Consider the following 72,089-nt stretch of genomic DNA (forward strand, 5'->3'; position numbering starts at 1 on the left):
GATGAAATGTCAGAAAAGCTGGGAGGATTGTGAGAAAATAAATAGAGGTCAAACAAAGGTTAAAAATTGAGGCGGGGAAAAAAACAAGCAAATCTGAATGAAATGCAGTGAAAACTTGATTGCGCCAGTATTTCTCAAACTGCTCAAGTAAATCAGAATAAAAACATAAATAATCTGAAGGTGCTCTTCCTTATGCTTATGCAAAGAAAAACAAACTTTTGTAGATTTAATTTGTTCAATGTGCCGCATGTTGGACACTGATTCATGCAAATTAATCGTTTATGATTCAGTAATACAGTAATGTGTGGTTCTGTGTGACCTTGACATTTGATCAAGAGTTAAACGATTAAGAAGCTGACCTGTCAACATCAGCAGGGGCAAAGGTCATGTGACCGACACAAAGCTGGTATATGACTTCCATATGTGTTTCATAGTCATCATAGGTACATCTTTAACCAATTCCTCAGAATAGCCGTCTGACCTTTCAAAGTCATCTAAGGTCAAAGGTGATCGGCCCAACAGAAAGGAGATGTATGACTTCATATTTGTGTTTATTAGTAATTATTGGGATATCTTTAACCAGTTCCTCAAAATAACCCAATGCTTCAGTTGGGCTGACATTTTGATGTGGTGCACGTGCTGGTGCTACACATCACAAGTCAGTTAGAATGGCAGTTCTGAGGAATTGTTTAGATACACTTTTGGTGATTATTGAACACTAACCTTAAACCTTAACACTACCTTTGACCTTAAATGACCTTGAAAGACCAATGTAATTTTGAATCACTGTTGTGAGGAATTGGGTAAATATGCACCCATGGTTACTAATAACGAATATGGTGTAGTATTTCACTGTATCATGACCTTTGACCCTGGGCGATCTTGAAATGTCAAAGTCATTTAGATAGACCTCTGTGAGAAAATTGGGTAAAGACACACCTATGGTTACTAATACACACTATTATGACTTGTATTTCACATTATCATGACCTTTGACCCCTCTGCAATCTTGAAATGTCAAAGTCATTTAGATAGACCTCTGTGAGAAATTGGGTAAAGACACACCTATTGGTTACTAATACACACTAATATGACATTATATTGACATTATCATGACCTTTGACCCTCTGCGATCTTGAATGTCAAAGTCATTTAGATAGACCTCCTGTGAGGAAATGGGTAAGACACACCTATGGTTACTAATACACACTAATATGACATTATATTTGACATTATCATGACATTTGACCCTCTGGCGATCTTGAAATGTCAAAGTCATTTAGATAGACCTCTGTGAGAAATTGGGTAAAGACACACCTATGGTACTAATACACACTAATATGACATTATATTGACATATCATGACCTTTGACCCTCTGCGATCTTGAAATGTCAAAGTCATTTAGATAGACCTCTGTGAGAAATTGGGTAAAGACACACCTATGGTTACTAATACACACTAATATGACATTGTATTTCACATTGTAAAAATATAGCCAGCAACACTCAAGTGTCCTTCTTAATAAAAGTTTTTAATGACTCACGGCAAGACGACAGGATCAGGAGCACAGACGCGTTTCGCCTAGGTCTTCATCAGTGTGTTTTCTCTGCTTTGATTGTATTTCACATTATCATGACCTTTGACCCTCTGTGATCTTGAAATGTCAAAGTAATTTAGATAGACCTCTGTGAGAAATTGGGTAAAGACACACTAATATGAACTTATAGTTCAGCTTTCTTTTGATAATGACCTCGGACCTTGAAAGGTCAAAGTAAGCGCATATGTTGAACTCACCCCGTTTGGTTGCAATATGGATTATAGTATTTCACAACTGCTAAAACACATTTCATGAACCCTTGCACCCTTTTCTCAAAACTGTACACACAAAACCCAATGGCTCAAGCTGGATTCGCAGAACCTTTGAATCCTCTTGCACAATGAAAGTATTGCCTCAAACCAGTATGAACTGTGCTCAATACCCAAACGTGTGCTCAATTATACACACAGTCAGTACAAATAAGAACACTACTCAATAGTCAGTACACTCTACATCAAAAGTTTGAGAACACAGTGTTCAGGGCACATAGTCTGGGAAAACAAGTTTATTCCTACAGTAAACAAACTGTGTTTTCAAACAGAAATTTACAACACACTAATCAGTGTAGATACTGGAGCAATACAAGACAGAATGTCTGGATACAACACTTGCATATAGTACATACTGTATAAACACAGTACTGCAAAATTGAAATGAAAAGCATGTTACAGTCAACTGTAAATGTAACTGCACAAACAAACTCAATTCTCAATCAACAAGACTCCTCCTCCTACTCAGGATGAACCCTATGTCACAGACCGAACACTCCCCCCGAAAAATCCGGTCCGCCCTGCTTCCATTGCGCATGCGTCATTAGCCGCGGTTCACCAGTTATCACCTCATTTCTGCTTCAAACTGCACTCTAGTCATCATCTATCTTAGCGACAGATATCTGAAGCTTTTGTACAGCAATCATTTCCACATAAATTCAGGCATTATTTCATCATAGAAGATGGAGGAAACGATCAGAGTGTCGCGGCTACATGAGCTGCTAGCTGATGTGTTTGCTGCGTGTAGGTCATTTCAAAGCATCACCGATTATCGCCTCGTTTCTGTTTAAAACGGCCTTGTTTATGTTTAAAACTGACTTTAGAATGATTTAAGAGGTGTTACCTTTTTCATCTGATGGTTAATAATCACATTAATTCATCTGATGCTTTAGGTGACGGGACTCTGGTCTCAGATGAGCGGCTGCCTGAGAAACGAAATGAGCATGTGCAGCAGAGGCAGGGTGGATCAATTATTAGGGGCGGACCATCAATAAAAATACAGTTGTGTGGTCTTTCCATGGAATCCAATTCAAACATCTCTGTAAAAACAGTAAAGCTTTGGAAGTGCTACAGATAGTTGAAATGACCTGTTCTTTTCTCTGAATCTCTGATATCGTGGCTACAGAGAACCTGCTCAGCATTCGGTTGCACCCTCTGTCCTGCTTCCCTCATTGGTCTGCCATGCACAAGAACAATGATCAACTACAGATGCTCAATTTCATCTGAAAATGACTGTTCTTGGTCTTGGTCTCACTCTTGCTCTTCCTCCCGCCCACCACTTCTCACACACACTCGTCCTCTTCTGCCTCTCAGATAGCTGCTCCCATCTTTGTATCAACCGTCAACTCACCCGTGCCCTCTGAACGGCTTATATGGGCTTCATCACATCATAATAAGTGTTTACATTTTGAGTGGTTGTGTGTAAGTGATGACATCAGTGCTGTAATTGTGTTTCATGTCTGGACACCTGTGTGTCTCTCCATTCTGCATCACAGTGAAAACTGTGTTATGAGTGAGAAGTGTTTAGAGTTTGCAAATAAGACAGCATTATGTCTAATTAGGTGAAAACTGTTAAGGTTTTGCCAAAAGAATGCTTGATTCAGGAAATGAGTTCAGGCCGCTGTGAATTTGGTTCAGGGAATAGAGGTTAGTGTTTTGGAAAGGTTGTGTCAGTCTGTGATAAAGTGGTTCAAGTTTGTACAGAACTGATCAAATGTTATGGACATACAGAAATAAATCTAGTTTCATGACTGAAGTAAGAGATAATGAGCATGAATCTTGACAAACATGAGATGCAGGTGTTGCTACGTGTCCAAGTCTGAATGTGAATTGAACACCAAACCTGCACCTCCGCCAAACCTGACATGCCCGTATATAGAGGGGGTTCAGGGGGTTCAACCGAACCCCCCCCCCCGCCGAGAATTCTGCTGATTTTCTTCTGATCTAGATATCAACGTTATGTATTTTCTTTTCATTGATAATAAGCAACAAGCACTAACTGTTACACAGCTATTATCACACACCCTCAAGTTTCAATTTCCTCTGCCAGAGTAATCCCTTAAGTGATGAAAGGGGAAACTGCTAGATAAACTTTTCCCATGGGGGTTGAGAATTTTTGCTCCCTGGTCTCTATCCTCCTCTGATATCAAACAGATTAGTAGGCTTGTAAATACCCATGTAGACACACAATTAAACGTGTCTGGTTTGTAAAAACATGTTTGTATGTATAAGCTGAGAAATAAACGGAGCTTCTCCTTCCTATTGTAAATACTGTAAAGGTGCAAATATTTGCGTGGGATTTATTATGCGAATTTCACGAGTTTAAACAAGGTTATTAAATTAAATCCGCTATTTTAATACATAATGTACATATACGTACATATTCATAATGTAAACGTGAATATTAATACCGCTAAATACGAGGTCTGTTAGAAAACTATCCGACCTTTTTATTTTTTGCAAAAACTATATGGATTTGAATCATGTGCGCTTGCATCAGCAAGCTTGAACCTTCGTGCGCATGCGTGAGTTTTTTCACGCCTGCGGTTGCGTCATTCGCAACCAACAGGCAGGTAATAAAGTTTGCATAATGTTATCTTGGTTCTTCCTGGCTGATCCAATCCCAAGCAAGGACTATTTGTATATAAAAATGTATTTCCTAAAATGATACATTTTGGGTTTCAAATGAATTTATGTAGCTTTTTACCCCTCGAAATCCTTAAAAAGCTTGCTCCTCGACACCACCAGGGGCCCTGTGGCCCACTGGACCCCCAACTCAAGGATTTGAACTCCCCCTTTCGCATTCCTATATACGGGCCCTGCCTGACTGACCTATCGTGCCTCTTTGAGTGATCTTTCTAAGAATCATGCCGATGAAAATATAGTCTCTGTGAGGAGGTAAAATAGAGAAACCCGTTTCTCAGCTCTTTAAACAGGCGACCAAACATCTCATTACGACTACTGCTGTGTGTGTGTTTGTTCACAGTTGCATGAGGGCAAAGTCAGACAGCAAAATGTATTTGTGTATTTGTGAACTGAGTGTACTGTATGTGCAAAAAGAAAAACGATAAAGTATGTGTGAGTTTTTTCTGCACATGCATGCGAGTGTGTGCGTGTGTTGGTTATAGTCGGGGGCAAGGATGGCTGCGAAAGCTGCAGAACAAAAGGAAAGATGAAGTTTTCAGAGGTGATGGTGTGTGGGAGGGTGTGCACGTGATGTGTGCGTAAGTGTTCTTGCCCTTTAATCATTATGAGAACCAAGAATCCTCCAAACTCATTTTTGCCGGGCCCTCACTTTGAAAAGGGCGCGTAGACGTTAGTCCCAGGTTTAAGAAATGAGGACAAATAAACGCTGGATGTCCTCATAAGGAGGTCTGAACCACTGCAAATGTCTCTATGCGCGCATTTGCTAGCTTATATTAGAATAATGAAATTAAACGGCACCGCCTTTACGGGGCATTTGTCATCTGCACACCTTTATTACTAGTGATAAATGCACCTCTATTGTTCCCTACATTAGATATATTTAGCTTATTTATGCTGATAAATGGGCTGTTTTCAAGAAAATGCAGAAAATAAAGAAAAAGTTTGCATTAATGAGGGAAGCGATGGCGTCGTGAGGTAATCGTGCTTGTTTAACAACTGGAGAGAATCGCAAACCCACACCACACACGGTCCTCCATCACTCCCTAGTGCCCCTCCCCTTTCACCTCACCACCTCGTTCTCTTTGTGCGTAGGACTATATAAGTCAGCAGATTTGTGGGTGCAAAGCAAAGTAGCTCCTGGGAGGAAAACTGCACAAACGAACCCCACTCGATAGTATACACACACATACACACGCAAAGTGGAGCTGGGATCACAGCGGTGAACACATTATCATAAATAATACTGAGACTAAACAGCCAGAGTCTCTGCCAGAGACCTTATACTCAGTGTTGTTTACCGTGGCTGAAGGACATAACTATAGTGTGTTAGCTTTCCATTGGTGTGTGGTTGTTGTGCACAAACTGTTTTAGTTTCAGGCCTCGGAATAACAAGATTAGATACTTGCAAGTCCAGTTTAGACTCTAATAAGTTACATATTCGATACCAGTATCACATATGGAGCGTGACACCAGGTTTTCTGGGACTTGCTGACATGACTAGATTAAGTACACTACAGCATTTCATTTTCAGGAGTGTACCCGTGGCTCTTTATGTTATTTACGGTAATTAATCTCATGAAAATTCAGTAAGGTATATCTTATATATTATATTCCAATTCTAAGGTGGAACTATGCTAGTATACTAAGGTATATTTAAATATCTAAAAAGGAACAGTAAATAGAAGAGTAGAAAAGAGCAGAGTAGAGCCACTTAGGTACCTGGTCTTGAGAACCCAGGGATGGTAGGTTTTTGAGCAGGAAGCTGCAAGAGTTGGCTCCACTGAATGGCAGCCCAACTCTATTCAAGATACCAGAGATCTGTCTGCCACCTGGTGGCCATGTCTGGGATTGTTCCAGGGAAGAATCTAACATGCATGATAGACATTATGAGCAGGTGTGGTTGAAGTTCTATGTTTGTTTCTTTCATTTCCAAGGTCTTGGTTTGGTGGCCACCAAGGCCAATGTCTCTTTGTCCTTCAGAGAAGATCTGTTGAACATCGTTTTTTCTATGTTATTTTCTGTTTTTTAGAGTAATACTGTGTTACATTTTACTCATACTCAGCAAGCTTCTCTGCCATAGATGCACACACATGGAGGTGACACCATTAGACCAAGCCTGAAACGGAGGCCCCATGGCTGTAGACCTGGGTACGAGCTGCCATCCATTCCACATTTGGCAGGATTTACCCCCGTGTCCCATGTCCTGTATGAGTGTGTGTGGGATGGCCATAGTTCCCGCAGTTGTGTGGGTCCGGGCACACCCCCCACACCCCCCTAGTTAACTTCACGTCATTGGCACTCTTGGCTACACGTGGATGTCCTGCATTGTGATGTCCAAATGTTGGCAGGTATGTGGCTACCAGTCAGAGGTGTCAAATCCATCTTCAGAAAGTAAAAACCCTCCCATGTGTTGCTTCTACCTGTGCACCTAAAACAGGTGATCTCAATAATTAGCTCATCCATCTGCCTGAAGAGCTGAACGAATTACAATCAGCTGGTTTATTGGGAAGATGGAACAAATATGTGGCTGGACTTTTACTTTCTGAAGCTGGATTTGACACCTCTGCTACCAGTTGCTCACATATGAGCTCCCTACCAAGGCCTGGGTCCAAGAGGAGGCCCTTGTTTCCCCATTCCAGGTGAGGTGACTCTTTCCATTTTCATGCCAATCACGAAGGGTCTAATTTGAATCACCCTTTATCTGTCCTCCTCACTTGGGACTAATATGCCTATCAGGAGCTAATGATCTAGGCACCATAGATCCAGGGTCACTGGAGTACACAAACCCCTCCAACGTGATATTTTAAGGGGTATTCACCAAGTTGAGGAGTTCAAGGGTCTCAAGGTCTTGATTATAATTGGGAGTAAAATGGAGTGTGAGACCGACGGAAGGATTGGGACTGCGATTGAGGTAAATATTTCTCCACCAGGGGGCAGATTAGTGTTGAATCACCTCATACTCTGCGCCATTACCTTATGGCAAGCCAACAGTGGACACTCTCATTTTGGCCAAACAATGACATACAGTTTCTGTATATTCGGTGTTAGCACGCGCCCGTGGCCAACGTGCTTGATGAATTCCTGCGCAAAAAGTAGTTCTCAGACCTGCGATGATGGTGCGTTTTCATGGGTAACAAAAACATCAGGAGTATATATGGCACAACAACTTGTGTATCTCGTGTGTTTTTATGCCTAAATGTTCATGCAGCAGCATCTTTTCATGTTGAGAAATTCAGCGCTGGGTCAGGCAAAAGTAGTCCGGCGAGCTATCCCACAATGCCAAAATAGCAGAGATGTCGCTCCAACGAGAGCACCAAGCTGAGCAGTGTAGAATCACCTCTGGGTGACAATTACTGTGGAGCCATGTAGCTGACATCATCATGAACAAGCAAATTCAGCATTTTGGCAAATCTATCAGCCATTTTTGTTTTGTTGTTGTCCCTATATACTTGCACTTTCTAGGACGCTGATGGTTACTCGGTATTGCAACTTGATCAGTTGTGATATACATAACGAATGCTTGAAACGAACACAGAGCATGTAAACTTGAGCAGTGACATCATTGAATTCAAATTCCTATTAAAATCTGGCAAAATAATAATTTCCAAAATGACAGTTTTTGCACTGACTGAATCAAATCCATTGTTTCACAGAGATGCGATGCGTTGATTTTACTTAATTAATCTCAGTGTTTCTGCACATTTTAGCGCTCTGTGCAGTAATACAATTAATTGGAATCAGCACTGTGTTCAAATGTGATTTGTTGTCCTTTAAGGGAATATTCATGATGTGGAAAAGGCCGTTATTCCTCGTTTGATTTAAGTACTACCAAAAGACCACACAGCAAAAACCTCATTAAAAATGCTGAGTCATTTATGGCCCAGGAAACGCTGAGTTAGCACAACTCTGTGCCACAGCAGCTTTGTGCACGTGTGCAGGTCGATTGACCCGTACCAACCTTTCCTTGTCTGATGTTCTCTTTTACTCCTCTGAGTGTGTGTTTTTCTCATAAATAAATTACTTCTGGTGTCTCGGCTTAATTTTTTTTTATCATTATTATTTTTAACAATTTCTTTTGGCTTCAGGAACATTGGGAATGACACACATTGCCAAAACATTTATAAACCTATATCAGAGATTTACTGGAAATTGTTTAAGAGAGAATTTACAGCACTTTAAAGAGCAGAATTATTGTATTGTTTATGACACTTTGGCTCAGTAACAAAATCAGAATATTCTTAATGCTGAGTGAGTAGTGAAGAAGTAGTAGTGAACCAAATAATTCGACTACTCCGAGTGCAAGTTGAATGCGGACACAAAACAGCATGTAACACGACAAAATAAAATAAAAAAGGGAAAGAATGAAAAGAACACAGCACAAAACCCCACAATGCTGGCAGAATGCAGCAGGAATAAGCAGAATGCACCTCCAGTGCCGTACGTGCCACCCGGGGTCTGGGTGGAAACGAGCGCTGTGGCCTTCTGAAGACCTACTGTGACCCACTCCTGGATGTGGAATGACATTCAACCCATGAACTGATTACATGTCAGTTCATGGATTGGATGCCCCCACCCCCATTGCATGCGCCCCCCCCCTCTCTCTGGAAATCAGCTGCTTAGGGGAGGGGCATGGCAGAATGAGTGCTGTGGTCCGCTCTTCTGAAGACTCCTTAAATGACATCCAACCCATGAACTGATTACAACATGTAATCAGTTCATGTCCCCCCATTGCATTGGGGAGTTGGATGCCCCCCATTATATTTGCACTGTCTCCCCCCCCCCTCTGTTTGATAAATTAAACAATCAAAATGTGGTAGTGTATATTTTTTTAAAAAGCAAAAATCATTAACCTTTTAGGAATTAATGCCCATATTTACATATGCACAAAATCAATTTAAGGATCATTTTAAAATACAAATTGCTACTTTTACAGCTACTTTTTATGATAAGTTAGAGGACGGGGGAAGAACGGTGTTTTTGTGATCAGCACTGTTGCTTCACAGCTAGAAGGTCCCAGGTTCACTTCCCACCTGGTCCTTTCTGTGCAGCTTGCCATATGTTTGTACTGGGTCCCTCCAGATGCTCTGGCTTCCTCCTGCTTTTCAAGACATGCAGGTTTGGTGAATTGGTGACTCTAAAATTGACTAGAGGTGTGAGTGTGTTTTGCCATGTATGTCAACACGGTGGCTTAGTGGTTAGCACTGTTGCCTTACAGCAAGAAAGCCGTGGCATTGATTCCCACAGGGTGGCCTTACTGTGTGGAGTTTGCATGTTCTCCCTGTGTTTGCATGGGTTTCCTCTGGGTACTCCTGATTATTCCCACATTTGAAGACATGCACGTTAGGTGAACTGGAAACTTTACAATTGCCCAGGTCTCCCTTCAATCAATCAATCAATCAATTTTTTATATAGCGCCAAATCACAACAAACAGTTGCCCCAAGGCGCTTTATATTGTAAGGCAAGGCCATACAATAATTATGTAAAACCCCAACGGTCAAAACGACCCCCTGTGTGCAAGCACTTGGCTACAGTGGGAAGGAAAAACTCCCTTTTAACAGGAAGAAACCTCCAGCAGAACCAGGCTCGGGGAGGGGCAGTCTTCTGCTGGGACTGGTTGGGGCTGAGGGGAGAACCAGGAAAAAAAAAAGAAAAGTGATCTCGATCTCAACAGGACTAAGCTGGTTAAATAAAGGTTAAATTAAAATACTGTGGTACACTAGCGGCCTGTCCAGGGTGTACCCTACCTTTTGCCAAATAACTGCTGGGATAGGCTCCACAAATGCATGGACATGTGAATTCTTCCAAGTCACTGAGTCACCCAAACAGTATGGTAGTGCTTGGTAAATTTGTTCGGAATAGGTAGTTGTCAAAAAACTGAGTAACTGTGCAAAGGAGACGAGTGAAGGAAGCCATCTGTGACAACTCTGAAGGACTTACAAGCTTCTGTGACTGAGACAGAAGAAGCTACATAGTGCAACTTTTCTCTGTTGCATCAGCAGTTATACAGCTTCATAGTAAAGTGGAATAGAGGAGGATTTTCTTACAACCCCAATTCCAATGAAGTTGGGACATTGTGTAAAATGTAAATAAAACAGAATACAATGATTTGCAAATCCTCTTCAACCTATATTCAACTGAATACACCATAAAGACAAGATATTTAATGTTCAAACTGATAAACTTTACTGTTTTTGTGCAAATATTTTCTCATTTTGAAATGGATGCCTGCAACACGTTTCAAAAAAGCTGGGACAGTGGTATGTTAAAACCGCGCTCCCCCAAATCACAGTCACCTTGGTTCAATGATTATCTGCATGACCTCAAGCATAAAGCAAGAGGTCTAGAACGTAAATGGCGTCGTTCAAAATTAGAAGTATTTCACCTTGCGTGGCGTGATGCTATCTTAGACTATAAGCATGCATTATTGGCTACAAAGCAGACCTATTACTCTGATTTGATCAACAAAAACAAGCATAACTCAAAGTTCTTGTTCAACATGGTGGCAACACTTCTGCATGGACAACCACCTGTAGTTCGCTCTCCTTTTACAGCACAAGATTTCCTGGATTACTTTGGGAAGAAAATAGAAGACAACAGGTTAAACATATCCCGGCATGCCTTAATCCAGCCACTACACCCTGCTATTGATGTGGGCGCCACTACTGAGGTATTACCTAGATTTACAGAATTTGATAGTATCTCACTAGGCATGCTGACAAAACTCGTAACGTCAACAAAAAGCACAACCGGTTTATTTGATCCTATACCAACAAAACTGTTTAAGGACCTGTGGCCCACTCTTGGGCCGACTGTGCTGGAAATTATTAATCTTTCTTTAACTTCTGGATCTGTTCCTAAATGTTTCAAATCTGCAGTGATTAAACTATTACTTAAGAAACCTAATCTTGACCCTAGTGTATTGACAAACTATTGGCCGATATCAAATCTATCATTTTTCTCTAAAATTCTGGAAAAAGTGGTGTCACGGCAACTCGTAGACTATTTTACTAAGAATAATCTCTTTGAGCCACTGCAGTCTGCTTTTAGAAAATATCATTCCACAGAGATGGCTCTCACTAAAGTGGTGAATGATCTTCTGCTTACAATGGATTCGGACACCACTACGGTTCTGTTGCTGTTAGATCTCAGTGCTGCATTTGATGCAGTGGATCATCATATTCTACTTGATGGGGTGGAAAATCATTTTGGGATTACTGGGAGTGCCCTTGCATGGCTGACGTCATACTTGACCAGTCGTTCTGACCGTGTTTTGTACAGTAACACTGCCTCTAACCTTTGTGACATGAAATTTGGGGTTGCACAGGGGTCTGTCTTAGGCCCCCTGCTTTTCTCCCTTTATATAGCACCCCTTGGGCACATATTGTGGCGTTTTGGGATTACTTTTCACTGCTATGCAGATGATACTCAGTTATACATGCCGGTAACTGCTGGTAATCTCGTTCACATAAAATCCTTAGAAGATTGCCTTGCAGCAGTGAGAAGTTGGATGTCTAGAAACTTCCCACTTTTAAACTCTGATAAGACTGAAATGATGGTTCTTGGTCCAGTGAGACATCGACATCAATTTGACCAGTTAACGCTCAGCCTCGGCTCGTGTGTCATACATCACACTGACAAAGTGAGGAACTTTGGGGTAATTTTTGATCCTTTGTTGTCCTTTGGCCTCCACATTAGAAATATTACTAGGACTGCTTTCTTCCACCTGTGAAATATAGCGAAGATTTGTCCCATCCTGTCTATGGCTGATGCTGAGACCCTGATCCATGCATTTATCTCTTCTAGATTGGACTACTGCAATGTTCTATTTTCTGGTTTACCACAATCTAGCATTAGGGGTCTCCAATTGGTTCAAGATGCTGCAGCCAGACTTTTGACACGAAGCAGAAAGTTCGACCACATTACACCCATTTTGGCATCCCTTCACTGGCTTCCTTTCCCAGTGAGATCAGATTTTAAGGTTCTGCTACTAACCTATAAAATTATTCATGGACTGGCACCTCCCTACCTAGCTAACCTAATTAAACCTTACGTACCGGCCCGGGCATTACGTTCTCAGGGTGCAGGGCTACTTTGTGTCCCTTAAGGTGAGTAAGAAGTCTGGGGGTCACAGAGCTTTCTCTTATGTGCTCCTGTTCTGTGGAATGATCTCCCTGCATCAATAAAACAGTCAGATTCTGTGGAGACTTTCAAGTCCAGACTTAAGACGCACTTATTTTCTTTTTCATATGGCTAGCATACTGGTACAGTTTTGTTTTCACTTTTTACTCTTTTAATTAATTTATTAGTAATTGGCGCGTGCCGCGGCCTCAACTTTACCCCAATTCTGGTTCTTTTAGTGAAGTTTAGGGCTACTGGCCGGCGATCACCTTAGTATTTCTGTTTTTCTTGTTGTTTAATGCTGGCAAATATACTATATTTTTTGTCTTTCTGATGCCTGATTCTGTTTTTTCTCTCTGTTTAAGGTGCAGCTCCATCCAGAGATGGGAGTTGTATTCGTGTTAGCGATCCTCCTGTCCTGTGCGGCAATAGCATTTCTTGTATATTCGTCCGTGAATTGTTCTGTGAATTGTTCTGTAATTTATGTTTGTAGCATGGCCCAAACAGAGGCTCACCCATTTTGAGTCTGGTCTGCTTGAGGTTTCTTCCTCAGAGGGAGTTTTTCCTTACCACTGTTGCTCTGGGGGTTGGTAAGGTTAGACCTTACCTGTGTGAAGCATAGAAGCTGGCTTTTGAACTTTGCGCTGGTAACATCTGGATGGTCGTTTTCCTGTTATGTCCAGAGGACATGATGTCCATGATTTCCAAAAACAATTTGAAATGTGGACTCATCAGACCACAGTACAGTTTTCCACTTTGCATCTGTCCATTTCAAATGAGCTCGGGCCAAAGAAGGCGACGGCGTTTCTGGATGTTGTTGGTGTATGGCTTTCGCTTTGCATGGTAGAGTTTTAACTTGCACTTGTAGATGTAGTGATGAACTGTGTTAACTGGCAATGGTTTTCTGAAGTGTTCCTGAGCCCACGCGGTAAGATCCTTTACACAATGATGTTGGTTTTTAATGCAGTGCCGCCTGAGGGAGCGAAGGTCACGGGCATTCATTGTTGGTTTTCGGCCTTGCCGCTTACGTGTAGAAAGTTCTACAGATTCTCTGAATTTTCTGATTATGTCATGGACTGTAGGATGAAATCCCTAAATTCCTTGCAATTGAATGTTGAGAAACATTGTTCTTAAACTGCTGGACTATTTTTTCATGCAGTTGTTCACAAAGTGGTGATCCTTGCCCCATCTTTGCTTGTGAACGGCTGAGACTTTTTGGGATGCTCCTTTTATACCCAATCATTAGTGTCCTCAGTTCCCAAACGCTTATTGAGTGTTGTTAGAAGGAAAGGTGATGTAACACAGTGGTAAACATACCACTGTCCCAGCTTTTTTGAAACGTGTTGAAGGCATCCATTTCAAAATGAGCAAATATTTGCACAAAAACAATAAAGTTTATCAGTTTGAACATCAGCCCCAACCAGTCCCCAGCAGAAGACTGCCACTCCCTGAGCCTGGTTCTGCTGGTGGTTTCTTCCTGTTAAAAGGGAGTTTTCCTTCCCACTGTAGCCAAGTGCTTGCTCACAGGGGGTCGTTTTGACCGTTGGGGTTTTACATAATTATTGTATGGCCTTGCCTTACAATATAAAGCGCCTTGGGGCAACTGTTTGTTGTGATTTGGCGCTATATAAAAAAAATTGATTGATTGATTGATTGATTGTACACCGCTGCTTTTGATACTGTTGACCATAAAATTTTATTACAGAGATTAGAGCATGCCATAGGTATTAAAGGCACTGCGCTGCGGTGGTTTGAATCATATTTGTCTAATAGATTACAATTGTTCATGGGAAATGGGGAATCTTCTTCACAGACTAAAGTTAATTATGGAATTCCACAAGGTTCTGTGCTAGGACCAATTTATTCACTTTATATATGCTTCCTTAGGCATATTATTAGACGGTATTGCTTAAATTTTCATTGTTAGCAGATGATACCCAGCTTTATCTATCCATGAAGCCAGACGACACACCCAATTTAGCTAAACTGCAGGTTGTCTTACAGAACTAAAGACATGGATGACCTCTAATTTCCGGCTTTTTAACTCAGATAAAAACTGAATTTATTGTACTTGGCCCCACAATCTTAGAAACATGGTGTCTAACCAGATCCTTACTCTGGATGGCATTACCCTGACCTCTAGTAATACTGTGAGAAATCTTGGAGTCATTTTTGATCAGGATATGTCATCAAAGCGCATATTAAAACAATATGTAGGGACTTGCTTTTTTGCATTTACGCAATTCTCTAAATCAGAAAGGTCTTGTCTCAGAGTGATGCTGAAAAACTAATTCATGCATTTATTTCCTCTAGGCATGGACTATTTGTAATTCATTATTATCAGGTTGTCCTAAAAGTTCCCTAAAAGCCTTCAGTTAATTCAAAATGCTGCAGCTAGAGTGCTGACGGGGACTAGAAGGAGAGAGCATATCTCACCCATATTGGCCTCTCTTCATTGGCTTCCTGTTAATTCTAGAATAGAATTTAAAGTTCTTCTTCTTACTTATAAGGTTTTGAATAATCAGGTCCCATCTTATCTTAGGGACCTCGTAGTACCATATCACCCCAATAGAGCGCTTCGCTCTCAGACTGCAGGCTTACTTGTAGTTCCTGGGGGTTTGTAAGAGTAGAATGGGGAGGCAGAGCCTTCAGCTTTCAGGCTCCTCTCCTGTGGAACCAGCTCCCAATTCAGATCAGGGAGACAGACAACCCCTCTCTACTTTTAAGATTAGGCTTAAAACTTTCCTTTTTGCTAAAGCTTATAGTTAGGGCTGGATCAGGTGACCCTGAACCATCCCTTAGTTATGCTGCTATAGACGTAGACTGCTGGGGGGTTCCCATGATGCACTGTTTCTTTCTCTTTTTTGCTCTGTATGCACCACTCTGCATTTAATCATTAGTGATCGATCTCTGCTCCCCTCCACAGCAGTCTTTTTCCTGGTTCTCCTCCCTCAGCCCAACCAGTCCCAGCAGAAGACTGCCCCTCCCTGAGCCTGGTTCTGCTGGAGGTTTCTTCCTGTTAAAAGGGAGGTTTTTCCTTCCCACTGTAGCCAAGTGCTTGCTCACAGGGGGGTCTTTTGACCGTTGGGGTTTTTACATCATTATTGTATGGCCTTGCCTTACAATATAAAGCGCCTTGGGGCAACGGTTTGTTGTGATTTGGCGCTATATAAAAAAAAAAATGAAATTGATTGATTGATTGATTGATATATCTTGTCTTTGTGTGTAATGAAATATAGGTTGAAGAGGATTTGCAAATCATTGTATTCTGTTTTTATTACATTTTGCACAACGTCCCAACTTCATTGGAATTTAGGTTGTAAAAAATATGAAGTTTAAATGAAAGTTCAGGGTAGCACTGTGGCTTAGTAGTTTAGCAGTGTTGTCCTCACAGCAAGAAGGTCTTGGCGTCCCTTCCCACCTACGGACTTTCTGTGTGGAGTTTGCATGCTCTCACCCATCTTTGCGTGGGCTCCCTCTGGGGCCTTTGGCTTCTCCCACATCCAAAGACAGCATGAACTGGACACTTTAAATTGACTGTAGGTGTGTGAATGAAATTTGGTTGTCCATATGTGGCCCTGCGACAGACTGGTGTCCTGTCCAGGGTAAACCTTGACTCATGCTCTCTGGACTACCATGATAGCCCCCCCAAACACCACAACCCTTAACTGGAGTAAGTGGATATGGAAATGCTTACTTTTTTGTGTTACAGCCATTTTAATGTTTAATTTCAAAGTGTAAGTTGACCAGTCGAGCAAAGTAACAAACAAACAATAATAGGAATGATAGTAAATCCTAGTTTCATGATATAGTTGTGAAAATATCAGTTAAAAGCATATTGCCCCATATTTTTTTCAGAATTTACAGTTTTCTGTAAAATGAGAACATCATGTGATGTCTTCATGATATTTGTGTTTTGGTGGATCCCCCCCTACACACACACACACACACACACACACACACCACACACACACACACACACACACACACACACACACACACACACACACACACACACACACACACACACACTCTCACAACACAAAAACAAATAAAAAAAAACATTTATCATGTGAATGAAAGCGGTTTACTTTGATCGGTGTCACAGAGTCAACTTGAAGCCATCGCTCAGTTTCTGTTGATTGAAGAGAGACAAGAAAAAGAGAGCAAAATGAGATAAAAGAGGGAAGAGGAACAACTCGAGAGGGGAAGACGTCTGTGAGGAGGAAAGACAGACAGAGGGAAGAAGCAGTACGAGGGGTAGAAAAAAAAGTCAAGCTGAAAGAAGATCTGAGTGATGAAAGGACGAGGGAAGAGTGAACAAGTGGATTTGGCAGGACGAGAGCTTGGGAGAAGGTGAAATGGAGTTCAGTGTGGAGGGAAAAGGAGTCTTTCATATTTCGGGTAATGATCTGGCTCACTTTTCTCTGCCATACAGGACAATTTCTCCTCATCTCCCCGGCTTCCATTCTCATACACACTTCTTGTCTCGTCTTCTCCTTTCATCTCCCCCCCGGTCTCGCTCCCACACAGTGCGCACGTGCCTCTGAGTGAGTCCTAATCTCACGGACATGTTAGAGCATTAGAGGAGCTCACAAAGAGAATATCTGCCAAAATAAGCAAAACCTTTCCACTGAGCGTTATTAACGGTTTGCTCTCTTACGAATTTAGACAAGAAAATCCTCAACATCATTGAATATTTACCGCAGGTTTAGTTATAATAAAAGCCTATTTCATCTGATTGGAAGGATGTTTATTTATGCTGCTTGCTTGATAAATCCCTGTTGTCTGAGTGTGAGTTTGTGTATTGGCAGAGATGGACAGACTAAATGCTGGCAGAGACAGAGGTATAAAAGACAGTATAGTAACTGGCAAGGGGAATTAAAAAGGCAGAAGAGAGCTATCAAAGAGCCATTTAATTAGCAATCACATTTATCACCGTCGGCAAACCAGGCCAGTAACCTTCTGTTGTGGTGTCAAGAGAAAGTCGGCGAAGCACTTTTCTCTGAGGCAGTGGGCGTGAAGGCCAGACATGAGAGGAACGAGGCCAAGCGAGAGAGACACAGCGAAAGAGAGACAACGAACTCAAAGATTAAAAAGTAAGGGTTATACTTTTTCTTATACGTTCTGACCAATGGCCAACAAAAAAAATTACGTGCACTCAGGTCCAAAAGTAATTAGACAGGATCACAGTTTTTGGAACTTTGACTCTGTACACATGTGACCACAAGCAAAGTGAAGGATGTTCAAGGTGTCCACCCACATAAGCTGCCTCAGGTTTGGACTTGGGTGCCCCCATGCAGTGGATGATCCCTCAACACCGCATCAGTAGCCATCCTCCAAAGACAAGTCCCTTAGTGCTCTCTTGTGATTTTGTGTTTTCCAAGGAATGATGCTCCAAACGACTTCTCCCCCATCGTCTTTGTAATGCCCTTTGTTTGCAGATGTCCTGTATCAAGACCAACCATCCAGCCTCTCAGTGACTTCCTGAAATTGGAACCTGCCGTCATTCATTCACTTATACCTGTGGGTCCTTTATCTTCTGGAAAGAGTTTATGGATTGATGAGGTCTCTGGACAGATGTGTCTGGGTGATGCCGATTTGTTTGTAGGTGTTGTGGGCTGGGCTGTTTGGCTGGCTTGGTTTTTGTTTTCTGTTTCTCCCACCAGTGTGTATGCATTCAGGACTGAGTGGCTGAGCATTAGGACCTCACCCTGAACACCTGAGGCTTGTTTTCACGTGCAGGTCATCAGGACTCACAGCTGTGGTGTATTTTGTCTTGATCAGAGATTGCTGCATTTAAACCTTGAATGCACAGTGTTGATTGCCAGAGACTCGACCTTGTGAGCAGACGTGTGAGATCGACGTCAGGAGAACAATCTCACCATTATTGGAGCGCAGAGACCGCTCCAGGTTTGACGCCACAGTCTGTGAAGGAGGATTGGGTGAGGTCTCACGCTCTTCAGCACACTTCCTGAGGTAATTTGACCCAGGTGACTTTATGTAGTCTGTTGGTCTTTTTTATTTCTTTTGGTTTCACCTCCCAGGGTTTGATGGGACGGTCCTCTGGGGGGTGATGGGGGGGGTAATTGGGTTGTTTTTTTCTTTTTTTTTGTTTTTGTTGTTCCCTCTCCTTCTCCTCTGGCTCCAGCCGTGTGAGCCGTACGTTGTCGGCGTTGCTGGAGTGGTGCAGTTTGGTTATGCTGGGCATTCCCAGGTAACCTCTGCATCCGGGAGGGGGGTTCAGGGTGTTGTTTTTTGTTGATTCCCTGTTCCACCTCCGGCTTCAGCGCGCCTTGAGCCGTATGCCATCGGCGTAGCTGAGGTTTGGGGCAGTGGAATATACCCGCAGCTGGTGGCTGGTTTAAAAGTCGGAGGGGTGGCGCCGTCTTGTGCCGTACGCCATTACCGCTGTTCCACTCCTCCCCGGTTGACTTTTGGGGTATAGTCGTGGTTGGTGACAGTTTCCACTGCGCTGAGGGGTGGGGTTGGGGTTGTTGTTTGTTTGTATGTTTTTTTTTGTTTTCCCCCCCAGTCCTCCGCCCTCAGGGTGTGACTGTGGTGTCCTCTGGGGGGGAAAGGACTGTGGGTCCATCTAGCCGTAGACGGCTGGGGCTGGGTCTGCTAGTCATGGGGGGGGGGCATCTCCTGGGGTTGATGGAACGGTCCTCTGGGAGCCCCCGTGGGTGACTTTAGATCCCAGAGGGACCTCGGCTGTGGTTATTACTCCTGGAGCTGGCGGGATGTCCCTCTGGGGGGTGTTGGTCCCTACATGTCGTCCGGGGGGGGGGTGGGGGGGGGGGGGGGGTGATTAGAGTTTTGTTTTGTTTGCAAGCTTAAGTTTGGGTTGTGTTTTTCTTTTCTCCTCTTCCCGGGGGTTTGATGGGGCGGTCCTCTGGGATGGGGGGTTGGTATGGTTGTTTGTGTTTGTCTTTTTTTTGTTTTATGACTAAGCAGACTTTAACACACAGTCGGAAAGAAGGCTGAGTGCACAGGTTCAAGAACTCCTGCCAAAATTAAGCAAAGTGAACAACTAAAGTAAGAGTCGACAGGAATGAACGCAAAGATGCAGTCAGAGGTGGAGACTCTAACAGGTTTGCTAAATGAAACAGAGGGCAGACCATTAAAGCAACAAAGGATATCTCTGCACTGGAGTGTCAGCTGCGGAGCAGTCTGCTGCAGGACAGGCTCAGGGTGGGAAAGGATGAGCTCCAGGATGAGAGGTGATGGTCTCGGCACGGATTCCCTGTTGACAGAGAAGAGGCGGCTGGAAGTGTGCATTATCCAGCTGAGGGAAGAGCTGGAGAGGCTCAACATTGAGATGATCAATGACTGCATGAAGAAATTACATTGCAGGTGGAGCAGCTGATGAATGGAGCTGTCGTCAGAGCACAGTAACGCACAGCTCCTGGAGACGGGCCTTTCCCAGCTGGATCTTCAGCACAAGGAGTTGAAACTGAAGCTGCAGGAGGTGTTTTTTGTTCCCAGCCAACATTCCAGCCATGGTCCCTGGAGGGGGGCTTTGTTTTTCTGGCCAGGTCCGTGTGGTCGCCGGGAGGCTTCCCATGAGGGTGGGGTACTGTTGTGGGCTGGGGTGTTTGGCTGGCTTGGTTTTTGTTTTCTGTTTTCTCCCACCAGGTGGTATGCATTCAGGACTGAGTGGCTGAGCATTAGGACCTCACCCTGAACACCTGAGGCTTGTTTTCATGTGCAGGTCATCAGGACTCACAGCTGTGGTGTATTTTGTCTTGATCAGAGATTGCTGCATTTAAACCTTGAATGCACAGTGTGTGATTGCCATAGACTCGACCTTGTGAGCAGACGGGTGAGATCGACGTCAGGAGAACAATCTCACCATTACGTGACGCACAGACCGCTCCAGGTTTGACGCCACAGTCTGTGAAGGAGGATTGGGTGAGGTCTCACGCTCTTCAGCACACTTCCTGAGGTAATTTGGTTTTGGTGACTTTTATGAAGTATGACAGTGGATTTGGTGTCCCTCACACCTTGTGTTATTGAGCTGTCACGTTATGCTAATTGTCTAATCAGCTTCTGCTGCAGTGGAGATTTGAACTGAGTTGTTCCGTGCCTGCAGGGTGAGAAGCTGATGTATAGATTAAGCCAGGAAGTGTTTGCTGATTGCGTGCACCTTTGAGGTTGTGTCTCTTCTGTGTGGAGTTGGACTCACCTCATGTTTTCTTTCTTCACAGACTCGGTTTGTCGCGGCCACCTGGAGGGTGTCGGCAGGGTCCCTGGGTCCGAACTGCTGTGGCTCCGGACCGTTTGCGCTGTTAAGAGCGCGCCGTGTTTCCACCTCACCAGACCGCGGACTTTTTAGTTGTTTAGCACTGCATCTCACTGTTATGTTTATTAAATTCTGTTACCTTTTGAACCGTGGTCTGCTTATTTTATGCTGGGTCCTTTCAAACGCTGGGTCGGTGCTCCGACCGCGTCTGAAACATAACAGTATGGGAATGAAGGTCCAAGTCCTTAGGATCCTGTTGCTTCCTGTTTTACTATATTGTCACCTTCCTAAAATAATGGCCTGTCATTTTTTTCCAAAAGTGAATTTTTGCCTAAATCATCTCCCTATGATGCTGACCACCTGTGGTAAAATCACTTAAATCTTCATTTGAGGAGATCATGCAATTCCACCCTAGTTGTATAATGGCCTAGCTCAAGAATGTGACTTATGTTGTGAAAGTGTCGTGACATGGACCCACAACAGGGGGTGTTAATGAACGGACAATGGATAAGCCAAAAAGTAACAATTTAATGTTGTGAATCACACAACGACTTACAGACAATAACAATACAGTGACTGTCAATCATACACCAGGTGACGTGTGGGCAGGCTCGACGATAGAAGACGCCTGGCGAGAGAAAAGCCGGATCCACACAGCTTCCACCGCCAACGGAGCTGAAGAACACCGGAGCCGCCAAGCCCTGCGCCCCAGGTGGCCGCTGTCTTCAGCAGTCAGACCCGGTACTGCTGGCAGAGAACAGTCCAGATGAGTGTGAGGTCGCACACTCAGTAATCCCACAGTCTGTATTCAGTAAAGGAGGGAGAACCTCCACCTCCAATCACACTCGTGCAGCTCCTGTCTAACCACTTATCTGGTTGGAGTGTGAAGCGAAGCCGTCGCTGATCACACCAAACGCCAATCCCACAGATAAGGACACACCACAGGAAAATGGCTGCAAAGAAGTACAGATTATTACTCAATGTTTTGAGTCAGCAGAGAAAGTTACCTGATTGGTAGTTGATTTCTCGGCAGGGAGGTGGAGTTGCAATCCGGCCTTTATGGTGGTGGTGATGAGTAGTGGATGAGTGACAGCTGGTACGGATGATGAGTGACAGCTGTCACTCCTGGTCTCTCCGATGCCCTCTCGTGCTTGAAGCCCGCACTTCAAGCAGGGCGCCATCTTGTGGTGGTGGGCCAGCAGTACCTCCTCTTCAGCGGCCCACACAACAGGACCCCCCCCTCAACGGGCGCCTCCTGGCGCCCGACCAGGCTTGTCCGGGTGACGGGTGTAGAAGTCGGCCAGGAGGGCCGGGTCCAGGATGAAGCTCCTCTTTACCCAGGAGCGCTCTTCGGGGCCATAACCCTCCCAGTCCACCAGATACTGGAACCCCCGGCCCTTTCGACGGACGTCCAGGAGCCGGTGTACCATCCACGCGGGCTCCCCGTCAATGATCCGGGCAGGAGGCGGCGCTGGTCCCAGGGCACACAGTGGTGAGGTATGGCAGGGCTTGAGTCTTGACACATGAAACACGGGGTGTATCCGCAGTGAAGCTGGCAGCTTCAGCTTCACTGCGGCCGGACTGAGGACTTTGAGTATGGGAAATGGTCCGATGTACCTGTCCTTATGTTTGTGGGATTCCACCTGCAGGGGGATGTCCTTAGTGGATAGCCAAACCTCCTGCCCGGGCTGGTATGCAGGGGCCGGGGAACGCCGGCGGTCTGCATGGGCCTTAGCCCTCGTCCGGACTCTGAGCAGGGCAGAGCGGGCGTACGCCACACCCGACGGCACTTCCTCAGATGGGCCTGGACCGAGGGCACCCCGACCTCTCCCTCCACCAGTGGAAACAATGGGGGCTGGTACCCCAAACACACCTCAAACGGGGAGAGGCCAGTGGCAGATGAGACTTGGCTATTATGAGCGTACTCGATCCAGGCCAGATGGTCACTCCAGGCCGTCGGGTGCGTGGAGGTCACGCAGCGGAGGGCCTGCTCCAGTTCCTGGTTAGTCCGCTCTGCCTGCCCGTTCTGGGGGTGGTACCCAGACGAGAGACTGACGGTGGCCCCCAGTTCCCTGCAGAAACTCCTCCAGGCCTGGGAGGAGAACTGAGAACCACAATCCGAGACAATGTCTGATGGAATCCCATGCAGACGCACGACGTGGTGGACCAGGAGGTCTGCAGTCTCCTGGGCCGTCGGGAGCTTCGGGAGGGCCACAAAGTGGGCCGCCTTGGAGAACCGGTCCACTATCGTTAAGATGGTGGTGTTGCCCTGGGACGGCGGGAGGCCCGTGACAAAGTCCAGGCCAATGAGACCAGGGGCAACGAGGCACAGGCAGAGGCTGGAGGAGGCCTTGGACCTTGTGATGGTCAGGAAAGAAAACGGAGAGGGGGGGATGATAGTGATGGAATGCAAGGAGGTGCCAAACCTCCTCCAGCTGCAGTCAAAACATATAATGACCAACAGCAGGAAGACTTGATGGACAGAGAGACACAGACAGCATCTCTCCTCCAGTCTGTTGGACACTAACGATGTTGGCTCCGTAACGACCAAAACTCTTATCGTGAGAACAGTTAATGAGCAATGATGGAAAAGAGGAGCGGTGAGGACAAGAGACAAACGGCCCCTGCCAGATCTCTTTTCACTTTTTCCCTTCCTTTTGTCTTCCTTCCTCTCGTTCTCCCTCTCCGGCGGGTGACGTATGCGGGTGGCGGGGAGGTAGGGGTGCTGACAGCTCCTGATAGAGCCGTCCTAATGGGAGCAGATGATGATTGACGGCCACGCAGCGAGCTGACAGCGCATAAAGGTCACATTAGCTCCCGCTGTGATAGATAGACGAATGGATGGAAAGAGGCACAGAGAAACAGCAGGTGGATGAGAGGAAGGAGCCTGAACGACAGAGAGACAGGCAGATGAAATGTCAGAAAAGCTGGGAGGATTGTGAGAAAATAAAATAGAGGTCAAACAAAGGTTAAAAATTGAGGCGGGGAAAAAAAACAAGCAAATCTGAATGAAATGCAGTGAAAACTTGATTGCGCCAGTATTTCTCAAACTGCTCAAGTAAATCAGAATAAAAAACATAAATAAATCTGAAGGTGCTCTTCCTTATGCTTATGCAAAGAAAAACAAACTTTTGTAGATTTAATTTGTTCAATGTGCCGCATGTTGGACACTGATTCATGCAAATTAATCGTTTATGATTCAGTAATACAGTAATGTGTGGTTCTGTGTGACCTTGACATTTGATCAAGAGTTAAACGATTAAGAAGCTGACCTGTCAACATCAGCAGGGGCAAAGGTCATGTGACCGACACAAAGCTGGTATATGACTTCCATATGTGTTTCATAGTCATCATAGGTACATCTTTAACCAATTCCTCAGAATAGCCGTCTGACCTTTCAAAGTCATCTAAGGTCAAAGGTGATCGGCCCAACAGAAAGGAGATGTATGACTTCATATTTGTGTTTATTAGTAATTATTGGGATATCTTTAACCAGTTCCTCAAAATAACCCAATGCTTCAGTTGGGCTGACATTTTGATGTGGTGCACGTGCTGGTGCTACACATCACAAGTCAGTTAGAATGGCAGTTCTGAGGAATTGTTTAGATACACTTTTGGTGATTATTGAACACTAACCTTAAACCTTAACACTACCTTTGACCTTAAATGACCTTGAAAGACCAATGTAATTTTGAATCACTGTTGTGAGGAATTGGGTAAATATGCACCCATGGTTACTAATAAACGAATATGGTGTAGTATTTCACTGTATCATGACCTTTGACCCTGGGCGATCTTGAAATGTCAAAGTCATTTAGATAGACCTCTGTGAGAAAATGGGTAAAGACACACCTATGGTTACTAATACACACTATTATGACATTGTATTTCACATTATCATGACCTTTGACCCTCTGCAATCTTGAAATGTCAAAGTCATTTAGATAGACCTCTGTGAGAAATTGGGTAAAGACACACCTATGGTTACTAATACACACTAATATGACATTATATTTGACATTATCATGACCTTTGACCCTCTGCGATCTTGAAATGTCAAAGTCATTTAGATAGACCTCTGTGAGAAATTGGGTAAAGACACACCTATGGTTACTAATACACACTAATATGACATTATATTTGACATTATCATGACATTTGACCCTCTGCGATCTTGAAATGTCAAAGTCATTTAGATAGACCTCTGTGAGAAATTGGGTAAAGACACACCTATGGTTACTAATACACACTAATATGACATTATATTTGACATTATCATGACCTTTGACCCTCTGCGATCTTGAAATGTCAAAGTCATTTAGATAGACCTCTGTGAGAAATTGGGTAAAGACACACCTATGGTTACTAATACACACTAATATGACATTGTATTTCACATTGTAAAAATATAGCCAGCAACACTCAAGTGTCCTTCTTAATAAAAGTTTTAATGACTCACGGCAAGACGACAGGATCAGGAGCACAGACGCGTTTCGCCTAGGTCTTCATCAGTGTGTTTTCTCTGCTTTGATTGTATTTCACATTATCATGACCTTTGACCCTCTGTGATCTTGAAATGTCAAAGTAATTTAGATAGACCTCTGTGAGAAATTGGGTAAAGACACACTAATATGAACTTATAGTTCAGCTTTCTTTTGATAATGACCTCGGACCTTGAAAGGTCAAAGTAAGCGCATATGTTGAACTCACCCCGTTTGGTTGCAATATGGATTATAGTATTTCACAACTGCTAAAACACATTTCATGAACCCTTGCACCCTTTTCTCAAAACTGTACACACAAAACCCAATGGCTCAAGCTGGATTCGCAGAACCTTTGAATCCTCTTGCACAATGAAAGTATTGCCTCAAACCAGTATGAACTGTGCTCAATACCCAAACGTGTGCTCAATTATACACACAGTCAGTACAAATAAAACACTACTCAATAGTCAACACTCTACATCAAAAGTTTGAGAACACAGTGTTCAGGGCACATAGTCTGGGAAAACAAGTTTATTCCTACAGTAAACAAACTGTGTTTTCAAACAGAAATTTACAACACACTAATCAGTGTAGATACTGGGAGCAATACAAGACAGAATGTCTGGATACAACACTTGCATATAGTACAATACTGTATAAACACAGTACTGCAAAATTGAAATGAAAAGCATGTTACAGTCAACTGTAAATGTAACTGCACAAACAAACTCAATTCTCAATCAACAAGACTCCTCCTCCTACTCAGGATGAACCCTATGTCACAGACCGAACACTCCCCCCGAAAAATCGGTCCGCCCTGCTTCCATTGCGCATGCGTCATTAGCCGCGGTTCACCAGTTATCACCTCATTTCTGCTTCAAACTGCACTCTAGTCATCATCTATCTTAGCGACAGATATCTGAAGCTTTTGTACAGCAATCATTTCCACATAAATTCAGCATTATTTCATCATAGAAGATGGAGGAAACGATCAGAGTGTCGCGGCTACATGAGCTGCTAGCTGATGTGTTTGCTGCGTGTAGGTCATTTCAAAGCATCACCGATTATCGCCTCGTTTCTGTTTAAAACGGCCTTGTTTATGTTTAAAACTGACTTTAGAATGATTTAAGAGGTTTTACCTTTTTCATCTGATGGTTAATAATCACATTAATTCATCTGATGGCTTTAGGTGACGGGACTCTGTCTCAGATGAGCGGCTGAGCAACGAAATGATGCATGTGCAGCAGAGGCAGGGTGGATCAATTATTAGGGGCGGACCATCAATAAAAATACAGTTGTGTGGTCTTTCCATGGAATCCAATTCAAACATTCTCTGTAAAAACAGATAAAGCTTTGGAAGTGCTACAGATAGTTGAAATGACCTGTTCTTTTCTCTGAATCTCCTGATTATCGTGGCTACAGAGAACCTGCTCAGATTCGGTTGCACCCTCTGTCCTGCTTCCCTCATTGTCATGCCATGCACAAGAACATGATCAACTACAGATGCTCATATTTCATCTGAAATGACTGTTCTTGGTCTTGGTCTCACTCTTGCTCTTCCTCCTCGCCCACCACTTCTCACACACACTCTCGTCCTCTTCTGCCTCTCAGATAGCTGCTCTCCATCTTTGTATCAACCGTCAACTCACCCGTGCCCTCTGAACTGGCTTATATGGGCTTCATCACATCATTAATAAGTGTTTACAATTTTGAGTGGTTGTGTGTAAGTGATGACATCAGTGCTGTAATTGTGTTTCATGTCTGACACCTGTGTGTCTCTCCATTCTGCATCACAGTGAAAACTGTGTTTATTGAGTGAGAATGTGTTTAGAGTTTGCAAATAAGACAGCATTATGTCTAATTAGGTGAAAACTGCTTAAGGTTTTGCCAAAAGAATTGCTTGATTCAGGAAATGAGTTCAGGCCGCTGTGAATTTGGTTCAGGGAATAGAGGTTAGTGTTTTGGAAAGGTTGTGTCAGTCTGTGATAAAGTGGTCAAGTGTACAGAACTGATCAAATGTTATGGACATACAGAAATAAATCTAGTTTCATGACTGAAGTAAGAGATAATGAGCATGAATCTTGACAAACATGAGATGCAGGTGTTGCTACGTGTCCAAGTCTGAATGTGAATTGAACACCAAACCTGCACCTCCGCCAAACCTGACATGCCCGTATATAGAGGGGGTTCAGGGGGTTCAACCGAACCCCCCCCCCCGCCGAGAATTCTGCTGATTTTCTTCTGATCTAGATATCAACGTTATGTATTTTCTTTTCATTGATAATAAGCAACAAGCACTAACTGTTACACAGCTATTATCACACACCCTCAAGTTTCAATTTCCTCTGCCAGAGTAATCCCTTAAGTGATGAAAGGGGAAACTGCTAGATAAACTTTTCCCATGGGGGTTGAGAATTTTTGCTCCCTGGTCTCTATCCTCCTCTGATATCAAACAGATTAGTAGGCTTGTAAATACCCATGTAGACACACAATTAAACGTGTCTGGTTTGTAAAAACATGTTTGTATGTATAAGCTGAGAAATAAACGGAGCTTCTCCTTCCTATTGTAAATACTGTAAAGGTGCAAATATTTGCGTGGGATTTATTATGCGAATTTCACGAGTTAAACAAGGTTATTAAATTAAATACCGCTATTTTAATACATAATGTACATATACGTACATATTCATAATGTAAACGTGAATATTAATACCGCTAAATACGAGGTCTGTTAGAAAACTATCCGACCTTTTTATTTTTTGCAAAAACTATATGGATTTGAATCATGTGCGCTTGCATCAGCCAAGCTTGAACCTTCGTGCGCATGCGTGAGTTTTTTCACGCCTGTCGGTTGCGTCATTCGCAACCAACAGGCAGGTATAAAGTTTGCATTAATGTTATCTTGGTTCTTCCTGGCTGATCCAATCCCAAGCAAGGACTATTTGTATATAAAAATGTATTTCCTAAAATGATACATTTTGGGTTTCAAATGAAATTTATGTAGCTTTTTACCCCTCGAAATCCTTAAAAAGCTTGCTCCTCGACACCACCAGGGGCCCTGTGGCCCACTGGACCCCCAACTCAAGGATTTGAACTCCCCCTTTCGCATTCCTATATACGGCCCTGCCTGACTGACCTATTCGTGCCTCTTTGAGTGATCTTTCTAAGAATCATGCCGATGAAAATATAGTCTCCTGTGAGGAGGTAAAATAGAGAAAACCCGTTTCTCAGCTCTTTAAACAGGCGACCAAACATCTCATTACGACTACTGCTGTGTGTGTGTTTGTTCACAGTTGCATGAGGGCAAAGTCAGACAGCAAAATGTATTTGTGTATTTGTGAACTGAGTGTACTGTATGTGCAAAAAGAAAAACGATAAAGTATGTGTGAGTTTTTTCTGCACATGCATGCGAGTGTGTGCGTGTGTTGGTTATAGTCGGGGGCAAGATGGCTGCGAAAGCTGCAGAACAAAAGGAAAGATGAAGTTTTCAGAGGTGATGGTGTGTGGGAGGGTGTGCACGTGTGTGTGCGTAAGTGTTCTTGCCCTTTAATCATTATGAGAACCAAGAATCCTCCAAACTCATTTTGCCGGGCCCTCACTTTGAAAAGGGCGCGTAGACGTTTAGTCCCAGGTTTAAGAAATGAGGACAAATAAACGCTGGATGTCCTCATAAGGAGGTCTGAACCACTGCAAATGTCTCTATGCGCGCATTTGCTAGCTTATATTAGAATAATGAAATTAAACGGCACCGCCTTTACGGGGCATTTGTCATCTGCACACCTTTATTACTAGTGATAAATGCACCTCTATTGTTCCCTACATTAGATATATTTAGCTTATTTATGCTGATAAAATGGGCTGTTTTCAGAAAATGCAGAAAATAAAGAAAAAGTTTGCATTAATGAGGGAAGCGATGGCGTCGTGAGGTAATCGTGCTTGTTTAACAACTGGAGAGAATCGCAAACCCACACCACACACGGTCCTCCATCACTCCCTAGTGCCCCTCCCCTTTCACCTCACCACCTCGTTCTCTTTGTGCGTATGGACTATATAAGTCAGCAGATTTGTGGGTGCAAAGCAAAGTAGCTCCTGGGAGGAAAACTGCACAAACGAACCCCACTCGATAGTATACACACACATACACACGCAAAGTGGAGCTGGGATCACAGCGGTGAACACATTATCATAAATAATACTGAGACTAAACAGCCAGAGTCTCTGCCAGAGACCTTATACCTCAGTGTTTGTTTACCGTGGCTGAAGGACATAAACTATAGTGTGTTAGCTTTCCATTGGTGTGTGGTTGTTGTGCACAAACTGTTTTAGTTTCAGGCCTCGGAATAACAAGATTAGATACTTGCAAGTCCAGTTTAGACTCTAATAAGTTACATATTCGATACCAGTATCACATATGGAGCGTGACACCAGGTTTTCTGGGACTTGCTGACATGACTAGATTAAGTAACTACAGCATTTCATTTTCAGGAGTGTACCCGTGGCTCTTTATGTTATTTTACGGTAATTAATCTCATGAAAATTCAGTAAGGTATATCTTATATATTATATTCCAATTCTAAGGTGGAACTATGCTAGTATACTAAGGTATATTTAAATATCTAAAAAGGAACAGTAAAATAGAAGAGTAGAAAAGAGCAGAGTAGAGCCACTTAGGTACCTGGTCTTGAGAACCAGGGATGGTAGGTTTTTGAGCAGGAAGCTGCAAGAGTTGGCTCCACTGAATGGCAGCCCAACTCTATTCAAGATACCAGAGATCTGTCTGCCACCTGGTGGCCATGTCTGGGATTGTTCCAGGGAAGAATCTAACATGCATGATAGACATTATGAGCAGGTGTGGTTGAAGTTCTATGTTGTTTTCTTTCATTTCCAAGGTCTTGGTTTGGTGGCCACCAAGGCCAATGCTCTTTGTCCTTCAGAGAAGATCTGTTGAACATCGTTTTTTCTATGTTATTTTCATGTTTTTTAGAGTAATACTGTGTTACATTTTACTCATACTCAGCAAGCTTCTCTGCCATAGTGCACACACATGGAGGTGACACCATAGACCAAGCCTGAAAGAGCCCCATGGCTGTAGACCTGGGTACAGAGCTGCCATCCATTCCACATTTGGCAGGATTTACCCCCGTGTCCCATGTCCTGTATGAGTGTGTGTGGGATGGCCATTAGTCCCGCAGTTGTGTGGGTCCGGGCACACCCCCACACCCCCCCTAGTTATACTTCACGTCATTGGCACTCTTGGCTACACGTGGATGTCCTGCATTGTGATGTCAAATGTTGGCAGGTATGTGGCTACCAGTCAGAGGTGTCAAATCCATCTTCAGAAAGTAAAAACCCTCCCATGTGTTGCTTCTACCTGTGCACCTAAAACAGGTGATCTCAATAATTAGCTCATCCATCTGCCTGAAGAGCTGAACGAATTACAATCAGCTGGTTTATTGGGAAGATGGAACAAATATGTGGCTGGACTTTTACTTTCTGAAGCTGGATTTGACACCTCTGCTACCAGTTGCTCACATATGAGCTCCCTACCAAGGCCTGGGTCCAAGAGGAGGCCCTTGTTTCCCCATTCCAGGTGAGGTGACTCTTTCCATTTTCATGCCAATCACGAAGGGTCTAATTTGAATCACCCTTTATCTGTCTCCTCACTTGGGACTAATATTGCCTATCAGGAGCTAATGATCTAGGCACCATAGATCCCAGGGTCACTGGAGTACACAAACCCCTCCAACGTGATATTTTAAGGGGTATTCACCAAGTTGAGGAGTTCAAGGGTCTCAAGGTCTTGATTATAATTGGGAGTAAAATGGAGTGTGAGACCGACGGAAGGATTGGGACTGCGATTGAGGTAAATATTTCTCCACCAGGGGGCAGATTAGTGTTGAATCACCTCATACTCTGCGCCATTACCTTATGGCAAGCCAACAGTGGACACTCTCATTTTGGCCAAACAATGACATACAGTTTCTGTATATTCGGTGTTAGCACGCGCCCGTGGCCAACGTGCTTGATGAATTCCTGCGCAAAAAGTAGTTCTCAGACCTGCGATGATGGTGCGTTTTCATGGGTAACAAAAACATCAGGAGTATATATGGCACAACAACTTGTGTATCTCGGTGTTTTTTATGCCTAAATGTTCATGCAGCAGCATCTTTTCATGTTGAGAAATTCAGCGCTGGGTCAGGCAAAAGTAGTCCGGCGAGCTATCCCACAATGCCAAAATAGCAGAGATGTCGCTCCAACGAGAGCACCAAGCTGAGCAGTGTAGAATCACCTCTGGGTGACAATTACTGTGGAGCCATGTAGCTGACATCATCATGAACAAGCAAATTCAGCATTTTGGCAAATCTATCAGCCATTTTGTTTTGTTGTTGTCCCTATATACTTGCACTTTCTAGGACGCTGATGGTTACTCGGTATTGCAACTTGATCAGTTGTGATATACATAACGAATGCTTGAAACGAACACAGAGCATGTAAACTTGAGCAGTGACATCATTGAATTCAAATTCCTATTAAAATCTGGCAAAATAATAATTTCCAAAATGACAGTTTTTGCACTGACTGAATCAAATCCATTGTTTCACAGAGATGCGATGCGTTGATTTTACTTAATTAATCTCAGTGTTTCTGCACATTTTAGCGCTCTGTGCAGTAATACAATTAATTGGAATCAGCACTGTGTTCAAATGTGATTTGTTGTCCTTTAAGGGAATATTCATGATGTGGAAAAGGCCGTTATTCCTCGTTTGATTTAAGTACTACCAAAAGACCACACAGCAAAAACCTCATTAAAAATGCTGAGTCATTTATGGCCCAGGAAACGCTGAGTTAGCACAACTCTGTGCCACAGCAGCTTTGTGCACGTGTGCAGGTCGATTGACCCGTACCAACCTTTCCTTGTCTGATGTTCTCTTTTACTCCTCTCAGGTGTGTGTTTTTCTCATAAATAAATTACTTCTGGTGTCTCGGCTTAATTTTTTTTTATCATTATTATTTTTTAACAATTTCTTTTTGGCTTCAGGAACATTGGGAATGACACACATTGCCAAAACATTTATAAACCTATATCAGAGATTTACTGGAAATTGTTTAAGAGAGAATTTACAGCACTTTAAAGAGCAGAATTATTGTATTGTTTATGACACTTTGGCTCAGTAACAAAATCAGAATATTCTTAATGCTGAGTGAGTAGTGAAGAAGTAGTAGTGAACCAAATAATTCGACTACTCCGAGTGCAAGTTGAATGCGGACACAAAACAGCATGTAACACGACAAAATAAAATAAAAAAGGGAAAGAATGAAAAGAACACAGCACAAAACCCCACAATGCTGGCAGAATGCAGCAGGAATAAGCAGAATGCACCTCCAGTGCCGTACGTGCCACCCGGGGTCTGGGTGGAAACGAGCGCTGTGGCCTTCTGAAGACCTACTGTGACCCACTCCTGGATGTGGAATGACATTCAACCCATGAACTGATTACATGTCAGTTCATGGATTGGATGCCCCCACCCCCATTGCATGCGCCCCCCCCCCTCTCTCTGGAAATCAGCTGCTTAGGGGAGGGGCATGGCAGAATGAGTGCTGTGGTCCGCTCTTCTGAAGACTCCTTAAATGACATCCAACCCATGAACTGATTACAACATGTAATCAGTTCATGTCCCCCCATTGCATTGGGGAGTTGGATGCCCCCCATTATATTTGCACTGTCTCCCCCCCCCCTCTCTGTTTGATAAATTAAACAATCAAAATGTGGTAGTGTATATTTTTTTAAAAAGCAAAAATATTGCATTAACCTTTTAGGAATTAATGCCCATATTTACATATGCACAAAATCAATTTAAGGATCATTTTAAAAATACAAATTGCTACTTTTACAGCTACTTTTTATGATAAGTTAGAGGACGGGGGAAGAACGGTGTTTTTGTGATCAGCACTGTTGCTTCACAGCTAGAAGGTCCCAGGTTCACTTCCCACCTGGTCCTTTCTGTGCAGCTTGCCATATGTTTGTACTGGGTCCCTCCAGATGCTCTGGCTTCCTCCTGCTTTTCAAGACATGCAGGTTTGGTGAATTGGTGACTCTAAAATTGACTAGAGGTGTGAGTGTGTTTTGCCATGTATGTCAACACGGTGGCTTAGTGGTTAGCACTGTTGCCTTACAGCAAGAAAGCCGTGGCATTGATTCCCACAGGGTGGCCTTACTGTGTGGAGTTTGCATGTTCTCCCTGTGTTTGCATGGGTTTCCTCTGGGTACTCCTGATTATTCCCACATTTGAAGACATGCACGTTAGGTGAACTGGAAACTTTACAATTGCCCAGGTCTCCCTTCAATCAATCAATCAATCAATTTTTTATATAGCGCCAAATCACAACAAACAGTTGCCCCAAGGCGCTTTATATTGTAAGGCAAGGCCATACAATAATTATGTAAAACCCCAACGGTCAAAACGACCCCCTGTGTGCAAGCACTTGGCTACAGTGGGAAGGAAAAACTCCCTTTTAACAGGAAGAAACCTCCAGCAGAACCAGGCTCGGGGAGGGGCAGTCTTCTGCTGGGACTGGTTGGGGCTGAGGGAGAGAACCAGGAAAAAAAAAAGAAAAGTGATCTCGATCTCAACAGGACTAAGCTGGTTAAATAAAGGTTAAATTAAAATACTGTGGTACACTAGCGGCCTGTCCAGGGTGTACCCTACCTTTTGCCAAATAACTGCTGGGATAGGCTCCACAAATGCATGGACATGTGAATTCTTCCAAGTCACTGAGTCACCCAAACAGTATGGTAGTGCTTGGTAAATTTGTTCGGAATAGGTAGTTGTCAAAAAAACTGAGTAACTGTGCAAAGGAGACGAGTGAAGGAAGCCATCTGTGACAACTCTGAAGGACTTACAAGCTTCTGTGACTGAGACAGAAGAAGCTACATAGTGCAACTTTTCTCTGTTGCATCAGCAGTTATACAGCTTCATAGTAAAGTGGAATAGAGGAGGATTTTCTTACAACCCCAATTCCAATGAAGTTGGGACATTGTGTAAAATGTAAATAAAAACAGAATACAATGATTTGCAAATCCTCTTCAACCTATATTCAACTGAATACACCATAAAGACAAGATATTTAATGTTCAAACTGATAAACTTTACTGTTTTTGTGCAAATATTTTCTCATTTTGAAATGGATGCCTGCAACACGTTTCAAAAAAGCTGGGACAGTGGTATGTTAAAACCGCGCTCCCCCAAATCACAGTCACCTTGGTTCAATGATTATCTGCATGACCTCAAGCATAAAGCAAGAGGTCTAGAACGTAAATGGCGTCGTTCAAAATTAGAAGTATTTCACCTTGCGTGGCGTGATGCTATCTTAGACTATAAGCATGCATTATTGGCTACAAAGCAGACCTATTACTCTGATTTGATCAACAAAAACAAGCATAACTCAAAGTTCTTGTTCAACATGGTGGCAACACTTCTGCATGGACAACCACCTGTAGTTCGCTCTCCTTTTACAGCACAAGATTTCCTGGATTACTTTGGGAAGAAAATAGAAGACAACAGGTTAAACATATCCCGGCATGCCTTAATCCAGCCACTACACCCTGCTATTGATGTGGGCGCCACTACTGAGGTATTACCTAGATTTACAGAATTTGATAGTATCTCACTAGGCATGCTGACAAAACTCGTAACGTCAACAAAAAGCACAACCGGTTTATTGATCCTATACCAACAAAACTGTTTAAGGACCTGTGGCCCACTCTTGGGCCGACTGTGCTGGAAATTATTAATCTTTCTTTAACTTCTGGATCTGTTCCTAAATGTTTCAAATCTGCAGTGATTAAACTATTACTTAAGAAACCTAATCTTGACCCTAGTGTATTGACAAACTATTGGCCGATATCAAATCTATCATTTTTCTCTAAAATTCTGGAAAAAGTGGTGTCACGGCAACTCGTAGACTATTTTACTAAGAATAATCTCTTTGAGCCACTGCAGTCTGCTTTTAGAAAATATCATTCCACAGAGATGGCTCTCACTAAAGTGGTGAATGATCTTCTGCTTACAATGGATTCGGACACCACTACGGTTCTGTTGCTGTTAGATCTCAGTGCTGCATTTGATGCAGTGGATCATCATATTCTACTTGATGGGGTGGAAAATCATTTTGGGATTACTGGGAGTGCCCTTGCATGGCTGACGTCATACTTGACCAGTCGTTCTGACCGTGTTTTGTACAGTAACACTGCCTCTAACCTTTGTGACATGAAATTTGGGGTTGCACAGGGGTCTGTCTTAGGCCCCCTGCTTTTCTCCCTTTATATAGCACCCCTTGGGCACATATTGTGGCGTTTTGGGATTACTTTTCACTGCTATGCAGATGATACTCAGTTATACATGCCGGTAACTGCTGGTAATCTCGTTCACATAAAATCCTTAGAAGATTGCCTTGCAGCAGTGAGAAGTTGGATGTCTAGAAACTTCCCACTTTTAAACTCTGATAAGACTGAAATGATGGTTCTTGGTCCAGTGAGACATCGACATCAATTTGACCAGTTAACGCTCAGCCTCGGCTCGTGTGTCATACATCACACTGACAAAGTGAGGAACTTTGGGGTAATTTTTGATCCTTTGTTGTCCTTTGGCCTCCACATTAGAAATATTACTAGGACTGCTTTCTTCCACCTGTGAAATATAGCGAAGATTTGTCCCATCCTGTCTATGGCTGATGCTGAGACCCTGATCCATGCATTTATCTCTTCTAGATTGGACTACTGCAATGTTCTATTTTCTGGTTTACCACAATCTAGCATTAGGGGTCTCCAATTGGTTCAAGATGCTGCAGCCAGACTTTTGACACGAAGCAGAAAGTTCGACCACATTACACCCATTTTGGCATCCCTTCACTGGCTTCCTTTCCCAGTGAGATCAGATTTTAAGGTTCTGCTACTAACCTATAAAATTATTCATGGACTGGCACCTCCCTACCTAGCTAACCTAATTAAACCTTACGTACCGGCCCGGGCATTACGTTCTCAGGGTGCAGGGCTACTTTGTGTCCCTTAAGGTGAGTAAGAAGTCTGGGGGTCACAGAGCTTTCTCTTATTGTGCTCCTGTTCTGTGGAATGATCTCCCTGCATCAATAAAACAGTCAGATTCTGTGGAGACTTTCAAGTCCAGACTTAAGACGCACTTATTTTCTTTTTCATATGGCTAGCATACTGGTACAGTTTTGTTTTACGCTTTTTACTCTTTTAATTAATTTATTAGTAATTGGCGCGTGCCGCGGCCTCAACTTTACCCCAATTCTGGTTCTTTTAGTGAAGTTTAGGGCTACTGGCCGGCGATCACCTTAGTATTTCTGTTTTTCTTGTTGTTTAATGCTGGCAAAATATACTATATTTTTTGTCTTTCTGATGCCTGATTCTGTTTTTTCTCTCTGTTTAAGGTGCAGCTCCATCCAGAGATGGGAGTTGTATTCGTGTTAGCGATCCTCCTGTCCTGTGCGGCAATAGCATTTCTTGTATATTCGTCCGTGAATTGTTCTGTGAATTGTTCTGTAATTTATGTTTGTAGCATGGCCCAAACAGAGGCTCACCCATTTTGAGTCTGGTCTGCTTGAGGTTTCTTCCTCAGAGGGAGTTTTTCCTTACCACTGTTGCTCTGGGGGTTGGTAAGGTTAGACCTTACCTGTGTGAAGCATAGAAGCTGGCTTTTGAACTTTGCGCTGGTAACAATCTGGATGGTCGTTTTCCTGTTATGTCCAGAGGACATGATGTCCATGATTTCCAAAAACAATTTGAAATGTGGACTCATCAGACCACAGTACAGTTTTCCACTTTGCATCTGTCCATTTCAAATGAGCTCGGGCCAAGAGAAGGCGACGGCGTTTCTGGATGTTGTTGGTGTATGGCTTTCGCTTTGCATGGTAGAGTTTTAACTTGCACTTGTAGATGTAGTGATGAACTGTGTTAACTGGCAATGGTTTTCTGAAGTGTTCCTGAGCCCACGCGGTAAGATCCTTTACACAATGATGTTGGTTTTTAATGCAGTGCCGCCTGAGGGAGCGAAGGTCACGGGCATTCATTGTTGGTTTTCGGCCTTGCCGCTTACGTGTAGAAAGTTCTACAGATTCTCTGAATTTTCTGATTATGTCATGGACTGTAGATGATGAAATCCCTAAATTCCTTGCAATTGAATGTTGAGAAACATTGTTCTTAAACTGCTGGACTATTTTTTCATGCAGTTGTTCACAAAGTGGTGATCCTTGCCCCATCTTTGCTTGTGAACGGCTGAGACTTTTTGGGATGCTCCTTTTATACCCAATCATTAGTGTCCTCAGTTCCCAAACGCTTATTGAGTGTTGTTAGAAGGAAAGGTGATGTAACACAGTGGTAAACATACCACTGTCCCAGCTTTTTTGAAACGTGTTGAAGGCATCCATTTCAAAATGAGCAAATATTTGCACAAAAACAATAAAGTTTATCAGTTTGAACATCAGCCCCAACCAGTCCCAGCAGAAGACTGCCCCTCCCTGAGCCTGGTTCTGCTGGTGGTTTCTTCCTGTTAAAAGGGAGTTTTTCCTTCCCACTGTAGCCAAGTGCTTGCTCACAGGGGGTCCTTTTGACCGTTGGGGTTTTACATAATTATTGTATGGCCTTGCCTTACAATATAAAGCGCCTTGGGGCAACTGTTTGTTGTGATTTGGCGCTATATAAAAAAATTGATTGATTGATTGATTGATTGTACACCGCTGCTTTTGATACTGTTGACCATAAAATTTTATTACAGAGATTAGAGCATGCCATAGGTATTAAAGGCACTGCGCTGCGGTGGTTTGAATCATATTTGTCTAATAGATTACAATTTGTTCATGTAAATGGGGAATCTTCTTCACAGACTAAAGTTAATTATGGAATTCCACAAGGTTCTGTGCTAGGACCAATTTTATTCACTTTATATATGCTTCCCTTAGGCAGTATTATTAGACGGTATTGCTTAAATTTTCATTGTTACGCAGATGATACCCAGCTTTATCTATCCATGAAGCCAGACGACACACACCAATTAGCTAAACTGCAGGATTGTCTTACAGACATAAAGACATGGATGACCTCTAATTTCCTGCTTTTAAACTCAGATAAAACTGAAGTTATTGTACTTGGCCCCACAAATCTTAGAAACATGGTGTCTAACCAGATCCTTACTCTGGATGGCATTACCCTGACCTCTAGTAATACTGTGAGAAATCTTGGAGTCATTTTTGATCAGGATATGTCATTCAAAGCGCATATTAAACAAATATGTAGGACTGCTTTTTTGCATTTACGCAATATCTCTAAAATCAGAAAGGTCTTGTCTCAGAGTGATGCTGAAAAACTAATTCATGCATTTATTTCCTCTAGGCTGGACTATTGTAATTCATTATTATCAGGTTGTCCTAAAAGTTCCCTAAAAAGCCTTCAGTTAATTCAAAATGCTGCAGCTAGAGTGCTGACGGGGACTAGAAGGAGAGAGCATATCTCACCCATATTGGCCTCTCTTCATTGGCTTCCTGTTAATTCTAGAATAGAATTTAAAGTTCTTCTTCTTACTTATAAGGTTTTGAATAATCAGGTCCCATCTTATCTTAGGGACCTCGTAGTACCATATCACCCCAATAGAGCGCTTCGCTCTCAGACTGCAGGCTTACTTGTAGTTCCTGGGGTTTGTAAGAGTAGAATGGGAGGCAGAGCCTTCAGCTTTCAGGCTCCTCTCCTGTGGAACCAGCTCCCAATTCAGATCAGGGAGACAGACACCCTCTCTACTTTTAAGATTAGGCTTAAAACTTTCCTTTTTGCTAAAGCTTATAGTTAGGGCTGGATCAGGTGACCCTGAACCATCCCTTAGTTATGCTGCTATAGACGTAGACTGCTGGGGGGTTCCCATGATGCACTGTTTCTTTCTCTTTTTGCTCTGTATGCACCACTCTGCATTTAATCATTAGTGATCGATCTCTGCTCCCCTCCACAGCATGTCTTTTTCCTGGTTCTCTCCCTCAGCCCCAACCAGTCCCAGCAGAAGACTGCCCCTCCCTGAGCCTGGTTCTGCTGGAGGTTTCTTCCTGTTAAAAGGGAGTTTTTCCTTCCCACTGTAGCCAAGTGCTTGCTCACAGGGGGTCGTTTTGACCGTTGGGGTTTTACATCATTATTGTATGGCCTTGCCTTACAATATAAAGCGCCTTGGGGCAACTGTTTGTTGTGATTTGGCGCTATATAAAAAAAAAAATTGAATTGATTGATTGATTGATTGATATATCTTGTCTTTGTGGTGTAATGAAATATAGGTTGAAGAGGATTTGCAAATCATTGTATTCTGTTTTTATTTACATTTTGCACAACGTCCCAACTTCATTGGAATTAGGTTGTAAAAAAATATGAAGTTTAAATGAAAGTTCAGGGTAGCACTGTGGCTTAGTAGTTAGCAGTGTTGTCTCACAGCAAGAAGGTCTTGGCGTCCCTTCCCACCTACGGACTTTCTGTGTGGAGTTTGCATGCTCTCCCCATCTTTGCGTGGGCTCCCTCTGGGGCCTTTGGCTTCTCCCACATCCAAAGACAGCATGAACTGGACACTTTAAATTGACTGTAGGTGTGTGAATGAATTTGGTTGTCCATATGTGGCCCTGCGACAGACTGGTGTCCTGTCCAGGGTAAACCTTGACTCATGCTCTCTGACTACCATGATAGCCCCCCCAACACCACAACCCTTAACTGGAGTAAGTGGATATGGAAAATGCTTACTTTTTGTGTTACAGCCATTTTAATGTTTAATTTCAAAGTGTAAGTTGACCAGTCGAGCAAAGTAACAAACAAACAAATAATAGGAATGATAGTAAATCCTAGTTCATGATATAGTTGTGAAAATATCAGTTAAAAGCATATTTGCCCATATTTTTTCAGAATTTACAGTTTTCTGTAAAATGAGAACATCATGTGATGTCTTCATGATATTTGTGTTTTGGTGGATCCCCCCCTACACACACACACACACACACACACACACACACACACACACACACACACACACACACACACACACACACACCACACACACACACACACACACACTCTCACACACAAAACAAATAAAAAAAAACATTTATCATGTGAATGAAAGCGGTTTACTTTGATCGGTGTCACAGAGTCAACTTGAAGCCATCGCTCAGTTTCTGTTGATTGAAGAGAGACAAGAAAAAGAGAGCAAAATGAGATAAAAGAGGAAGAGGAACAACTCGAGAGGGGAAGACGTCTGTGAGGAGGAAAGACAGACAGAGGGGAAGAAGCAGTACGAGGGGTAGAAAAAAAAAGTCAAGCTGAAAGAAGATCTGAGTGATGAAAGGACGAGGGAAGAGTGAACAAGTGGATTTGGCAGGACGAGAGCTTGGGAGAAGGTGAAATGGAGTTCAGTGTGGAGGGAAAAGGAGTCTTTCATATTTCGGGTAATGATCTGGCTCACTTTTCTCTGCCATACAGGACAATTTCTCCTCAATCTCCCCGGCTTCCATTCTCATACACACTTCTTGTCTCGTCTTCTCCTTTCATCTTCCCCCCCGGTCTCGCTCCCACACAGTGCGCACGTGCCTCTGAGTGAGTCCTAATCTCACGGACATGTTAGAGCATTAGAGGAGCTCACAAAGAGAATATCTGCCAAAATAAGCAAAACCTTCCACTGAGCGTTATTAACGGTTTGCTCTCTTACGAATTTAGACAAGAAAATCCTCAAACATCATTGAATATTTACCGCAGGTTTAGTTATAATAAAAGCCTATTTCATCTGATTGGAAGGATGTTTATTTATGCTGCTTGCTTTGATAAATCCCTGTTTGTCTGAGTGTGAGTTTGTGTATTGGCAGAGATGGACAGACTAAATGCTGGCAGAGACAGAGGTATAAAAGACAGTATAGTAACTGGCAAGGGGAATTAAAAAGGCAGAAGAGAGCTATCAAAGAGCCATTTAATTAGCAATCACATTTATCACCGTCGGCAAACCAGGCCAGTACCTTCTGTTGTGGTGTCAAGAGAAAGTCGGCGAAGCACTTTTCTCTGAGGCAGTGGGCGTGAAGGCCAGACATGAGAGGAACGAGGCCAAGCGAGAGAGACACAGCGAAAGAGAGACAACGAACTCAAAGATTAAAAGTAAGGGTTATACTTTTTCTTATACGTTCTGACCAATGGCCAACAAAAAAATTACGTGCACTCAGGTCCAAAAGTAATTAGACAGGATCACAGTTTTTGGAACTTTGACTCTGTACACATGTGACCACAAGCAAAGTGAAGGATGTTCAAGGTGTCCACCCACATAAGCTGCCTCAGGTTTGGACTTGGGTGCCCCCATGCAGTGGATGATCCCTCAACACCGCATCAGTAGCCATCCTCCAAAGACAAGTCCCTTAGTGCTCTCTTGTGATTTTGTGTTTTCCAGAAATGATGCTCCAAACGACTTTCCCCCATCGTCTTTGTAATGCCTTTGTTTGCAGATGTCCTGTATCAAGACCAACATCCAGCCTCTCAGTGACTTCCTGAAATTGGACCTGCCGTCATTCATTCACTTATACCTGTGGGTCCTTTATCTTCTGGAAAGAGTTTATGGATTGATGAGGTCTCTGGACAGATGTGTCTGGTGATGCCGATTTGTTTGTAGGTGTTGTGGGCTGGGCTGTTTGGCTGGCTTGGTTTTTGTTTTCTGTTTCTCCCACCAGGTGGTATGCATTCAGGACTGAGTGGCTGAGCATTAGGACCTCACCCTGAACACCTGAGGCTTGTTTTCACGTGCAGGTCATCAGGACTCACAGCTGTGGTGTATTTTGTCTTGATCAGAGATTGCTGCATTTAAACCTTGAATGCACAGTGTGTGATTGCCAGAGACTCGACCTTGTGAGCAGACGTGTGAGATCGACGTCAGGAGAACAATCTCACCATTATGGACGCAGAGACCGCTCCAGGTTTGACGCCACAGTCTGTGAAGGAGGATTGGGTGAGGTCTCACGCTCTTCAGCACACTTCCTGAGGTAATTTGACCCAGGTGACTTTATGTTAGTCTGTTGGTCTTTTTTATTTCTTTTGGTTTCACCTCCCAGGGTTTGATGGGACGGTCCTCTGGGGGGTGATGGGGGGGTAATTGGGTTGTTTTTTCTTTTTTTTTGTTTTTGTTGTTCCCTCTCTTCTCCTCTGGCTCCAGCCGTGTGAGCCGTACGTTGTCGGCGTTGCTGGAGTGGTGCAGTTTGGTTATGCTGGGCATTTCCCAGGTAACCTCTGCATCCGGGAGGGGGGGTTCAGGGTGTTGTTTTTTGTTGATTCCCTGTTCCACCTCCGGCTTCAGCGCGCCTTTGAGCCGTATGCCATCGGCGTAGCTGAGGTTTGGGGCAGTGGAATATACCCGCAGCTGGTGGCTGGTTTAAAAGTCGGAGGGGTGGCGCCGTCTTGTGCCGTACGCCATTACCGCTGTTCCACTCCTCCCGGTTGACTTTTGGGGTATAGTCGTGGTTGGTGACAGTTTCCACTGCGCTGAGGGGGTGGGGTTGGGGTTGTTGTTTTGTTTGTATGTTTTTTTTTGTTTTCCCCCAGTTTCCGCCCTCAGGGTGTGACTGTGGTGTCCTCTGGGGGGGAAAGGACTGTGGGTCCATCTAGCCGTAGACGGCTGGGGCTGGGTCTGCTAGTCATGGGGGGGGGGCATCTCCTGGGGTTTGATGGAACGGTCCTCTGGGAGCCCCCGTGGGTGACTTTAGATCCCAGAGGGACCTCGGCTGTGGTTATTACTCCTGGAGCTGGCGGGATGTCCTCTGGGGGGTGTTGGTCCCTACATGTCGTCCGGGGGGGGGGTGGGGGGGGGGGGGGGTGTTAGAGTTTTGTTTTTGTTTGCAAGCTTAAGTTTGGGTTGTGTTTTTTCTTTTCTCCTCTTCCCGGGGTTTGATGGGGCGGTCCTCTGGGGATGGGGGGTTGGTATGGTTGTTTGTGTTTGTCTTTTTTTTGTTTTATGACTAAGCAGACTTTAACACACAGTCGGAAGAAGGCTGAGTGCACAGGTTCAAGAACTCCTGGCCAAAATTAAGCAAAGTGAACAACTAAAGTAAGAGTCGACAGGAATGAACGCAAAGATGCAGTCAGAGGTGGAGACTCTAACAGGTTTGCTAAATGAAACAGAGGGCAAGACCATTAAAGTCAACAAAGGATATCTCTGCACTGGAGTGTCAGCTGCGGAGCAGTCTGCTGCAGACAGGCTCAGGGTGGGAAAGGATGAGCTCCAGGATGAGAGTGATGGTCTCGGCACGGAGTTCCCTGTTGACAGAGAAGAGGCGGCTGGAAGTGTGCATTATCCAGCTGAGGGAAGAGCTGGAGAGGCTCAACATTGAGATGATCAATGACTGCATGAAGAAATTAACATTGCAGGTGGAGCAGCTGATGATGGAGCTGTCGTCAGAGCACAGTAACGCACAGCTCCTGGAGACGGGCCTTTCCCAGCTGGATCTTCAGCACAAGGAGTTGAAACTGAAGCTGCAGGAGGTGTTTTTTGTTCCCAGCCAACATTCCAGCCATGGTCCCTGGAGGGGGGCTTTGTTTTTTCTGGCCCAGGTCCGTGTGGTCGCCGGGAGGCTTCCCATGAGGGTGGGGTACTGTTGTGGGCTGGGGTGTTTGGCTGGCTTGGTTTTTGTTTTCTGTTTCTCCCACCAGGTGGTATGCATTCAGGACTGAGTGGCTGAGCATTAGGACCTCACCCTGAACACCTGAGGCTTGTTTTCATGTGCAGGTCATCAGGACTCACAGCTGTGGTGTATTTTGTCTTGATCAGAGATTGCTGCATTTAAACCTTGAATGCACAGTGTGTGATTGCCAGAGACTCGACCTTGTGAGCAGACGTGTGAGATCGACGTCAGGAGAACAATCTCACCATTACGGACGCACAGACCGCTCCAGGTTTGACGCCACAGTCTGTGAAGGAGGATTGGGTGAGGTCTCACGCTCTTCAGCACACTTCCTGAGGTAATTTGGTTTTGGTGACTTTTATGAAGTAATGACAGTGGATTTGGTGTCCCTCACACCTTGTGTTATTGAGCTGTCACGTTATGCTAATTGTCTAATCAGCTTCTGCTGCAGTGGAGATTTGAACTGAGTTGTTCCGTGCCTGCAGGGTGAGAAGCTGATGTATAGATTTAAGCCAGGAAGTGTTTGCTGATTGCGTGCACCTTTGAGTTGTGTCTCTCTGTGTGGAGTTGGACTCACCTCATGTTTTCTTTCTTCACAGACTCGGTTTGTCGCGGCCACCTGGAGGGTGTCGGCAGGGTCCCTGGGTCCGAACTGCTGTGGCTCCGGACCGTTTGCGCTGTTAAGAGCGCGCCGTGTTTCCACCTCACCAGACCGCGGACTTTTTAGTTGTTTAGCACTGCATCTCACTGTTATGTTTATTAAATTCTGTTACCTTTTGAACCGTGGTCTGCTTATTTTATGCTGGGTCCTTTCAAACGCTGGGTCGGTGCTCCGACCGCGTCTGAAACATAACAGTATGGGAATGAAGGTCCAAGTCCTTAGGATCCTGTTGCTTCCTGTTTTACTATATTGTCACCTTCCTAAAATAATGGCCTGTCATTTTTTTCCAAAAGTGAATTTTTTGCCTAAATCATCTCCCTATGATGCTGACCACCTGTGGTAAAATCACTTAAATCTTCATTTGAGGAGATCATGCAATTCCACCCTAGTTGTATAATGGCCTAGCTCAAGAATGTGACTTATGTTGTGAAAGTGTCGTGACATGGACCCACAACAGGGGGTGTTAATGAACGGACAATGGATAAGCCAAAAAGTAACAATTTAATGTTGTGAATCACACAACGACTTACAGACAATAACAATACAGTGACTGTCAATCATACACCAGGTGACGTGTGGGCAGGCTCGACGATAGAAGACGCCTGGCGAGAGAAAAGCCGGATCCACACAGCTTCCACCGCCAACGGAGCTGAAGAACACCGGAGCCGCCAAGCCCTGCGCCCCAGGTGGCCGCTGTCTTCAGCAGTCAGACCCGGTACTGCTGGCAGAGAACAGTCCAGATGAGTGTGAGGTCGCACACTCAGTAATCCCACAGTCTGTATTCAGTAAAGGAGGGAGAACCTCCACCTCCAATCACACACTCGTGCAGCTCCTGTCTAACCACTTATCTGGTTGGAGTGTGAAGCGAAGCCGTCGCTGATCACACCAAACGCCAATCCCACAGATAAGGACACACCACAGGAAAATGGCTGCAAAGAAGTACAGATTATTACTCAATGTTTTGAGTCAGCAGAGAAAGTTACCTGATTGGTAGTTGATTTCTCGGCAGGGAGGTGGAGTTGCAATCCGGCCTTTATGGTGGTGGTGATGAGTAGTGGATGAGTGACAGCTGGTACGGATGATGAGTGACAGCTGTCACTCCTGGTCTCTCCGATGCCCTCTCGTGCTTGAAGCCCGCACTTCAAGCAGGGCGCCATCTTGTGGTGGTGGGCCAGCAGTACCTCCTCTTCAGCGGCCCACACAACAGGACCCCCCCCTCAACGGGCGCCTCCTGGCGCCCGACCAGGCTTGTCCGGGTGACGGGTGTAGAAGTCGGCCAGGAGGGCCGGGTCCAGGATGAAGCTCCTCTTTACCCAGGAGCGCTCTTCGGGGCCATAACCCTCCCAGTCCACCAGATACTGGAACCCCCGGCCCTTTCGACGGACGTCCAGGAGCCGGTGTACCATCCACGCGGGCTCCCCGTCAATGATCCGGGCAGGAGGCGGCGCTGGTCCCAGGGCACACAGTGGTGAGGTATGGCAGGGCTTGAGTCTTGACACATGAAACACGGGGTGTATCCGCAGTGAAGCTGGCAGCTTCAGCTTCACTGCGGCCGGACTGAGGACTTTGAGTATGGGAAATGGTCCGATGTACCTGTCCTTATGTTTGTGGGATTCCACCTGCAGGGGGATGTCCTTAGTGGATAGCCAAACCTCCTGCCCGGGCTGGTATGCAGGGGCCGGGGAACGCCGGCGGTCTGCATGGGCCTTAGCCCTCGTCCGGACTCTGAGCAGGGCAGAGCGGGCGGTACGCCACACCCGACGGCACTTCCTCAGATGGGCCTGGACCGAGGGCACCCCGACCTCTCCCTCCACCAGTGGAAACAATGGGGGCTGGTACCCCAAACACACCTCAAACGGGGAGAGGCCAGTGGCAGATGAGACTTGGCTATTATGAGCGTACTCGATCCAGGCCAGATGGTCACTCCAGGCCGTCGGGTGCGTGGAGGTCACGCAGCGGAGGGCCTGCTCCAGTTCCTGGTTAGTCCGCTCTGCCTGCCCGTTCGTCTGGGGGTGGTACCCAGACGAGAGACTGACGGTGGCCCCCAGTTCCCTGCAGAAACTCCTCCAGGCCTGGGAGGAGAACTGAGAACCACAATCCGAGACAATGTCTGATGGAATCCCATGCAGACGCACGACGTGGTGGACCAGGAGGTCTGCAGTCTCCTGGGCCGTCGGGAGCTTCGGGAGGGCCACAAAGTGGGCCGCCTTGGAGAACCGGTCCACTATCGTTAAGATGGTGGTGTTGCCCTGGGACGGCGGGAGGCCCGTGACAAAGTCCAGGCCAATATGAGACCAGGGGCAACGAGGCACAGGCAGAGGCTGGAGGAGGCCTTGGACCTTGTGATGGTCAGCTTTGCCCCTGGCACAGGTGGTGCAGGCCTGGACATACTCCCGGACGTCGGCTTCCATAGATGCCCACCAGAAGCGCTGCCGGACCACTGCCACGGTCCTTCGCACCCCTGGGTGACAGGAGAGCTTGGAACCGTGACAGAAGTCAAGGACCGCAGCCCTGGCCTCTGGTGGGACATACAGTTTGTTCTTCGGACCTGTCCCCGGGTCCGGGCTCCGTGTCAGGGCCTCCCGGATGGTCTTCTCCATGTCCCAGGTAAGGGCGGCCATGACAGTGGACTCGGGGATGATGGTTTCAGGGGGGTCTGACAGCTGCAGCTTCATGCACCCAGGACAGGGCGTCAGATCGTTGGTTCTTTGTCCCGGGGCGGTAGGTGATCCGGAAGTCAAAACGCCCGAAGAACAGCGACCAGCGGGCTTGCCTGGGGTTCAGATGCTTCGCGGTCCGGATGTACTCCAGGTTCTGATGGTCCATGAAAACCGTAAATGGTACCGATGCTCCCTCCAACAGGTGTCTCCACTCCTCAAGAGCCTCCTTCACCGCAAGAAGTTCCCGATTGCCGACGTCATAGTTCCGTTCAGCTGGGGTCAACCTGCGGGAAAAGTAGGCACATGGATGGAGAACCTTGTCGGACTCCCCGCTCTGGGACAGCACGGCTCCTATCCCTGAGTCAGAGGCATCCACTTCAACAACAAACTGGCGCTTGGGATCGGGCTGCACCAGAACCGGTGCAGTCGAGAACCGGCGTTTCAACTCCCTAAACGCGGCTTCGCACCGATCCGACCAGGTGAAGGGGACTTTTGTGGAGGTCAGGGCTGTCAGGGGGCTAACTACCTGACTGTAGCCCTTGATGAACCTCCGGTAGAAATTTGCAAAACCGAGGAACTGTTGTAGTTTCCTACGGTTTGTTGGTTGGGGCCAATCTCTCACCGCCGCAACCTTGGCCGGATCAGGGGCGACGGAGTTGGAGGAGATGATGAACCCCAAGAAGGACAAAGAAGTGCGGTGGAACTCACACTTCTCGCCCTTCACAAACAGCCGGTTCTCCAACAACCACTGTAGGACTTGACGTACATGCTTGACATGGGTCTCAGGATCCGGAGAAAAGATAAGTATATTGTCTAGATATACGAAGACAAACCGATGCAGGAAGTCCCGCAAGACGTCATTAACCAATGCTTGGAACGTCGCGGGCGCATTGGTGAGGCCGAACGGCATGACCAGGTACTCAAAGTGACCTAACGGGGTGTTAAATGCCGTCTTCCACTCGTCTCCCTCCCGGATCCGAACCAGGTGATAAGCATTCCTAAGATCCAGTTTCGTGAAAATTTGGGCTCCATGCAGGGGCGTGAACACTGAATCCAACAGAGGTAACGGGTATCGGTTGCGAACCGTGATGTCGTTCAGCCCTCTGTAATCAATGCATGGACGGAGTCCGCCGTCCTTCTTGCCCACAAAAAAGAAACCAGCACCCATCGGGGAGGTGGAGTTCCAGATCAACCCGGCTGCTAACGAGTCCCGGATGTAGGTCTCCATTGATTCGCGTTCCGGACGTGAGAGGTTGTACAGCCTGCTGGACGGGTACTCAGCGCCCGGTATCAAATCAATGGCACAATCGTACGGACGGTGCGGGGGCAGCGTGAGTGCCAGATCCTTGCTGAAGACGTCAGCAAGGTCGTGGTACTCGGCTGGCACCGCCACCAGATTGGGGGGGACTAAAACCTCCTCCTTAGCTGTCACACCGGGTGGAACCGAGGATCCTAAACACTCCTGGTGGCAGGTTTCGCTCCACTGAACCACAACCCCAGACGACCAATCAATCCGGGGATTGTGTTTTAACACCCATAGAAAACCCAAAATCACTCGGGAGGTAGAAGGTGTTACATAAAACACAATCTCCTCCCTGTGATTCCCAGACACCACCAGTGTCACTGCCTGTGTCTGGTGTGTGATTAGTGGAAGAAGGGTGCCATCTAGTGCCCGCACTGACAATGGTGACGGTAAGGCCACTAGAGGGAGCCCAACCTCCTTTGCCCATCTGCTATCCAGCAGATTCCCCTCCGACCCCGTGTCCACCAGTGCTGGGGCGTGAAGGGTTAGATCCCCACTCAGGATCGTGACTGGGATTCGTGCAGATCGTCAGGGTTTCCCCATGTGGGTGTTGTGACCCACCCTTAGCCCAGTCTCTAAGGACGAGTGCTGTTGTTTTGACCGTTTGGGGCATTCTCTCTGTATGTGCTCGGTAGAGCTGCAGAGAAAACACTCTCCACGGATCAGCCTCCTTTGTCTCTGATCTGATCGTTTTTTGGCCCTGCTCGTTTCCATAGCAACGTCAGCAGGGGGAGCTGTTGTCACGTGGAGAGCCCTGGCAGTGGAGCGTGGGGAAGTCGGCTTCCTTTCGGACCCGGGAGGAAGAGGGACGGCTTGTGCCTGGCCACGCCCCTCGTCTCGTTCCCATCGGTGTTCCGTTAATCAGTTGTCTAACCGTATAACCAGGTCAATAAGCCCATCTAAATCCTGCGGCTCGTCCTTCGCCACCAGGTGCTCCTTAAGGACCAGAGACAGTCCATTTACAAAGGCGGCGCGGAGCGCAACAGCATTCCAGCCGGCTCGCGCTGCCGCGATGCGGAAGTCGACTGCATACTTCGCTGCGCTCCGACGCCCCTGCCGTATCGACAGCAGCACACTTGAAGCGGTCTCGCCTCTATGAGGGTGGTCGAACACCTGTCGGAACTCCCTCACAAACTCAGTATAAACCGTTAGGAGCTGTGAATTCTGCTCCCAAAGCGCCGTAGCCCAGGCGCGTGCCTCTCCTCGAAGCAAATTGATCACATAAGCCACCCAGCTGGCGTCTGCTGCGTACATGACGGGACGCTGTGAAAAGACGAGCGAGCACTGCATCAAGAAGTCCGCGCACGTCTCCACACAGCCTCCGTACAGCTCCGGAGGACTTATGTATGCTTCAGGGGAAGGTGGGGGGGTTCGTTGAATGACCAGCGGAATGTCTGTTTCTGGCACACGGTCAGCAGGAGGAGGTGCTGCAGCAGCGCCCTGAGTACGCGCTTCCACCTGGGCGGTGAGAGCCTCCATCCTACGATTGAGAACACTGCTCTGCTTGGTAATTAAGTCCAACCGAGCGGTAAAGGCGGTTAAGATGTGCTGCAGCTCACCCAACACACCTCCTGCTGGCACCTGTGCACCTCGCTCTCCCATTGGTTGTTCAAGCGATGCTTGACGCCCCTCGGGATCCATGACGCTGGCCGAGAAATCCTGTTGTGAAAGTGTCGTGACACGGACCCACAACAGGGGGCGTTAATGAACGGACAATGGATAAGCCAAAAAGTAACAATTTAATGTTGTGAATCACACAACGACGTACAGACAATAACAATACAGTGACTGTCAATCATACACCAGGTGACGTGTGGGCAGGCTCGACAATAGAAGACGCCTGGCGAGAGAAAAGCCGGATCCACACAGCTTCCACCGCCAACGGAGCTGAAGAACACCGGAGCCGCCAAGCCCTGCGCCCCAGGTGGCCGCTGTCTTCAGCAGTCAGACCCAGTACTGCTGGCAGAGAACAGAGACAGTCCAGATGAGTGTGAGGTCGCACACTCAGTAATCCCACAGTCTGTATTCAGTAAAGGAGGGAGAACCTCCACCTCCAATCACACACTCGTGCAGCTCCTGTCTAACCACTTATCTGGTTGGAGTGTGAAGCGAAGCCGTCGCTGATCACACCAAACGCCAATCCCACAGATAAGGACACACCACAGGAAAATGGCTGCAAAGAAGTACAGATTATTACTCAATGTTTTGAGTCAGCAGAGAAAGTTACCTGATTGGTAGTTGATTTCTCAGCGGGGAGGTGGAGTTGCAGTCCGGCCTTTATGGTGGTGGTGATGAGTAGTGGATGAGTGACAGCTGGTACGGATGATGAGTGACAGCTGTCACTCCTGGTCGCTCCGACGCCCTCTCGTGCTTGAAGCCCGCACTTCAAGCAGGGCGCCATCTTGTGGTGGTGGGCCAGCAGTACCTCCTAGCAGTTTATTGTTGTCACAGAAACAAATCCCATGAGGAGCCCCCCAAACACACACACTAAAAACACTGAAATCGCTGGGATGAAGTGTTTCTATGAAAAAAAAAGCAACCTAGACAAAAAACTTGGTTCTTGTTGAGGGTGAGTACTTTTAATCAGCGTGCATTATAAGGTAGTTGTTAGCAGTTTATTTTTGTCACAGAAACAAATCCCATGAGGTGCTACCCCACCCCCCACCCCCCAATCACACACACTAAAAACACTGAAATTGCTGGGATGAAGCGTTTCTATGAAAAAAAAAAAGCAACCTAGACATGGGGCATAAAAGAGCAGAACATTGTATATTTTGAAACTGCACAGTTTTAGCATATAATTGATAAATGCTTGGGGTGGGGGCTTAATATACTGACCACAGTGTAAACAAGCATCACCTTCTGCTGACCTGCTGTTGCTGTTAATCACTTGAACAAGACACTGCGCGCTGCTAAGTGAAGCATCCAGGAGGCTTCCCTGCATCCTCAAGTAGGTATTAAGCACACACTTTTGCATGCCATTTTCTAAAGTACAGGGTTAAATACAAACACGACCTCTGATCTGCTTCAGTAGAGATGCACATGATGGATCATGCAAAACTGTCATGATTATATTTTCTTTATGCTGGGCATTTTTAGATGGCTGGTGTTGCTAAATGCTGCAGCAATTAGCACACAGATGAACAAAACACTGACCTGTTCATTCTCTACTTGGAGCACATGCAAATATTTGTGTTTGTGCATGCAAAGATGCCACGTGTGGGGCGTGAGGGCTCCCTAATGTACCCTCTGGTGCTTGAGCATCTATTCTGATGGGCCTCCATACACCAGCTCAAGCTAACCAACTCTAATCGGGCCAATTAAAATAAAATTGGCCCAGTAAAGTTATTCAATCAGTTATCTGCAGTGATTGGCATATTATCTTTAGAAGTATCCTGCATAAGTGTTGTCTTGCGTGCATGTACATCTTTGCATGTTTACTGCCATCTTTGCGTGTGTGTAGTTTATTGTATTTTTACTTTTTTCAGCATGCAGAAAGTCCTCTCTTTGCAGTAAAACCATTGAACAACCGTTGACAGAGCTTCCAATATTTTGTCTCACTTTTGCGCTTTCATCTTCTTTCAGCAGTTTTCCATACCCATCATCCTTTCATCACTACACTCAGACGGCGGATCGCGACTTCCTTTTCGCTTCCGTATTGATTAAAATAATAACACTTGAGATGCTGCGGCCAAAATTGAAAGACACACAACAGACTGTGGAAGGAAATGGGGAAAAGATAAACTGGAAGGAGAACAGAAAACAAACTGACTGATGTTAGATGGAACGTGGGGATGAGGGAGTGTGAAAGTAAATTTAGTTTTGGCACATTTAGGTGAGTTTAATAAGCAAAACCTGTATTTGTGATTAAAATTTCTTAAATCCAGGGGGATTGTTGGAAGGCTGTCTTCTAATATCAAACATATTTGGTATTTTTGACCATAGCTCCACAGACCATTTGTGCATTTACTTTCACATCTTCACAAGAATAGATGTCTGACCCTTTTATCTTTGATGGCAGTCTGTTGTGCATTAATCTGAGTCATTTAATGGAACGATGTCACAGTCCAGACATGCACTTAAATGTCACATTTGCCTTTTCATTGCACTCTTTTGTGGGCGTAATTTAAAGAGCGTGTACTGTGTAAAATAATTTTTTTTTTCTCACCATTCCAGTTAAACATTCTGTCACAAAATTTTCCCAGATGGGAAGCAATCCCACAACCTTCTTGCTGTGAGGTAACAGTGCTAACCATTAAAGCAACACATGGGTAATTTATGTGTTTTATTTATTTTATTTTTTGTTTGATAGCACCTTAACACAGCATTTAAAAAGTTATGAGTAAAATTGTCCCAAGATGCTTTTTAGGAACTGAGCTGTGAAGCATTTGGGCCTTACTTATTGCTTTACTTCTGTTTTATTTGATTTTATTAGATCTTATTTTACATTTTATTATTTTACTAGGTCTTACTCTACTTCTTCCTTTACTTCTATGTATTTTATGTATCTTTGTTTTATTTGTGTGTTTGTATGACTATGTTTGTATTTTAGTGTTGTCTTTTTTGTGCTGGTGAGCCGAAGACAATTTTCCACATCGGTGGACAATAAAGAATTATTCTTTTCTATTCTATTCTAAATTGTTGTAAACGCTTTCATTATAAAACATTTTGTTCTATTAAAAAAGAAGCTTTTTTAAAAAGTTTTTACAAAATATAAAATTACACAAACTGATTTTTTTTTATGACTACAATGCTGCAAACAAAACATGTTTTCATTGTGAGCACTAGGTGTCAGTAATGATTGGTAAATGTCATAACATAGAAGTATACCCTCCTGTCCACTTGGTGGCGGAAATGCAGGTTGAAAATAAACTACAGAAGAAGAAGAGGAAGCAGTAGAAGAAGTTGACTGAAAAAAACAAACAAATCCACACAGAACTGACAAGGAGTGAAGCTGCATCCTTTAAAACTAGACCATTTGGAAATACAAAGCGAATCAGAGCATGAATATTTTTTTAAATCTGCCGCCCCGCTGCTGGTGAGCATTGAATTGAGTGTTTGCTATCAGCTGTGTGTTGATGCCTCTCTTCTGAAATGGACGACAGATAGATTGTGGTGAGACTTGTGTGTAATAAAGCTGATTTTGATCGCTCCAAATGTGCTTTGATCTGACCCGAGACCATCGTCGAGATCGGACGTCCCTACTTTCAATTGTAAAGCAGTATTTTTCCTCAAGAAAATCATTTATTGTATTTCATAGTTTTGTTCAATAATCTATAACTATGTAATAACAAGATTTGTCTCATTACACATCTTGACAGATAGAATTAAGTTTAATTTGTCAGCTCACCGTTTCGTCCTCACCTTTCTCCTCGGAGATGTCCTGTTTTTTCTCATACAGTTCTTCCTTTAGGTAGAGAGCTGCCTGAGATGGCGCCCCCATCAGGCTGCTTCACCTCCTCCTCCATTTTTTCCACCCTCACGACCCCGTCTTCCCCCGTGGGATTCCCGGGCCCTAATTATTCATTGTAATTTGTAGATTAATTCTGCATGGCTACCTCCCTCGTCTCTCTCACACATGCACAAACACGCCTTCCTTCACTTCTGTTTCTCTCCCTCACTCCACCTCAGGCTCTCCTCCTGCTTCTCCTCATCATGACTTTACTGTGTGTAAATCTTTTCCTTTTCCTCTCCTCCCACTTGCCACATTTCTTCTTCCTATCTTCCATCTCCAGACTACTTTAGGTATCTCTCCGTTTGCATCTTTTCCAGGTCTTGTTGCTTCCTCCTCCCTCGTTGTCTCTCTCTCTCTCTCGCTCGCTCTCTCTCACTCTGTGACAGCTCCTATTATCATGTTTCTCACGGCTCACCTGTTCGCTTCCTGATGGGTGACCTCACACGAATATTAATTTAGTGTAGCATTAACAATATCACATCTTATTCCACACTTAGCTCGCTCACTACCCTCCAAACACCCTTCAGCCTGCGTGTGCTTTTGTCACTTCACTTCCTCTCTCTTACTCTCTGACTCAACTCCCTCGCTTTGCCGAAGTTGTCTTGCCATGTTGCAATATGTCACTTTATGGTCTCGCTCTTGTTCTGGACCCAGAAAAACAGTCTTGAACATAAACCAGCCAAACATTATAGATCTGAGTGGCATTTACAGCGGCGCCATAAAATCTTTCTCCAGCCAAATGTTGAAGCAGTGCCCATAATTCATGCGGCACATCGCAATAATGCATAATGGAAACACTGAAGCAGGCTTGCTCATGTATTATCCCAGCAACTTGGATGGAAAAGCTGTTGACACAAGAGGAGAGATGGAAAAGATGAATGGGTGTGCAACAGGATGCCGGCTCTTATCCTCTTTATTCACTGCTTACTCACGCTTTTGTGTCTTTCCGACTACAGCGTTTCTTTCATTTTACTCTCATTTGTCAGTCCTCTCCTTCCTCTCTTTCTCTACATTTTCTAAATCTCGCACTTTATCCCGCCATCTTTCTCGCCGCCGTGAGAGTCTTGTGTACAGAGCCTGTATTATCACCTGTCTAAATTCATCTATTCACCAGCGTCGCCTCGGGGCTCGGCTGCTGCTCGGCTGTGAAGGATTTTACTGGTGTTTATCACCTCAGAGAGACATGTAAATGTAAACAGTAGAAAATTAAAGAAGTACTCTAAAACAAAGGCAAAAAATAGGTTTGGTGCCCATAGTCCGGAGTCTGCAGTGAGATAAGTTGACATTGTTAACCTGAGAGCACCTTTGGTCAGATTAGTTCCAAATGAAGGTGACAAGCAGTTGGAGTTTGTCACTTGTTGGACATTCAATGGCATGGCTAGCTCATGGTTACTTGGTTATTTCCTCCATGCTCGACTGCTTGACAAAACTAAAGTCCGATTGATTTGTTTCAGTTGAACGCATGTCTCGGTGACATTCCTTATTCCAAAATAGATGAAATTCATCTTCTCCTCAAAATTCTACACACAATACCCCATAATGATGATGTGAAAAAAGTTTTTTTTGAGATTTTGTAAATATATTAAAAATAATAATAATAATAATAATAAAAAATCTTAAGAAATCACATGTACATAAGTATTTACAGCCTTGAAGCCCAAAATTGAGTTCAGGTGCATCTTGTTTCCACTGATCATCCTTGGGATGTTTCTACAGCTTAATTGGAGTCCACTTGGGGTAAATTCAGTTGATTGGACATGATTTAGAAAGGCACACACCTATAAGGTCCCATAGCTGACAGCGCATGTCAGAGCACAAACCAAGCATGAAGTTAATGGAATTGTCTGTAAACCTCCAGACTGTCTCGAGGCACAAATCTGGGGAAAGGTACAGAAACATTTCAGCTGTTTTGAAGGTGCCAATGAGCACAGTGGTGTCTATCATTCATAAATGGAAGAAGTTCAGATATATGAGGACTCTTCCTAGAGCTGGCTGGCCCGTCAAAACTGAGCGATTGGGGGAGAAGGGCCTTAGTCAGGGAGGTGACCAAGAACCTGATGGTCACTCTGTCAGAGCTCCAGTACCTCCGTAGAGAGAGGAGAACCTTCCAGAAGGACAACCATTCCCCCATGAGGGGGGAAAATGAATTTACTTGATTTTGGAATAAAGCTGTAACATAACAAAATGTGTAAAAGGTGAAGCGCTGTGAATACTTTCCGGCTGCACCGTATTTGAACCACTTTGACCCAAACCTGAATAAGTGTCAGAATGCATAAGAATATAAAAGGAAACTTGCTGTAAATTGCCAGTTGAAAGGTTTGAATGATAATCTGGCGTGATACGACTGTGGAAAAACCCCACACCATTACTTCTCTACACTTTAGGGTTTACAAAGTGGGTGATAAAAAACATAGGAGTGAAAGAGAAGCTGACTGAGGGTGGGCAGGAAGAGAAGGTACTAATGTTATATCTTCCAAATCAATTGATGCCTGAGTAAACGTCTAATTAATCTGCTCTATGACGGCAAGATGAGCTCTCTGGGCTGAAATATGTATGAAGGTCCTTCAGACGGTGCTGCTTAAAAATTCTTTTCATCCTGCACCCTGAGGACGTTTGTTAGATTAGACTGTGCGTGTTTGCTTCAGACCTCCTGGAAGTCCTCACTGAAGGACACCAATGATTCCTTCATACACTCGTAAACATACATGAAAAAGCTCATGAGTTTTTCCCAGTTTCCTGTACATGCATATTTGTCAATAATAATAATGTCATAAACACATGAAGTGTGGTTTTAAAATGATAATTAAGAGAGGGGGAAAGCTTTGCCAGCATTTGGGAAAAATTTATTACCTGAGGCCATCAAATATAGCCATTGGCTATTGCGAAGGCTTTTTGTCCGTCCATCCGTCTGCCCGTCTGTCCGTCTGTGCTCAGCATAAGTCCAGTTCTATCACTGCCAGACTCTTGAAATTCACAGTGAACATTCTTGGGACACAGACCTTGGACAAGTTCAAAGATGGCTAACCTTGACCTATTTTAAAAGGTTAAAAATTCACATTCTGATTTGTTTTGTTTTTGAGTGACAGCCCATCAGAGTAGAGCTGCACTGTGACATCAGTCGGTGGTCTCTTCAAAGCTGCTTTGTTTTGTGTGTTTATATACGTTTCTCATATGTAAAAGTTAGCAAAAACTAAACACTTCTAAAACTGAAAATGCTTTTTTGGAACTTAATAACACCTCTGAATATATTTACAAGATATTTCACCGAGGTTAGCATGGTGGCATCACAGGCTGGTTTAGCTAACAACTTGCTAACAGCTGTGTTTCTGGTATATTATGTAAAAGCTAGTGAGAAATAATCATTTCTAAAACTAAAAATGTTGTTTTTGTAATCTGATAACACATCTGGAGTCAATTACAAGACATTTTGCAGATGTTAGCTAACTTTCGCTAACTTTCTATGAAGTTAAATTTGTCTCAGTAACTGCAAATGCATAGAGGGTGATGTGAAAATGTTCCTTGATTTGCACAACATGAACAAATGATTTGAACATGTACAAATTGTACGTAAGACAATAAGATTTTTATTAATTAATTAAACAACTGCAAATTATAAAGAAAACAATGCTTATACTATACGTCTGATGGTATTTTAGCATTGCTTTATATTTGATGTCACTCTTGGTGTAAAATGGCCTATAATCTGTGTGTGTTTTAAAGAAGTCACATAATTTTTAGTGATCTAATGATACATAGATACATATTTTATATTTCTTTGGTCTACACACACACACACACACACACATATATATATATATATATATATATATATATATATATATATATATATATATATATATATATATATATATATATACAGTACTGTTCAGAATAATAGTAGTGCTATGTAACTAAAAAGATTAATCCAGGTTTTGAGTATATTTCTTATTGTTAGATGGGAAACAAGGTACCAGTAGATTCAATAGATTCTCACAAATCCAACAAGACCAAGCATTCATGATATGCACACTCTTAAGCAAGGTTGGGTAGGATTACTTTGAAAGAATACATGTGGATTACATGTACGTATGTACATACATTTGGATTACTTGTAATCTGATTACTTTTGGATTACATTTCAAAGTAATCAGTGAATAATCAGGTCCCATCTTATCTTAGGGACCTCATAGTACCATATCACCCCAGTAGAGCGTTTCGCTCTCAGACTGCAGGCTTACTTGTAGTTCCTAGGGTTTGTAAGAGTAGAATGGGAGGCAGAGCCTTCAGCTTTCAGGCTCCTCTCCTGTGGAACCAGCTCCCAATTGGGATCAGGGAGACAGACACCCTCTCTACTTTTAAGATTAGGCTTAAAACTTTCCTTTTTACTAAAGCTTATAGTTAGGGCTGGATCAGGTGACCCTGAACCATCCCTTAGTTATGCTGCTATAGACTTAGACTGCTGGGGGGGTTCCCATGATGCACTGAGTGTTTCTTTCTCTTTTTGCTCTGTATGCACCACTCTGCATTTAATCATTAGTGATTGATCTCTGCTCCCCTCCACAGCATGTCTTTTTCCTGGTTCTCTCCCTCAGCCCCAACCAGTCCCAGCAGAAGACTGCCCCTCCCTGAGCCTGGTTCTGCTGGAGGTTTCTTCCTGTTAAAAGGGAGTTTTTCCTTCCCACTGTCGCCAAGTGCTTGCTCACAGGGGGTCGTTTTGACCGTTGGGGTTTTTCCGTAATTATTGTATGGCTTTGCCTTACAATATAAAGTGCCTTGGGGCAACTGTTTGTTGTGATTTGGCGCTATATAAATAAAATTGATTTGATTTGATTTTAATCCTACCCAACCTCGCTCTTAAGGCTATGAAATTGGGCTATTAGTAAAAAAGTAGAAAAGGGGTGTTCACAGTAATAGTAGCATCTGCTGTTGACGCTACAAACTTAAAACTATTATGTTCAAACTGCTTTTTAGCAATCCTGTGAATCACTAAACTAGTGTTTAGTTGTATAACCACAGTTTTTCATGATTTCTTCACATCTGCGAGGCATGGAGTCAACCAACTTTCACCTTTCAGCTGTTATTCCACCCCAAGATTCTTTAACAACTTTCCACAATTCATTCACATTTCTTGGTTTTGCTTCAGAAACAGCTTTTTTGATGTCACCCCACAAGTTCTCAATTGGATTTAGGTCCAGGGATTGGGCAGGCCACTCCAAAACATTAATTTTGTTGGTTTGGAACCAAGATTTTGCTCATTTACTAGTGTGCTTGGGGTCGTTGTCTTGTTGAAACACCCATTTCAAGGGCATGTCCTCTTCAGCATAAGGCAACATGACCTCTTCAAGTATTTTGACATATCCAAACTGATCCATGATACCTGGTATGCGATATATAGGCCCAACACCATAGTAGGAGAAACATGTCCATATCATGATGCTTGCACCACCATGCTTCACTGTCTTCACTGTGAACTGTGGCTTGAATTCAGAGTTTGGGGGTCGTCTCACAAACTGTCTGCGGCCCTTGGACCCAAAAAGAACAATTTTACTCTCATCAGTCCACAAAATATTCCTCCATTTCTCTTTAGGCCAGTTGATGTGTTCTTTGGCAAATTGTAACCTTTTCTGCACGTCTTTTATTTAACAGAGGGACTTTGCGGGGGATTCTTGCAAATAAATTAGCTTCACACAGGCATCTTCTAACTGTCACAGCACTTACAGGTAACTCCAAACTGTCTTTGATCATCCTGGAGCTGATCAATGGGTGAGCCTTTGCCATTCTGGTTATTCTTCTATCCATTTTGATGGTTGTTTTCTGTTTTCTTCCATGCGTCTCTGTTTTTTTTTTTTTTTGTCCATTTTAAAGCATTGGAGATCATTGTAGATGAACAGCCTATAATTTTTTGCACCTGCGTATAAGTTTTCCCCTCTCCAATCAACTTTTTAATCAAACGACGCTGTTCTTCTGAAAAATGTCTTGAACGTTCCATTTTCCTCAGGCTTTCAAAGAGAAAAGCATGTTCAACAGGTGCTGGCTTCATCCTTAAATAGGGGACACCTGATTCACACCTGTTCGTTCCATAAAATTGATGAACTCACTGACTGAATGCCAAACTATTATTATTGTGAACACCCCCTTTTCTACTTTTTTTACTAATAGCCCAATTTCATAGCCTTAAGAGTGTGCATATCATGAATGCTTGGTCTTGTTGGATTTATGAGAATCTACTGAATCTACTGGTACCTTGTTTCCCATGTAACAATAAGAAATATACTCAAAACCTGGATTAATCTTTTTAGTCACATAGCACTACTATTATTCTGAACACTACTGTATATATATATATATATATATATATATCTATATCTATCTATACGTGTGTGTGTGTGTAGACCAAAGATCAAAGAAATATATATATACAAGGTCTGTCAATAAAGTATAGGTCCTTTTTATTTTTTTCAAAAACTATATGGATTTCATTCATATGTTTTTACGTCAGACATGCTTGAACCCTCGTGCGCATGTGTGAGTTTTTCCACGCCTGTCGGTGACGTCATTCGCCTGTGAGCGCTGCTTGTGGGAGTTGTCGTCCAGCCCCTCGTCGGAATTCCTTTGTCTGAGAAGTTGCTGAGAGACTGGTGCTTTGTTTGATCAAAATTTTTTCTAAACCTGTGAGGAACATCGAAGTGGACACGGTTTGAAAAAATAAGCTGGTTTTCAGTGAAAATTTTAACGGCTGATGAGAGATTTTGAGGTGATACTGTCGCTTTAAGGACTTCCCACGGTGCGAGACGTCATGCAGCGTTCTCAGGCGCCGTCGTCAGCCTGTTTCAAGCTGAAAACCTCCACATTTCAGGCTCTATTGATCCAGGACGTCATGAGAGAACAGAGAAGTTTCAGAAGAAGTCGGTTTCAGCATTTTATCCGGATATTCCACTGTTAAAGGAGATTTTTTTTAATGAAAGACGTGCGGGCAGATTGCAGCGTCAGCTCGCAGCCGCTGCGACGCTCCGCCACAGCAAAAACACCTCTGTTGGAAGCCTTAAGGACAAGTTGGAACATGTCCAGCTGTTAAACAATTTCTCATATACTCACTCCACTGAAAGCCATCAAAAGCCGCCTGGATTTTACAAATGGTTATCAACACGGAGGTGTTTTTCCTGTGCCGCCGCACCGCGCCGGCTGCGTCCCGACACGCGGACCCGTCCGCACGTCTTTCATTAAAAAAATCTCCTTTAACAGTGGAATATCCGGATAAAATGCTGAAACCGACTTCTTCTGAAACTTCTCTGTTCTCACACGACGTCCTGGATCAATAGAGCCTGAAATGTGGAGGTTTTCAGCTTGAAACAGGCTGACGACGGCGCCTGGGACCGCTGCGCGATGTCTCACACCGTGGGAAGTCCTTAAAGTGACAGTATCACCTCAAAATCTCTCATCAGCCGTTAAAATTTTCACCGAAAACCAGCTTAATTTTTCGAACCGTGTCTACTTCGAAAAAATTTTGATCAAACAAAGCGCCAGTCTCTCAGCAACTTCTCAGACAAAGGAATTCCAACGAGGAAGGACGACTGCTCACAGGCGGATGACGTCACCGACAGGCGTGGAAAAACTCACGCATGCGCACGAGGGTTCAAGCATGTCTGACGTAAAAACATATGAATGAAATCCATAAAGTTTTTGAAAAAAATAAAAAGGACCTATACTTTATTGACAGCCCTCGTATTATATCACTAAAAATTATGTGACTTCTTTAAAACAAACACACACACACACACACACACACACACACACACACACACACACACACACACACACACACACACACACACATGTATGTATAATTGACGATGGGTATCCAAACTACTGTACATAATGCAGAAAATGACCCTTCCACCATGAGAAAACTTTACTTTTGGCTTTAGGATTAATGTTGTACTGATACAGAAATAAGTAAACATTTTTTAAAAAGTGCTGTCAGAGAAATTTGATTTTATAACAAGCTCACAGGCCAGAAAATTGTGCAGATGGAAGGATCAGAAAATGCAGTGGCCTGAACTGTGTCTAACTTGAAGTAGCTCAACGAAAGCAGCTCCATAAATTTTTTCCAATATCTTCCCCACACCTGGGGCCTACACAGCCGTGCCAAAATTACTCTCAGATGCTGTCTGGTAGGCATGCAAAGTGCATTCATGCAGACACTCTCAAAGTCACACACACATTACCTATAGAGTCAAAAAAGGAGATTTAATATTACGTGATAATGCATACTGCCACGGAGAGGGAATATGTCATGTGTGGAAAAGGGAGTAGAGGTTATGAAGAGGTTAGTCAGGAGGAGATGATATGAGGTGTAATGTGAGTATTAATTATCAGATGAAAAATGTGAGGGAGGAGGACAAATATTATATATAGAGTTAAAAAGAAGCTGCGGTGGGCACCAGACCAAGATGAAATAAATGGACAGATGAGCTCATTTCAAGTTATGGGTAACTTCCACCACACTTACTCCTAATTTTCATCACTGTCTGTCTGTCTGTCTGTCAACCTACCTACACCCACCTACCCATGGATGGTACATGGCAAATGCCAAGGTTTCTGCCAGTGCCTTCAATAAGGTGGTGCCCCCTGAGGTTTTGTTTTGTTTGTATTGGTGGGACAACCTGATGGTGTGATTATTTAGTAGTGCTGAGGTGTTGATGCATGCATCTGTGCAGTCCATCACTGCATCCACCATAATTAGACACAATTGCCAAAAAACAACAAAGCTAACAACAAATAGTCAATGTTCAGTGGCGCTATTCTCTTGCACTCTTTCTGAATATTGAACTTGTTTATCAGGTTCACCAGGTTGTGGTTCCTGGATGCAGTTATTTTAATCATGCTAGTTTACCAAAACAATTGGAAATAAGCAAAACAAGTACCAACATCTTGAGTTGTATGAGTGCTGTGAACTTACTCAGTTGATTGCTATGGAGTGCACAGACCATAGCTTATAGGTGTGAGAGGTCATTTCATCATGAGGTCACCGGACAGAAGTGTTTAGCGATACTGAAATCTTTGCAGGAGCGTGAAAGCCCAAGTCTTTTCTCCTTCCCATTCCAGATGGGCCGTATAATTCTCAGAGATTCACTTTTTTTGGCAGTGAAATTAATGTTTCTGGGTCCTTTACCTGTGATGCTGCGGGAAAGCTTAGAGGCTGCTGAATAGAAGGCATTTAGTGATGCTGATACCTTTACAGGAAAATGGATGTTTAAGTATTCAGGGTCCTGGTGCTTTCTGTCTTACTGTATAGTTGCAACGTAGCTGGTAATTAGTGACTTAATGCGACAACTAGACGTATTTGGTACTAGGTCTCTCCAGAGTATTGTTGGGTACCACTGTTTTTGTAACCTGATACGATATTTTGTGGGTGTTAACATGCTTGGTGATGCAGAATTCTTTGCCTTAACATGAAAGCCCAAGTCTTTTCTCCTTACCATTCCAGATGGGCCATATAATTCTCAGAGATTCACTTATTTCGGCAGTGAAATGGGTCCTTTACCTGTGATGCTGCGGGAAAGCTTAGAGGCTGCTGAATAGAAGGTGTTTAGTGATGCTGATACCTTTACAGGAGAATGGAGGTTCAAGTATTCAGGGTCACTGAAATCACTTTATGCCAAACAAATTAGGGAGACTAAGATGCTTGCATTGTGAGGGGGCTTCACCTGCAACAGTTTGGGCATCATCCAGCATGGCGGCATGGTGGATTAGTGGTTAGCACTGTTGCCTCACAGCAAGAAGGTCGTGGGTTCAATTCCTGTGGCCTTTCTGTGTGGAGTTTGCATGTTCTCCCCATGTTTGCATGGGTTTCCCCCAGGTGCTCCGGTTTCCTCCCACATTCAAAGACATGCAGGTTAGGTGGATCGGAATCTTTAAATTGTCCTTAGGTGTGCGTGTGGGTGTGTCTGTGTTTGTTTGTCTGTTTGTGGCCCTGCGACAGACTGGCGTCCTGTCCTGGGTGTCCCCCGCCTCACACCCTATGACTGGGATAGGCTCCAGCTCCCCACAACCCTTAATTGGACTAAGCGGTAGAAGATGAATGAATGAATGAATCATCCAGCACCTTGGTGCCTCAGGTTTGAAGACTCTGTTGGCTCGAGAAGGGCAAGGGGACATATTTGCTTCATCTGGCTGCAGCAGATCGATGATTACTTTGGAGAAATGGGAATAGAGTGGTTGTCTGACTGGGTGGCTGTCATCCAGGACCCAAGGCAGATCCATGATGTAGTGTGGTGGATGCAGTGATGTGTGACACCAGTGCATAGGAAGCAATCAGTCAGAAAATATTGGTGGTAGTGATTAAACTAAGGATGATGATGGGGCTTTGTGCAACAAAAGTGAATCTTTTGTTGGGTTATAGTGGGGCAATAAAATTCCTGGGAGGCTACAGCCCAATTAAGCCACGCCTTAGAGCCGAGTGTGGAGAAAGATAAGAGAAAGAGCTAAAGAATCGAGGGAGAAAATCACGTTGAATTTTCCTCCTTCTCAATCCTTTGTCTTCTTCATGTAACTTTAACAGCTGTTTCATTCTGCCTGAAACTCTTTTTGTGTGTGTGTAAATGGACTGCATTTATATAAATGGACTGCATCTATATAGCACTTTTCCATCTGCATCATACGCTCAAAGCGCTTTACAGTAATGCCTCACATTCACCCCGATGTCAGGGTGCTGCCAAACAAGGCGCTCATTACACACCGTGAGCAACTGGGGGATTAAGAGGGCGCTTAGTGATTTTCTGATCGGGCTGGGATTTTAACGATCCTCTGGTGTTAAGCCCAACACTTAACCACTAGACTATCACCTCCCGTGTGTCTTTTCTCACTTTTATTCACTGCAGGATTTGAGTCTGTGATCATATCTTTGAATATCAGTTCCAACAGTAAGATGCACTTGATATGACTTTCAGAAGAGCTGCAGTGAAATGTGATGATCTACATGGTGATTCCACGGCTTATCCACAGGTGTGACACCAGTGAGGAATGTGAACTGACCTGAAAAATAAAGGCAAAATAAATGTCTCTGGTTGATATAAAGATGAACTTGAAGATTAATGTGGGCTGTAAATGTGTATGTGTGAGGTTAGAGTTCCACATCTAGTCAAGCAGTTGTCATTTAACCCACGAATTGCGAGTCCATTCACAACTGTCAGCTCAAATTGTTAACAGATGCCCTACTTCAATGTGGCAGCTGACAGTAAAAAAAATATTAGTTTGATCTATGGTCTCTAAAGCCTGCACACAGAACCACATTGCACTGAGGTAATAACCATAGAGTATCATTACCAAAGATTAATAGGCCTTTTAATACAGTCATTAATGTCCAGTCTGAAATATGGATGACAGTTGTCTGATGAGATAGAATTCTATTCTGTTTCGGGTTGCTTTGTAGCTCCTTGTGGTCTCAGAGTTATAGGTGCCACTGGTGCTATCAACAGCTAACAACATCCTTTGGCATTTACACCTCGCTGCTTTCCAAACTGTCAACGTTAGGCTTGGCTGCACCATGACAACCTATCAGCCGTGCAGCATCCCTATCACAGCATTTCAGAAGCTACATTTTACATTGTTTTTCAAAGTTTTTACCCTGACAAGCAATGAGTTTGTCTGCCTATATGTCTCAGTTCTGCAATGGACTGGCAGCCCATCCAGGGTGTACCCCGCTGCCCCCCCAGTTACCACTGGGATCAGCTCCAGCCCCCTGCCACACCCCAACCCTTAGTTGGAATAAGCTTGTATAGAAAATGAATGAATAACCCTAACAATCCTGAGGTATAAGATTAGCTGGTTTTCCCTCAGTGGAGGCCTTGTTGTGATTTACAAAATGGGAATCTGTCAGTTGCTAGATTATTACTATTGGAAGGTTGGGTTTAGTTGTAAATGAAGCTCTGATGCTTCATGATCAGATTCCTCATCCACTGCACTACTAAAAGTCAAAGTTTTTCTTGATGTTTATTTAGCAAAGCAAGTTGACTCCAAATATGTTATTTTGTATGGGACAACAAAATAAGACATTCAGTCCAGTCCAAGATGACAAACACAATCAAGTCCAGACTTTATACAGCTGAGTTCGGATGTTGACCAGCACCTGGCCTGGTCATTTTCTCAGGTCTGTTGAGATACTTCATTGTGACAAAACAGATGAATCAGCCTTCCATCCATTTTACACCACTGATCCATGGTTGTGTAGCAGGTTAAACCTTCCTGGGACTTGCCAGCTGTTCCAGGACATTTTACCATACATTCAGATTTCCCCCATTTCAGGTAGCTGCATGTAGTATAATGCCTATATGTTGCATATCAATATGTTAAGAACAATCTCAGGTTTCTGAATATGAATGATGTGTTTTGGTGTTAGAGATGGGTTTACCAAAGACTTTAGGTCACAAAAGTAATGTAATATATGAAAAAAAAAAAAAGATTTCAAAACAGTGTACAGTAAATTAAAAAAAATCTCTTGTGCAGTGTAGCAGTGACACCTACTGGGAGCTATATAGCAGGAACTTGGTACATTGCAAAAGAGCATTTTTGTAAAATACTATCACTTTACTAGTGTCAGCTGGATGTCTTGTTTTCAAATGAACCCATATTGTTTGGATAAAATCATTCAGTGGTGCAAAATCTGACATCCATCTCTCAAAAATGTCCAGCATTGCTACCTTGTAAAAATAAAAAAAATGCTACAGTGATCCTGAAAAACAAAACCCCCCTACATGTGTCTTTCTATAATGATTTTCTTTGTGTAGAAGAGTAAAAACTAAATAGTAAAAACTAAAACACAGTTTTCAGATTGGCGGGTAGATTTTCTCCTTTGATCATTTATTGGTGTGTTTCAGTTAAAATCCCAAATGGGCACCACCAGTTGTAAAGAGACACACAAAGTAACATCACCAGATCATGTGATTAGCAAATGGGAAGATGAAAACTACAGCTGGCAAGTCATAAGGAATTGGTTGAATGAAGACTCTGTGACATTATGTTTCTGATTTATGAATAGAAGTATACTGTAGAGTTGATTTGGATGCTCCAGCGCATCCAGGGACCTCACTGGAGCCAAGGTCAGGTCAGGCCTGTCTGTCCGCCTACTTCCTCGCCTATTCGTCGGAGGTCATTTGGCTAATATCTACCAAACTCAATATGTGAATGAAGGTTGCCGCCAATATTAATTAATTAATATTGGCAAATATCAAGGTCACTGGGTCAAGGAATTTGGTTTTCAACATGACAGGAATCACCTTGACAAGGTCAGCCAATTTTGATCAATGCTCAGATTACCACTTAAGGCCTAGTTCAAAAATAATGAAGCCGAGGTGTGACATAACCATCAAAATTTAAAAGTGGTCTTTTTGTGAAATGTTATCATTTTAGGTATGGTTATATATCAGAGTTTCAATATTTCTATTGGTCTCGGTTCAGTCATTGCTAGAAATTATCAGTGCATATATACTATAATGTGCTAGAGCGTAACGCTTGCGACAACAGTTGGAGGTATCTTCTTTAGTCTGCAGAAGCTTGAAACAAAGAAATTCTGTCCATTAGTTCCTGGTATTATTGAACAAGTAATATAATTATTCTATTGAAGCAGAGTAGGAGATATAGCTAAGGTTTTGACACAAATAAATCAAGGACTTATTCTCAGCGTTACGCTTGTGACAGTTTTACCTTGGCTTAGAAACACGTTTTTTTTCTAGGAAATGACATTTCTACCTTTACAAAAATGTATTACGTAAACAAATGTATTATGTAAACAAACTGACAAAATACAAGGTTATTTCTTTAACATTCAACTTTAAATGATAATGCTAAATATCAGTGTCACACAAAATTGATGAAAAAAGTGCTATTTTGGGGGTAAATTTCATGCATATCTCTGGAACTGTGTGGAATTTTTCAATGAAATTTTCAGTACCCGTCAAAGAGACTATAGGAAACTCACAGATAAATCTGGGTGGTGCTAAATAAAATAATGGCTTGTTCATGACAAATGCAATGCAAATCAGCAGTTAAGCTTCATTATCTGTAATTCTGTAATGGTTTCCAATAAAAGACAAGTGCTGACGCTATCTACCAATCCCAGCTATGAGTGGAGTTCTGAACAGAAACAGCATCAAGAGTGAAATCCTAAATGGGCAATTTCCAGAGAAACTATTTCACAGTCCAGACAATGTTGCTTTAACAGGAAACTCTATCCTCAACAAACTGACCACATCCTTACTGATGCTACACTTACCTACCAATCTGCCATGTCAGGAGCAAGTTAAGGCGCACCTGGTGGTCACATCATGCACAATCCACACTATTCGTTAACAAGCAACAACTCAAATACTTGGTTGATCCTGTAACTGAAAACTGACAAGTTCAAGATGCATTATTCATGCTTTTTATTTCAATTCATCTGCGTTTATGAATAATACAATTCATAAAGCCCTGACAATAATGATAAACAATCACAAAACAAATTTATGACAGTTTTAAGAAGCAAATTATTATTATCTTCATGCGTGTCCTGAGGCGCTTTGCCACAAATGAAGCAGTCTGAAATTAAATGAAGGTTTTGCTGTTTCACACCTGTTTGGGTCAATTTGAAAAACTAAACTGAATCGGACAGTGCAATGTGTCTGTTGTTTAAAAGTAAATTCTATCATTTTTAGCATTTTAATGTTGTGTAAATGTTGATGGACATCATTTCACTTACAAATTATTATCCTGAGTTTTTCCAATATGCGCACAATACACTGTTAGCAATGTTGCTCTTATTGCAATAACATTGTTGATGCTATTAAAATATTAATGTTGCTTTTGAATGAATTTCCTGCTACACTTTCCATTTAGCCACTTCTTAATTTTGTACGTTATGGTTTCAGGGAAACCGTGCTGCTACTTTTGGAATGTGTATATTTTACCAATATATTTTATCGATTTCCATGTTTATGTGCGAGTATGTGTCACTGGATTGTGTCAGATAGATGCACATGATAATGTGTGTATATACAAGCATTGCTTCTGCCTACGCCTTTAGGCACCATGTCTTTTATTTATGTTCTTATATTTATTTTTGCCTTTGACTTTTCTGTTATGAGTTTGGTTGTTTGCATATGAGTGAACTTCTGTTTTGCGTGGGTGTCTAATAAATTCAATTCAATATACATTTTTGATTTTGCAACAGACAGACCCCGCACCCACTTTATTTATCATTTTCTCATCAACTCCTCACATACAGAGCTCTTAAAAAAGTATAACAAAACAAAAGTGCATACAAACATGTTAATATGTGCTACAACCCCAACATTCATAAACATCTAATATCCCTATTCTACCCATAGGCCCGACAAAACAAAAACAAACAAACAAACAAACTAACAAACAAAAACAAACAAACAAAACTCAAGCACCCATGGCACCAGTCCAATGAAGTACAATAGTCTTTAAAGATCTAAGGTAAGAAATAAAAGGTTATCACACTTTCAAAGACCCATTGACCCTCCCTCTAAGTCTAAATATCCATCCATCCATCCATCTTCTACCGCTTAGACCAATCAAGGGTCGCGGGGGGATGGAGCCTATCCCAGCAGTCATAGGGCGTGAGGCGGGGTACACCCAGGACAGGACGCCAGTCTGTTGCAGAAGTCTAAATATGATTTTTTTTTCCAAGTATAAAAAACACAAGATCTTACAACCAAAGGGATGTGGGTGGGGGATGTGGCGCTTTCCAGGACAGTTGGGCTAACACATAACGTGGTCTCCAGGAATTCCAAAAATAGCAATCAGCGGACAAGACTCCAGTCTGATTCCAAAAATGTGAGAGACATCAAAATAAGAAATCTAATATGGCTGAAGTTTGGGTCAAAGACAAAACTTATGACTTAAATCACAGGGAGAGGAGTTTCATCTATCACACAGATCAGAAACATTGGGATAAATATGGGATCATTTGGACTTTGACAAATGCAGCCTGTGTACTACTTTAAACTGAATAAGGCAACGTCTTGCACAAGATGATGATGTACAAATTCTGTCAACTGCCTTATCCCAGAAACCTTCCCCTGACCCAACTCTTGTTTCCCAGTTACAAATAGTTTTATTGACTGGATGATTGTCCATTGACAGAACAGCATTATGTATCTGTAATATAGGAGCTTTCTGATGGGGCATAAATTCAAATAGGTCATCCCAAGTATGTTTAGAAAGCTGAGTAGGGATTTGGGAAGTTTTGAAAACCAGCACATGCACAATGTCTAATTTGAAAGAAACAAAATAAATGAGATGAGGGCAGACGGTAGAAGGAAGACATATCAGTAAAATCAAGAAAGGTATAATCCTTAAAAAGCTGAAAGAAACATTTAATGCCCTTCTTACCCCGTAAATTAAATGAAGTGAGGGAAGGAGGAAAGAGGTCATTATTACATAATTTGGACCAAATGTTGCACATGCTTAGGTGGATTCCAGAATTGCCCTGGGAAGGTCAGTCATAAGTCAAACATCTGAGTGAAGCTCAAGGTCATTAGGATCAAATGTCTGATTGCCATAGTCTTTAAAGTCTACACACCCACAGGTACTATGATCTGCTATCCTCAATCTGTAATTGTCTGTGCCATATGCTTACAAAATCAAGCAATTCGTGTGGTCTCCTTTTCCGTAATTTGTCCCCTGATACTGTGATTGTCAATATACGTCCCCCTAATGGCGTCTCTCTCTCTCTCTCTCTCTCTCTCTCTCTCTCTCTCTCTCTCTCTCACTCTCTCTCATTTCTCTTGTCCCTGAAGTGATTTGCTGAGAAAGCCTTCAACAGTGCCAGCAGAGAGTAAATTAAAGTTTTCTGCACCGAGCCCCCAGTTTGACTGAATTACCCTGTAAATAATTTTGCCGTATTAAAGTATATGAACAAAATGTTGTGCAGCAATAACAGATACCATTTGCATCTCACCAGCAAAGTCATCAGTTTGGGGTAATGAGAAAATAATGTTAAAAAAGTAAATTATCCTCATTTTTCATACCTGCACCTGTTCGATATCGACTCCATTCATCTTCCAAACTTCAGAGTGGCGTCGCTCAATAGCAAATGTCCATATTTCTTCCATTAACCCCCTTGTAACTCCTCTGGTGTGGATTTATGTATCATTGACAGTCCGCGTCTTCTGACTGCAACAGCGGTCTGACAAGGCATCAGTCTCTGCTCCCAGACTGAACGTCACAGCGGGGAACACCCACAGAGATGATCGATATTCAGAATAAATTCTGCCTTCCACTTTCTGCTGGCACCATGGCAGCGAGAGGGGAGTGGGGTCAAACGCTTGTCTGTGAGCACGCAGTTATAAATACGCAATGCAGCTGACGTGCCAGCAGGCTGCAGGCAGCGGGGCCCCCTGTGGCGAGACCTGTCAGTGTCATTAGCTTCCTCTGTTGCACACAACACCTGCCCAGATGCCTTTATGCCTTTTGAAATGAAATTAAAGAATAAGATATTTCTGGACTAGAATGGCACTCTGAGCGCTCATACCTCAGCCAGGGCTGCACACTCCTGGAATTTTGCATTGGGCTTCTTAATGTTCTGTTTGCAGCCATAATTCTTACAATCATTCACCACTATGAATGCGTCTGTCAGTGTCACAGATTACCATATGTGGCTTGATAGTGATACTGTGAGTGCTGTGAGGAGCCCATATATTTAAACAGGAAAACAAACGGTCAAGTGTTTGGATGCTGGTGTTTCCTGTCTTATGCCGCGTTCACGCCGGACGACACATGAGCGATGGCGGCAACAGGTTGCCATGTAATCCCTATGGAAGGATGCGTTGTGGTGCCACAAAAGATCAAGCCACACAGGTGCGACATGATGGACGCGAATGAAGCAATGCGAATGAAGTGATTTTGAGCAATTGGTGCGTTTGTGGCGCGATATTGTGTTGCGTCGCCCTCCTCCCCAAGTTGA

This window comes from Thalassophryne amazonica, chromosome 20 (genome assembly GCF_902500255.1).
Source record: "Thalassophryne amazonica chromosome 20, fThaAma1.1, whole genome shotgun sequence".
NCBI classification, from domain to species: Eukaryota; Metazoa; Chordata; class Actinopteri; order Batrachoidiformes; family Batrachoididae; genus Thalassophryne; species Thalassophryne amazonica.